The following is a 72,089-nucleotide window of genomic DNA, read 5'->3' as shown; positions in this document are numbered from 1 at the left end:
CCAGTCGGAACCAAGTTGAGTTAATGATTGCAATAAATGGGAGTGTTACATAAAAAGGTCTTGTACATTCTGTGTGAAAAATCAATTCCGAATGAGCTGTGCAATTAAATGGGGTTGATCTGTCATTCTCTAAAGATCATGACAATGGACAATGCCAATAAACAACATAGATTCAAATGAGGTTGAGCAAGGACACGACTTGTGTGCCAGTTGAGCTTAATAGGCAGCAATTATATTTCAAGCGGAACCCTTTTGGTTTCAAAGTTCTGGAAATGCGGTCACATCCAAAACTATAGCTTTTTAAGACAGAAGCTTCTCAAACCTAGGAGAACAAGAAATATGAACAGCTCCCAGAAATCTGCTAGGGGGGGGGGTGTTTTCCCATATTGTAAGTGATTCTTATGAGAGAGATGATTATTCCACTAATGCCCTATTTGCTGGATTCCCAGAGGCACCTGGCTGGCCAGATGTGTCTTTGGCCTGATCCAGCAGGGCTCTTATTAATGGAAGTATGCAAGGATTATAAGCTGGATGTGCAATTTTAACACCATGCAACTGACAGGCAGTATGGCATTTTTGGACTGGCCTCAGAAAGCTTCTTGGTTGGCTGGACTTTTGCCTTTACCTGGTCAGCAGAGTCAAACCTATGTCCAAGTTCCAGTTCTTCCAGTTTTCACTTCCAGCAGGCTACTGATCTCAAGGACCCTGAATTGGATAAGACCACCCCCCCCCCCCGGTATGGAATATGCAGAAATGGCAAAACTTACCCGAAAAAATAAGAAATCAAGATACAAACTTTTTGAAATAAAAGAATGGAAATGGTTTGTTGAATATTTACAAACAAACTGTAAACTGATAAGAACATTGGCAGGATTGTTGTAATAACCTGTGGTTTGATGAGAGTACACATTTAAAGTAGATGAATAAATGATTAAGTTAAGTTAATGAGGAATATGCAGAAAAAATAAAAAATAAATTTAAGGAACCACAGAAAGAGGGGGAAGAAAGTCGAGTTTTAAAATGTTTAAATGATTGTAAAATTATTGAAATATATAAAATTGAAAATCAGAAAAAGATTCCCCCCCCCGCACAGAACCAGCCTTCCCTGCCTGACATCCCCTTGCTTGCAATTGTGTGCTGATATCAGAGAACATTATAGGAATTGCATCTATGCATGTATTTCCTGAGGTTTTCTCAGGAGTTCTAATTCAGGCACCATAAAAACCACCCAAGCAGGCAGAAATATACTCTGAGTTATGAAGTATTGACAATCAAATTACACCCCCCTCCCTGTGCTTAATAAAGGTTGAAATTTCAGTTCAGGCAGTATTTATTTGTTTTCAAGACTAATTATTGCAGTTGGCAGTTTTGCCATGCAGGAGGGATGAGTCAGAATGAATCCATATATCCACAAGCAAAACGAGAATGTTACAAAATAGAATAGGGTGCAGGCAGCATACAGTTGTGTAACAAGCAACACCACACTGTTGGTACATGTGAAGCCTAGCCCTCAACATTCATTATGTAAGTGCCGAAGAAGAACCCTGCCAAATCAGACCAAAGGGCAATCTTGTCCACCATTATGTTTCCTCCAATGGCTAACTGGATACTCCTGGGAAGCAGAACAACAAGACATGAGGGCAATAGTCCTCTCTGGCTGCTGCCAGAGACCTGCTGTCTCTAGTCATGGAGGTAACATATAGCCAGTATGGCTAGCATCCACTGATGGCTTTCTACTCCATGAATTAGTCTAATCCTGTTATAAAACCATCCAAGTTGCTGGCTGCTACTGCATTTTGTGGGGATGCAGGTGGCACTGTGGGTTAAACCACAGAGCCTAGGGCTTGCCAATCAGAAGATCGGCGGTTCGAATCCCCGCGACAGGGTGAGCTCCCATTGCTCGGTCCCTGCTCCTGCCAACCTAGCAGTTCGAAAGCACCTCAAAGTGCACGTAGATAAATAGATACCACTCCAGTGGGAAGGTAAACGGTGTTTCCGTGTGCTGCTCTGGTTCGCCAGAAACGGCTTAGTCATGCTGGCCACATGACCTGGAAGCTGTACACCGGCTCCCTCGGCCAATAAAGCGAGATGAGTGCCATAACCCCAGAGTCAGTCACGACTAGACTAATCAGAGGTCCCTTTACCTTTTCCTTACTCCATTTTGTGGCAGCAAATTCCACAGGTAAACTATGTGCTACATTTTAAGGACTCTGAGACCACTTTAAACAGTCATGGCTGCCCCCAAAGCATCAAGGGAAGTGTAGTTTGTTAAGGGTGCCGAGCATTGTTAGAAGACCCCTATTCCCATCCGAAAGCTAACATCCCCAGAGTTCCCTCTGAAAATGGATCAATTGTTAAAGCATTCTAGGAATTGCAGCTCTGGGATCTCCTAACAACTCTTCTCTCCTTAACAAACTACACTTAGGGTGATTCTTTGGGGGAAGCCATGACTGTTCCAAGTGGCATCATAGTGTTTTGAATGTAGGGTGTGAATGTGGTCATATAAACATACAACTTCAAGATCAGCAGAACAGCTCAGGGTTGCATCCCATCTACTCGAGATGTCAGGGAATGCTTAGCCTGTCATGGCCCCCGTCAGTCAGAGGAAGATGAGACTGGGGCTGCCAGCAGTGACTCATGTTCCGAATGTGATAATGATTGGTTCTGGCTTTTCACCTAGTGAATGTGGAGAGACACAAGAAGATACCATAGGAGCTTCATGGTCCAATAATTATATTTTGCCATATCACATTTTAAAAATAGACACAAGCTTCAAATGTCAACGTCTCTTTCCCCATTTTCATTTATTAAGAAGTAGGGAGGGTGTTTCTTGAAACTGCTTTTTGGTATGCAGGAGCCCTAACATTTTGCTGATGGTGAAAGTCTGCTAAAACTAAAATCGGGGTATTGACGTGAAGTTCTCCTGGTGGCACGCAGGTGAGGGTGGAAGCTGCAGGCTCACATTTTATATCTTCCAGTAATCTTCACTGAGCTTCTGTTTGTTTCATGAGATATTGATTGGAAAAATATACTTTGTTCCTTGTGGTCTGCCAAGTAAGTAGTGCATGTTTTAATGAGACAGGATAGCTCTCTCAAAGTGGTCATCACTGTCAAAGAAGCAATATTCCACAAACCGTGAGTGCTGCTTAATTAATTGTCATTTGGTGGATCACAGGCAACCACTAACAGCATAAGTTTGAAACCCAATTAATGGATGTAGTCTCCCTTGCTGCTGCTGGGTTTATTTCCATTTGTAGAAACTAGGGTCACATGATATCCTTTGGCTCTGTGGGAATACATCTCTCTCTCTCTCTCTCTCTCTCTCTCTCTCTCTCTCATTAGCTATAGTTATATTAGAAATGGGTGAGCTTGCCCAAGCTCACCTCAGATTAATTCAGAAATAGTCCAAGATCTTTGGGGGGTGGATGGGAATTGGAAACTTTTGGGTCTTTTTTTTTTTTTTGAGGCAACCCAAAGTCCAGAAAAACATCTGCATAACTTGTTGATATTACTGTTGAGAGTATGTTCTCTTTTCTGCACTACTGAGAGTGCATTAGGTGGATAAGTCACAATCCACACACACACACAATTACGCTACCTCCCAAAGCTCTGCATGTTTTCAATTTGAACTTAAATGAGAATTGACAGTGGTGAGGTAGTGAGGTTCATAAACTAGGCCATAAAATCCTGGGGTTAAGGTCCAAAGGCGGGTGCCATCCTCCTTGCAGACAATGGGATGCTTCTGAACTAACAAGCAAGCTCAGTGCTGAGATAATACAAATATGTATTGACAGTTACTGTGCAGTTATATTAAAAAGTTATTTCAGTTGTCCTTCACAGCTCAGCTTCAAGGGCATGTAGAGATGGCACTTTAGAACTGAGATACATACAGAGTCTAGTGATCTGTCCCAGAGGGAATGCCACTGATACATTTTTGAGGGTGACTTTCCTTTCCCCTGGGACTCTTACAGAGGTTCAGTGCTGCAAATTACAAGCCTGGCTACTTCAATTAGTCTTCCAGAGGGATGGGGAAAGAATCAATTAGCACAGCTGATTTGTTCCATTGCATGGAAAAGTCTGCATTCACCTCATGCAACCTGGTCTTGGGAAAGGGTCCACCACTCTAACACAGCAGTCCGTTAGCATGCAGCTGGCAGTCTTCACAAGCTGCGTGGCTGTATGCAAAGCGGAAGTTCACAAGGCATAGCGGAGGGCTGGTCATATCAGCAGTGTTGTCCTATGACATTTAGCGAAAGACATGATGTGCAGAAAAGAAGAGAAGAGAAAAGAAAAATACCCAGAAAACCAGATTTATAGAAAGCAATCTCTGAAGGTTTTTGCAGGTATCATTTTTAACATAACCAATGTGTAGCTCTTACAAGGTTTTCCTCCAGAGAGCATGCCTTTCACAAGGAAACTGAATTTTCCAAGCATACATTTTATCTCTAGAAAAATTCCATTCCTGCTCCATCTGCTACTCAACAGAGTTTGCTGTGGCTGCTTCTGTCATGTGGAATGCAGAGGCGTGAGTGCCGCTGGGGCACTTATTGGCTAGCACCCATGACGTCAGTGGTGATGGATAGTACAATTACAGCCACATACACACACCTGTGCTGCTCTATAAACTTTTCAAAAGTTTGATGTTATTTTTCAAAAACCTCTCCAAATGTTTAGTGTTATGCATCAAGGACTAATGCAGCAGGGAATGTCACAGCATCCTAGCCCCATAAAGACAACAAAATAGTAATAAGTAGCAGCAAGGCTCCTCTTGCCCACAGAACAGTAAAGTACTATAGACGAAATTTAATGAATCCTTTTCCTATTTCTATTTGGGTTTTTTTAAAACTCTGTGCTTCCTCTTTCCAGTCTAAGGTTGTACATGTCTTTAAAAAGAGTAGCAAACAAAACTGGGCTATTTCCCTACAGGATTTTTTCTTCTTCCTTGGAGCAAATATTATATGCCAATGGAATGTAGTACCACTGGTGCCAATTGTTTGAATGTAAGCACTAAGGAGAAGGAGACAGATTTAAGGTGCTGGTTTTGACCTTTAAAGCCCTTTATGGCCTAGGACCCTCGTACTTACGGGACCGTTTCTCCCTGTATGCCCTGCGGAGGAACTTAAGGTCCATAAATAGTAACACCTTAGAGGTCCTGGGCCTGAAGGAAATCAGATTAGCCTCAACTAGAAACAGGGCCTTCTCAACACTGGCCCCGACCTGGTGGAACGTTCTGTCTCCTGAGACCCTGCGGGACCTGATTTCTTTCCACAGGGCCTGTAAGACAGAGTTGTTCCACCTGGCATTTGGCCTGGAGCCAACCTGATCCCCCCCATTTTCCCTTTCTTTTCCCCTTTTGTATGAGGCTGCATTTTAAATTTTTAAATTTTAAATTTAATGTATTTAGTCTTGTTGTTGAATTGTATTTTAACTAGTTGTTTTATATTTGGTGTTAGCCGCTCTGAGCCCAGCCTTGGCTGGGGAGGGCAGGGTATAAATAAAATTTTGTTGTTGTTGTTGTTGTGGTGGTGGTGGTGGTGTTTCCATCAAGCAGAATAGCCCTAAGACTTTCTGCAAGTTGGATCTGCCCATCTTCTTGATCAATTTTTCAATTGGCTGCTCTAATCACATGGGACACAGGCATGCTGCTTTATTCATAAGGACATAGGGAGAATCCTGCTGAATCGGGTCAAGGCTCCATCTACTCCAACATCCTGTTTCTCACGGACGCCAACCAGATGCTTATTGGAAGCCAGAGTATAAGGTCAAAACCCTTCTCTGGCTGCTGTCCCCCAGTGACTGATATTCAGCAGCAAGCTGCTTCTGATCCCAGAGGTTGCATATAGCCATCATGGTTTGCACCCATTGATAGCTCCACCCTCAGCGAATATCTGAGACTGTGAAACACAAAGATGCACATTTCTTTCCAAACAGGCTTTGTTGATTTCACATGTAAGGCAGAGTGACTCAAACACATAACAGTTGTCCAGTCTTTTTAAAAACAAACAGTTAAAAATTACAAGTAAGTTATTTCCAACTGGCAATGCCGATCCAACTGCAGAAAAGTTAATAAATCTGGCTTAGTCATTCATAATCAATTTTATGTCCATTGGAAAAATAATAAAAGGTTTTTTGTTAATGGCATTTTCTTTCTGTGGGTTTCAAAACACAGAACAAGCTATATTGTGGCAGTCACATGTCCGTAGCCAAACGCATTCTGGTCAAGCTAGGGAGGGTGAGGGCATATTCTAAGGCTGTCGTCTCATTCTTATTTATATAGCTACATTGTAATCAACACACTTTATTGATGGGGACCTGAAATGCAGGACTGCTTGTCCTCCCTCCAATTCATGCATAAAGACATATAAAGTCTCCCCCTCAAGTTCTTGCTGTCCTGTGATATCACCCAAGTCCTTAGTTTGAGTTACCTAAAGAATGTGTGCATGTGAGTCTCTTTTCTGCAAGCTGTTTTTCAATGAAGAGCTTTTTAGATCCTGGGGGGAATTATTGGGAGTGACCCAAGATGGGTTTTTTGTGTGTTTTCTTTTCTTTCTTCTTTTTAAATTACCGGTAGTTTTTATTAAAGATTTTCTTGTTTTACAAAACAAACAAGAAAATGTGCATACAATGACTCCACTTTCTTCTTGCAACACTATTAAAAAGAACTTTTTCACTTGCCACCCTGAGCTGCTTTGGGAAAGAAGGTCAGGATAGCAAATAAATACATGAATAAATAAATAAAAGAGCAGGCAAACTATCTAGGGGAAGCTGGTGGCAGACAGGGACTGTTATCTTGGGATAACAACTCTTGAGAAACAACCCCTGAAATAATAATATCGGAGGCTTGGATCCAGCATTCTGCTCACACCGCAGGGTTTTCCCCCTTGTTCCTCCCACTAAGGTCCCAACCCTTGGAAAAGTTGCTCCTGAGGGTCATGGGATCCTGAGATATGATGTGGGGCTGCTCTGGGTGATGAGGATTGGCTGGAGCTCATGGGAGCTGTCGTTCAAAACCTCTGGAAGACACAGAGTTGGGAAAGGCTGACAGAGAGCATTAAACTTTGACATATGTTAATGCCTTCAACGCTGTCGTCTTTAAAACTTTAATGAGGATATTCCGTTGGTTGTTTCAGCTTGCCTTTACATAACCTTCACCAGAATCGGTGTTAATTGGAGAAGTGTTTGTTTGAATCCTATTTTGCATATATAGGATTAAAGCAAAATGTACATTGAGATCCATGCAGTTAACTGACGTTTTGAGATAGTTGCCACCCAAACACAGTCTAGAAATCTTTGAAACACTGAAGCCTTGGAATGCAACCCATGCAAGCAAAAGCATTTACCCAGAATCTCAACGGATGAAACCAAACATCTAATTTACCATCTGTTGAACTCAGCTTGCATTTCAGTAGAAATTTCTTTCCCACAGAATACTTTCAAAGTGCTGTGTGACAGAACCATTTCCTTTCTTTAGGGGCAACACAGTTAACCAGGGAGGGGTGGGAGCTCAGTAATAAACCATCTGCTTTGTACAGTATGCTGAAGTTCCCAGATTCAGTCCCTAGTATCTCTCAGTAAGGCTAGGAAAAAACACCTGTCTGAAACTGCAGGATTTATGGGCTGATTTTGAATATAGCAGGCACCTGTGTTTAGTTAATTTCTTGGATTGAATTTGTTCAACTAGGCTGGTGGATAATTAATGGAAGCCATCTAATAAAACTGCTTCCTATTATTTCTGTCTTTGAGCTGATCTATCAAAGGTAACAGCCACACAATATATTTAAAGCACATCCACACCCCATTTGACCCCTATGTGATGATATGCCACTGTGGATCAATAAAATGCCATAACTGTAGCGTAAAAGGTTCTAATCTGCTAGAAGGTAACACGGTGTGTTTTTTTTAAAAAATGCATTAACATTTTCCCACTCCCCTTTTCAACAAATGTCTCATGTTTATTTCAAAAGCCATGTGGCCTTGAATTTAAATTAATGAGAAATCTGTTAGAATGTGATACATTTTTAAAAATAATCTGGCATCTTTTAAAAATGAAACAGATCCAAAAAAAGGCCTGCATTAACATTTCTGGCATGGTTTGTTGCCTCATGAGTTACAATTTTGTAGCACACATATAACCAGGCATTGTTTAAATCTATATAATCTCCACCATTTCCAGCAAGGAAGAATTCTAGTGGTGCTCCTTCAGTTAGGGTGGTAATGGGTATCTAGGGGCAATCTATCGGGAAGACAATTGTGATTTTGAGGAGTTAGTTCAGGCATCCCCAAACTGCGGCCCTCCAGATGTTTTGGCCTACAACTCCCATGATCCCTAGCTAACAGGACCAGTGGTAAGGGATGATGGGAATTGTAGTCCAAAACATCTGGAGGGCCAAAGTTTGGGGATGCCTGAGTTAGTTGATCTAGCATGGCCATTTCTTCCTGCCTCTGTTTACTTCCCCTTTCTATCTCTTGTTCTGCTCTTTGATGGCTGAGGATATCCTTTAATTTGTTGGAAGGAAGTGATAATGCGGGGTAGCTTCTGACCTTCTTTGATGTTAGACATTGTTTGGAGGAATGTGCGGTATTGGAAGAGGGGGATAGCTAATTAATAATCTACACTAGCTAGCCGGGCAAGGCTAACAGACTAGTTAGCTATAAATCAGATAGTGTTGGGCAGAAGTTCTGAGAAGCTCCTCCATGGACTGATCGATCGCAGGGCCGTGCACACTGAGGCTACCTGGGGGTCACTTCACCACTTCTTGAGGGCTTCCAAGTGGCAGATCGAAGTGCTTGTTTGGTAATGTATATATTGCTTGCTGTTTAGAATAAAATCTTTAATCTTCTCTCTCACTTGTGTTTGTATTGCTTCTGAATCTTATTAAAAGAATCACCTTGCATTTGGCAAGACAGGGTAGCACTTCAATAAGCAAACTTCTCGCAATACTTTGTAGGTCCCTTTTTTGAGTAGATCTCATTCAGATTTAGTACTTTCCTCAGAGTTGAAGTGGATGAAGGCCATGGTGGCTTAAAATATCTCTCTCTTTCTAGCAAGAGATATGTGCCTCCTTTTTCTTGGGAGTCCCTTTCAACTCTACAATTCTGTGATTCTATCGGGGTCTAAATCATCCCTGAGTGCTCACTGGAAGGACAGATCGTGAAGCTGAGGCTCCAATACTTTGGCCACCTCATGAGAAGAGAAGACTCCCTGGAAAAGACCCTGATGTTGGGAAAGATGGAGGGCACAAGGAGAAGGGTACGACAGAGGACAAGATGGTTGGACAGTGTTCTCGAAGCTACGAACATGAGTCTGACCAAACTGCGGGAGGCAGTGGAAGACAAGAGTGCCTGGCGTGCTCTGGTCCATGGGGTCACGAAGAGTCGGACACGACTAAATGACTAAACAACAACAACATCGGGGTCTAACCTTCTAGATCTGGTCAAAGCAGTCACCCAGAAAAAAACATTGTCACTGACAAAAGAAAACCTAGAGGCTGGAAATAATTTTTTGAAAGTACTGGTGGAGCTGAACATTCTCACCTCTCTTGGGGGCAATTTTTCCATTGGAGAACAATGAGAGAAGTTGCAAAAGCCAAGCCCACACCCCCTGAATGAAGCCTGATTGGTTGAATGTGAAGAGGTTGCCTGCAATGCCTTTCACTCACAAAGCCCAAATGGTTAACATAAAATAATAATAAACAAACACTGTGCTTTATTTTTTTTTACTATTAATTATTTAAATAATTTGCCTTCCTTCTACCTACAGTTTATATTTCTACAGTATAGATGTTCAATGTATTGTGAACCTTTAAACACTTTGCATGTGACTTTATGGAAACTCCGCCTTAAATCCATCTGTGTTTCATTTCCATGTCAGATTGCATTGCACTGGAGCCAGGCTAACTATGCAAGCCTAACCATGTATGTCCATGCAGTAAGTGGGAGGGGCTTATTTCCAGATAAGCTGAGCTAGGATTGCAGCTTGATGCTTTATTCAGGTGTTATATCTCCTCTGTATAGAACTACATGGGAGCAGATAGGGAGCATGCCAAGCATCCGTAGGCTTTGCATCACATGGTCCAGCTATCCCCTCCCTCTAGCACTGGCACATGGAACATGATAATCTGCAGGGAAATGCTCTCAAACAAACTGATTGGGGATTAAGCCCCACTGAGCACAGTGGGAATTAATTCTGAGTAAGCAACCTTACATTTCTAATTTCTAATATAAACAAAATCACTTCCATGCAAGTTTATGTAGCAACCCTGAAAAACAAATTGGATCAAAGAGAACTAAATCAAGAGGCTTGTGTGAGCTAAACATATGAGCAGATTTTAAAAATAAAATAATGTATGTTTGTGCTCAGTATTCCCTGACTTCATTTATACTGACATCACTGGGAGACCTAAATCTGAAGACTGGTTTTGGCCTCCTGACAGCTAAAATGCAACAAAAGCTCTTTCAGATTTGACTGAGGTAATAAGTGGTTTGTACCATGGACTTTTGTCTAGAAAACCAAACATATCTCTTTGTGAAACCCAACTTCTGTTGTGCCCGGGACATTTGGTTTTTAGAAAGACACTACAAGGCATGTGTGTTATTTTGCAGATATATTATTTATGTACAGTATTGTACAAAGGTTTGCTTATTTTGGAACAGATGCACATTTCAAGCATATTTTTTTAATGATTATTGATGCCATTGATACTTTAAACCAGGCATCCCCAAACTGCGGCCCTCCAGATTTTTGGTCTACAACTCCCATGATCCCTAGCTAACAGGACCAGTGGTCGGGGAAGATGGGAATTGTAGTCCAAAACATCTGGAGGGCTAAAGTTTGGGGATGCCTGCTTTAAACCAGGGGAAGCAAATGTGTTGTTGAAGTGCTATTCCCATCTTCCGTTCACATTGGTCCTGCTGGTTGGGGCTGAGTTGGAGATGAACACCACATTACTACCCATGCTTTATGCCCTAGTCATAGCATGATGATGTCCCTAAGGGCTGCAGGTTTTGAAAATAGGATAATTCAGACCACCAAGCTACAATCATAGTTTGACTGTTATGACTATCATTCACTTGTCCCGTTGACTGACGCTGACACATGCTTGGTAACTAATGTGAAATTCATGGAATAAAATTATTTAATTATGCATACTTAAGGACCATATTGTACCATCAATTTTTCATGGGCTTCTCATTGCTGTCAAGAGGGAGCTACTAAAACATTGATGGCACATTGCAAACTGGTGTGCTGTGTTCTATTTTAAACACAGAACAAAGAAAGATTTTTCTGGAGTGCAATCTAAGGGGAATAAACTGCAAACACCCCTCCCCCAGCATGTCATGTGAGGACATAAGACAAGTCAAACAACAGTTCACATTTTTGCCAGTAAACGCAATTGCATTAGGTCAAAAAAATTCCGCAACGTTAGAGTTATAGTGCCCTAATACTTCAAATAAACCATGCAAAAGTGTCAAGGATCAGTTCTGCGTATACTTGAACTCAGTGGGGCTTACTTCTGAGTAGACTTGCAGAAGATTAAAGTACTTTCCTGCTTGTCTGCTGTTGCTATCACAAAGCAGCTTTCTGCAGATAGAAAGGCTGGTTTATTTCCTTTATACTGCAACAAAGTCCCCCCTCCTTTTTAAAACACCCCTCATTTTTCTTCTTTGACTCAACCTCCTTGAAGCTTTCCAGAACTGGCTTAGAGAAGAAGACAGGAATGAGCAAAATATTATATAGCTCTTTAGGCTTTTCTTCTGTCACAGAGAATAATAGCACGATTTATACCGTAGCTACTGCTATGCAAGCTGTTACAAGAAACAGAAAATGTCACACACTTCTTAAATTGCCAAGAACAGAAAACGAAACTTCAATTCCTAGATGCTGGACGTTTCCACATCAGAGTTGTATGCAACCACCTGGGTTCATCAGAGCCACACACAACTGGAAATTCAGTTCTTTTAATATTTTAATGCAAACCTACATAATTTTCACTTTTGAAAACAAGACACAAACCAAAACATGGCCATCCTTCAAAACTCCCACGTCTCTGAATTTTGTGATGTAGTTGTCCAAACAAATAATGTGCACACAAAAGTTTATTGTCAGGTAAGACATGGATAAAATGGCATATATTGATGAAAATAGAATTTTAAAATGTATTATACTTGGGGAAATTGCTTGAAAAGTGTGTATCAGGCAAAATTCATACAAAAAATGAATAATGCAAATTTGAACTGTTGAATTTTCATGAGGATTTTTTAAAAATGCAAATTGATGCAGAAATGTGGTCTACTGAACTAAAGTTTGGAAAAATTAGAAATTGAGAAAAACTAAAGTGAGGGGGGTTGCTTTTCCCTATGCACACAACTGCCTAGAAATTTTGGTGTTGGTTTCCACAATTTGCTGAATCCACACTCTGAAATCTTTTATCTTTCAGATCTCAACCACAAAACATGGGTGAACAAAACCCAATTGGCATGATTGCTACTGGAGATGCAGTTGGGACACGTGGAATGAACAATTTCAATCCCAAAGGACTATATAACCATCAGTCCATGTCTGGAACGTGTGAGGCCATAGCAAGAGACATCAACATACAATATATTTAGGCACCAGGCAAAAGCTTTCCTCTATAACCAGGCCTTTAGTCTTTAACTATCAGTGGCCTTTTAGAAATGGGTGAGATGTTTTAAAATGTATTTGTCTTTCCTGTTGTTTTTAATGTATCTATGGGGGGGGTGTATTGTCTATTTGTTTGGTTGTAATTCGCTTTGGGTTGCCCTGGGCAGGGTAGAGCAACTGACAAACTAAAATAAATAAGGAAATAAAAGCCATCTCTTAGGTGGCCCTCCAAAAGTTGCTGGGCTCCAACTTCTATCAGCCCCAGCCAACATGACTAATGGTCAGGAATGATGCAAGCCCATCAGCAGGTGAAGGACCAACAGATTAGCCACCCACCTTAAATTATCTTGATCTATAACTGCAAGCAAGCCATGCAAGCAAGGCATGCCTTACAATACATTGGGCATCACAAATAAAATGTTGATTTATAACTAAGATAAGGTGTATTAGAAAACATTTTTAAAAAAACAACAACAATACAATACCCATTCTTTCTCAAGTGTCCTTCTTCCAAATTTCCAAACTTTTGCATTTAAATTAACATAGAAGGCATAAAAGTAGAAACAGCAGTTGGGAAGCCACATCTGCACAATCTCAGAAGAGAGATAGCCAAGTTCCACGATGCAATTAAAGACCTTTAGACTTGTTGGTGCTACAAAAGAAAAAGAAAAACAAGCAAATGTACTGGGGCCCAGAGGCAAAATATTTCCTTTCCAAGATTAATGAGTATTTTCCACATTTGAGAATATTGACCATGAAGTTCTATTAGCAGCTCATGATGAGATTTTTGGTGTTTGCGTGTGCATGGGTGGGGTGAATAATCTTAGAAATAAATAGATAGGGAGATAGATATCTGCTTAAGTTACGGTAAATAAAGTAAGGCAATAGTGAGTACTGTATGAATAAACAATTCATCACTCTTGAGTTTAGCAAATATTCTTTTTGTACAGGAAGCCAAAAAAAGCATTACTCTTCTAACCATAACTATGCATTTAAACAAACCAAGACTGAAAAAGCTGAGTGTTTGTTTAGTCTTGTTTAAAAAGAGAACCACAAATTCTATCTTCCAAAGAAAACTCTAAAAAGGAAACCCACGAGCTTTTCATGACTGCACGTTAAATTTGCTCGTGGCAAACGTGTGCATATGATTATGTCCTACACGTGTTTAATATCTGTGTAGAGGGGAAATGTGTATATTGGCATGTGAGGGCTCCAACAAGTACTTATTTTGTTGCAAGTGCTTGGGCAAAGAAGCTGTTCTGACTGCAAGATAAAACACAGCTAATGACTTTTTCTCCATTTCCCTTTGCATTGAGTATCACCATAAAGGTTTTCGCAAGCCCATTAGCACAAACTTCAGTCAGAAATGGGAATTATAATACTCTTCGATAAAAGAAACTGCCCATGTGTGGGGGTGTAACTTTCTCTATTGCTAGAAATTTGGGGTAGAAAAACCTATTCATCTTAATTTTAGTCTCTTATTTCACTCCTTATGCATGATAAAAAGCATCTCTCTCTCTCTCTTTGAACAATACCCCTTTGGGAATTAACAATAGATGATGTAACATACCTCACTTTTTCTTCAGTCCAATTACCAAATGCAATCATCCATCTCACCAAGAAAGGAAGAAAAAAAACTATAAAGGAAGATAATTGCAAATAATTTTTACATTTTTTTTAAAAAAATATTTTATCAAGGAAATAAATGCTTTTATTCTTAAGCTTCATTGTGAGTAAAATATTCATTAAAATGGTTAGGTATCACTCTCTCATTTATGCTGGGCAGTTTTGGATTGCTACGCAGTTCACCAGACAGGAAGCTGACATTCATAGCTGCCAAGTTATCCCTTTTTTAAAGGGATTTTCCCTTATGCTGAATAGGCTTCCTCATGAGAAAAGGGAAAACTTGGCAGCTATGCTGACATTTGATCCCCATGGAATCCCATTCAGAGTGATGGTCCGAACATTTTGAAATAATAGCAGAAACTTGGAGCAGTCCAAAGTTCAGGATCCTGTTGGCCAACTAGATACCCATGAGCAGCCTGCAAATATTGTATAGCCTTACCCTCCATGATTTTGTCTAATCCTTTTTAAAATCCATCCAAGTTGGTAGCAACCACTACTTCTTGCCTAGAAGCAAACTCCTTGGAACCAAGGGGACTTCAGCCCTCCCAATAAAATATTTGAGCCCCTCGCATCAAGTTGATGGACATAGCCATTCAAATAGTGTGCGTGCACATCATCATGTGCTCAGATATGTGGGGCAGGGCTTACCTGCCACCCCCAATATTTTATTCAAGTTGGCACCCCTGAGTCCTTGTGGGAGCAAATTGTTAAGTTTAACTATGCAGTGTGTGAAAAAGTGCTTCCTTTAATCTGTCCCAAATCTTCCAACAATCAGCTTTGTTGGATGCCCCAGGGTTATAGCATTACGAGAGAAAATCTTTTCTTTATTCTCTTTTCCTTAGTTTAAATAATGAAAGATGTTTGGCATACTCTCATTCTTTCGTTATGAGAAGCCTGCAAAGATGTGATGTCATGGTGCTGGTAAGTCCTTGTTTTGGAGCTGATGACAGACTATGAAAGACCAGTGTCTTCAGAAAGTGCTTTCATCCGCAGTCATGATGTCAGATTATTTCAAGACCTACATTGACTGTTTTCATCTTCAGAAGGGATGAGAAACCATTGGACTTCCAGATGTTGTTGGCCGGGGTTGTTGGGAGTCTAGCAGATTGGAAAGACCACAGGTTTCCTATTCCTGACCTACAGGAACATCTCCTGATCTTAAACAGTTTATTTTTATTTAAAAAGCTTATTTGCTGCCATTCAAAATATTCCCACAGCAGCTTACAGCACTTAAAACAACCTGGCAACAAGCATTGAAATAGAAGCATGCTGATTTTTTTTGGGGGGGGGGTGGTTTGAAAAAATATGCTAGTTTTACAACCAGGGCTTTTTAAAAGCTGGAGCTCACAGCTCCAGCACCTCTCAGGTGGGTACCATTACCATTCTAAGATGATAAGGCAGAAGTTCATGGTGAGCTCCCGCACCTCTTTTCCTTGAAAAACAGCATTTTTCTAGAATAGTAATTCCAAGCCTTAAGTAGAGAGGAAGGGCTGTAGGGAATAAGAAATTATTTTAAAGGAGCAGACCATAATCGCCTCAAAGCCAGATATTAATTTATCTATTGTATTATTTCTTAGATACATTTATCATCTGCCTTTCATCTAAAGGTCCCATGACTGGTTACAAATAAATAATAATAATAACCATGTCACAATCTGTTAACCATCAAAATAAAATCCCTAAAAGCAGAGACAGTATAAATTTACTGAACATAAGGGTAAACAATCAGAATTCAAAAAAAGGTTGAGTGCATGTTTGAAAATAATAATAATTTTGTTTTTCCTTTTACACTCTCTACATGTCCACGTGTTTCACACACAATGTTGCATTGATAAGCCCCGAAAATCTGTTTACTGCTGCTCACTCTTGATATACTAAATCTTAAGCAGGTGAATGAAATAGTAGAAATGTTTCTGCAAAGAGAGTATTTAATTTCCTTCACCATGGGATACTTACAACGCATGGCATAATACAGCAGCTGGAGGCACAGAATTAACACATCATGATAGAAATATCTAAATAACAGCACAGAGCAGCCTTCCTAGATCTGGTGCCCTCTAGATGTTATGCAGTACAACTCCCATCTCAGCCCTGGCCAGCAGTGCCAATGTTAGGGATGATGCGAATTGTAGTTTGAAGCTTCTGGAGAACAACCAGTTGAGGAAAGCTGGAGTGCAGGCATAGCAGTCAGAAAGACACACTGGAATCAGTCCAGTCCTTTTAAACACAAGCTGATTATGCAGTGTTGCAGAAAGGTGACCTTCATACAACAAAATATTATAAGGATATTATGCATGTTACTAATGGCATTTATAAATGTAAAGGAACTGCAGTCAAAGTTAATGAATATGTATTATACAGGTGGTGCACTTGTTGCCTTCTAAATGAAATCTTGTAAGCATTTTGCCATTTTCAGATGGCTCACTTATCATTGTGAATTCCTGTGCTAACATTTGGAATGAAAGCTCAGCCGGCATTTAGACCTCAACTGGGACAGGCAAAGGGAATTGTAACTTCGCTTTTGAGGTTTGAAATCTAATTACAGTACAAAAAAGGCAGGGGTACCTCAGCCCTAAGATATTTCATATAGCTCTTCTTTTATTTTTGCTCAAATGTTAAACTGGTTTATCAACTAGCCAGATAAAGGAAAAGATACAAGGATGTGGGGATCGTGTATGAAGAACCATTGTTCTGAGTTTATACTTATAATGCAGACTTCAGAACAAGTACCTTCCATCTTGCCTACCGTGTACCCTTTAAAAATTATGTTTAATGCATAATCATAGTGGTTAAAAGATAGAAAGTTTTCCCCTCACCCTTTCCATTCGTTATGGGTAAAGTAATAAACACTCCATAATCATTCATGGTTGTCCTTTTTAAATACAGTGGTAACTTGGTTCTCAAACACCTTAGTACTCAAATGCCTTGGTTCCAAAATGTCACGGTCCGGTCGGCGGGCGTCAGGACCAGAGGCAAGATGGTGGTGTAGAAGCAGGAACAGGTGCAGGGCTGAGGGTCCAGCAGCAGGCAGTCGCAGGGTCAAGGAGCAAGGCAGAGGCGAAGACGAAGGTCTGGGAGTCAAGGAGCAAGGCGTTGACAAGGCGAAGGTCCAAGGAGCAAGAAGCAAGGCGAAGGTTCAAGGAACAAGAAGCAAGGCGAAGGTTCAAGGAACAAGAAGCAAGGTGAAGGTTCAAGGAACAAGAAGCAAGGCGAAGGTTCAAGGAACAAGAAGCAAGGCGAAGGTTCAAGGAACAAGAAGCACGGCGAAGGTTCAAGGAACAAGAAGCAAGGCGAAAGTACAAGGGTCGAGGATCAAGGCGTCGGCAAGGCAAGGGTCCACGGAGCAAGGTTCAAGACGTCGGCAAGGCAAGGGTCCACGGAGCAAGGATCAAGACGTCGGCAAGGCAAGGGTCCACGGAGCAAGGATCAAGACATCGGCAAGGCAAGGGTCCACGGAGCAAGGATCAAGACGTCGGCAAGGCAAGGGTCCACGGAGCAAGGATCAAGACGTCGGCAAGGCAAGGGTCCAAGGAGCAAGGATCAAGAGGCCAGATGCAACCAGGCAGGGATAGCGTTGCTGTGGCCAAAAGCTGAAGGGAAATGCTGGGCTTTTATCCTTCCCAGCTCCTGCCACCAGGTGCAGTGAGGTATCAAGTGGCCTCACCTGAGTGACTACTCCTTGCCTCTCCAGCACAAGCTGAGGTCTTCACCTGTGTGGCCATGCCTTGCTTCTCCAGCACAAGCTGAGGCAGGCCCCAGTCCTGCAAAGCACTACAGGCCCCAGAGCCTGACTCCTGCCCATACTCCTGACACAAAACGCCAAAAACCCAGAAGTAAGTGTTCCAGTTTTCAAACATTTTTCAGAAGCTGAATGTCCAACGAGGCTGTCGGCTATTGTTTCTGGGGTGCCTGCACCAATCAGAACCCATGCCTTGGTTTTCAAACATTTTGGAAGTCAAACAGACTTCTGGAACGGATTACGATAAGTTCAAGAACCAAGGTACAGTGGTACCTCTACTTACGAATAACTCTACTTACAAATGTTTCTACTTACGAACGGAGCTCGGCCCGCCATCTTGGATGTGGTTTAGATAGGATTTTTTCTACTTATGAATTTTTAGATAGGGTTGCTTTGACTTACGGTTTTTTTCTCCCAATGCATTCCTATGGGATTCGACTTACAATTTTTTTCAACTTATGAATGAATGTGCGTTTGGAACACATTAAATTCATAAGTAGAGGTACCACTGTATTAGACGCTTTTGTTTTTGATATTTATTTTGCGTTTTTGTTTTTTGGCTTTTCAGTTAATTTGCTTTTGTGACTGTATGGAACCCAGTTCAGCTACTGATTGATTGATTGATTGATTGATTGATTGACTGATTGTGTGACTGCGGAAATGGATAAAAGCCCCCCATCCAAACAATGACTATCATCAGTGCAGGTTATATTTTGGAGGGGTCATCTAGAATACTGTCTTATTTATTTTATAGTACAGTACATTGAATATTGCTTTAATTTTATGGATCAATGGTCTCATTAGATAGTAAAATTCATGTTAGATTGCTGTTTTAGGGGTTGTTTTTAAAAGTCTGGAAAGGATTAATCTGTTTAGCATTACTTTCTATGGGAAAGCGTGCCTTGGTTTTGGAATGCTTTGGTTTTGGAACAGACTTCTGGAATGGATCAAGTTTGAGAACCAAGGTACCACTGTACAGAAATGGGGGCAGGGATAAACCATAGCAGATTTAGTGACACTCATTGGTTCTGCCAGTGCATCTGCACCATGTTGACCTCCCAGCTGCCTCACCCCTTTCCTTCCTGCTTAGTAGTAGTGACTTGGCTGTTGTGTGTACCATCGCCCCAACATACCATCCACTACTGGGAATAGAAAGTCTAGATCAACTAGTATGGAATTTATAGGTGTGGCCTTGTGTGTGCGCACAGTAGTTAAAGAATGGGAAGAAAAGACTGAGTAGTTGATGGAGCCATGGCTCCTCCAGTCACAAGTAATGACCTGCAATGGAGAATAAGCAATTACCAGCCAGAAAATATACCAATAATAGTATAGTGCTGGTAGCTACTCTTTGCATTATAGCTTATGCTGCACCAGTGGGAAACTGACCTTCTATATGTTGCCAGCTTCCTTTTACTGTTTTTATAGCCTTCTGTCAATGTTTTGAGTGCATCTGCACTTACTTTTCCCCACTTTGAGTAATTACGTCTCATTCTACTCCTGGCAACTGTCTTCCTTCTGTTCCATCCATATGTTGTCATTATTTCTTGTTTGCATCCATTTCTTTCCCCACCACATATAGTGTGTTGGTTCCTTAAGCAGTGGGTTGGAGCCATATAGCAAGGATCTAAGTCCCAGTGATTTCAATGAGCCTTTAGTCTGGACCCAACCAAGTAGTGGCTGGCAGGACAGGGCAGACCATGGTGGGGCAGCATTGCTCAATTGGTTTCCTAATGTGGAGCTCAGTGCTGGTAAATGAGAAGGAGGGACGGGGTAGGTGGGAGGTCAGTGCAGAATGGGGTCAGCACTGGGTGCATGAGTCTAGCTGGAGCAACCCAGTTAGATGGGTGGGGTATTGTTGTTTTTGGATTGTCTCTGTTGCTGTGCCACAGCTGAGCCATCCACGCGCTCCTGATGCTGCACCTGTACTGCACCAACCTCCTTGTCACTTCACAGCTGCATTAGGGAGCCAGGTGAGCAATGATGCTGGATTGTTATATGTGTTGCTCTTTAATAATAATAATAATAATAATAACAATAATAACAATAATAACAATAATAATAATAATTTATTTGTACCCCGCCCTCCCCGGCCGGAACTGGGCTCAGAGCGGCTAACATCATACAAATAATACAAATGCACAAAAACAAGCAACCATATAAATAATACAATATGCATAAAAACAAGCAATCGGTCGATTAAAATGCACCCCAGAATTAATTCAAATAAATTAAAATTAATGTTAAAACTGGACAAACGACAATCCTCGGGTTAAACTTGAAAGCTGTGAATACTGACCAGGACCAACTGTTTCCACTAATATTATAAGGGCCTGTGAGCAGGCTGGGAAACCTCCTTCGTGCTTGTTCTTATACAAAGAGAAAATGAGTCAGACTGAACCCTAACCAAAGGCCTGGCGGAACAGCTCCGTCTTGCAGGCCCTGCATGAGGATGTCAAATCTTTGGGGAAGGGAACATTATTACAACGTGTTGTAAGATGGCCTTGAGAAGCAATCCATTGCAGTGATGCAACTGACAATTTCGAAGTGTAAGAATGACTGCCCCAGAACCATCCCCATAAGGAAATTTGGGGGGGGGAGAGCAGACATTTCTATTGATCCATTACACACAGCAGCAGCAGCAGCAGCAGCACACAACATCATACTCAATTGATTAGGGTCAATAAGCAGTCATAGATTGCTTCTAGATGGGGGCAATGAATGCATTAATACTGCAAACAGATTGTTTGGATGTTGCCAACGGACCTGTGCTCTGCCATGTTCCCCATCCATTGCACCACTGTTCAGCTGAAACATGGTGTGCAAGTCTTCTAAATAAATACATACTGAAAAGCAGTGCATTTCCATATAACACTTGCCGGGGGGCGGGGGGGGGGGACACAGCAAAATATAACAACCGAAGTAGCAGTTTTAATCCAGCATCACCAAGAGGAATGCAGATTCCCCAACCCTTTGATAACAATTTACTGCCTGATAGGACTATGATAGGAGAATATGAAGATGCTAAATTTGACAATGGTATTCCAGTCATGAGGGCACTGAAGAAGTCATGCCCGAAATTTTGAAAATGTGTGCGCTGTTCTTTTCCCCCTGAAGAGTTGTTAGGTCTTCTTCCAGTGGTTACAAAAGTGAGTTTAATACTAGAACACAAACTCCATTTTGACACAATTTAATGTAAGTCCATAAAAATGGAATCCCACACAGCTGAGGTCAATGTGCTATTCATATCTGCGGTGAGTTCAAAGAAATGGACCATCTTTCCCAGTACACTGTGTAATATCTGATTCTAAGGCTTCCTGAAGAAAGACTGTTTCTTCAAAATGGTGGGAGGGGGCAGGTAAACACACAAACTCTCTAGAAATAGCTTTATCCATGTTTGGTTATGTATGTTCATAGTCTATAAATAAATCTGCAGCGTATTAGAGGAGACTGGAATAGGCTGGAACTCAAGTAGCACCTTAAGTTTCCTCATAATAAGAAAGGCATTTCTCCACAAAAGTAGCTGGAAGATACACTTCCAAACAGCATAGCTGAAAACAAATTTATATTTGCAGGAGAATCTATTCAGCTTTAGGTTATTCGGTTTCACGAAGAGAACTTCACAGCAGGCTGAGATGATACCGAGATTATAGATAACATCATCCAAGTCAAAAGCAGAAGGATGGTGAATGCAATCCCCAGTGTCCTCGGCGTCGTTTATTTCAATGGCACTCTGTGTGTCTCATATTCCCTAGACTGGATGCATTTGGGGACAAGGCATCATTTTGAATTTTCAAGCGGCATCCGACTCCTTTTGTGTCCCCAATGGTGCTTTGGAATTGTGCTTTGTGAATGACAGCCCCTCTATGCTGCATAACAAAAGACTTCTGAATGCAAGGGGAGCTTCAAAAGCAGTTTGTGTTTTAACAGGCAACAAAGGGAGGGGAGGATTTGCTGTTCAACGAGGGGGGGAGAGGCAAAAGTTCCATTGGTTAAGCAAAAGCCAACTTTTTCTTTATGCGAATCAGAAAGGGAGTAGCCTAAATTAGCACCCTGGATCACAGCACTGACTCACCTGTGTGGGAACTGTCAAAGCAGGCATAAAACAACTTCTATGGAATACAGGAAGTCAGTCTTCCATTGGTCTATCTAGCACAGTCCTGTCTACATCAGCGATCTCCAATCTGGTGTCTCCAGGTATTTTGGACTACAACTCCTATTGTCCCTTTGGCCAAGGTGGCTGAGGCTGAGGTGAGTTGCAATCCAACAACTTTCTGGAGAGCACCAAGCTGGGGAAGGCTGGTCTGCCATGCAGCTCTCTAGGTTCAGGCTACAGTATTTCCCAGCTAAACATGGGAGATGCTAGGGATTGAACCTGGGACCTTCTGCATGCAAAACATGTGATCCACCACTGAGCTATGCTCCCTGCTATTCCCCCAAAAGTTTTCTCCATTCACTTCACTGGATTTTTTTAAAGGGATGATCTCTTGCCTACCAGACACTGTTGGACTCCAGAGTCCATCATTCCCAACCACTGGCCATGCTGGCTGGACTGAAGGGAATGGGGCAATATTGAAGGGTCACACAGAGCCTCCACCTCTGATTTATGGGAGGTATTCCATTTGGATTCTGCCCATGACTATCACTTGTACATTAAGCATTAGATTTCATCTTAAGTAACTAAAAGGCCAGATGACTGAAGCACAACTTCACACACAGCAGTGAGTGCCATAGCAGGTCATCCAGGTCTTTGCACTGTGCAAACCAGCTCTGACACATGTTTATCTAATAAGCTATTTTTAAAGAGTCCACTTCTAGTGATGGGGCCGTTACAACTTCCCTTGCAATTTGTTCCATTTCCTAAATATTTTTATGTTTAGAAAACTCTCTCTTACACTTATCTTTCTTCCTGCAACTTTATCCCACTTCCTCTAGCTAACTCCTCTGTTGCCATGGCGAGTCACTAGCCTCCAAATTTTGTCCATCTGTGAGCTTGAAGACAGCTAGAAGGCCTCCCTTCTGTTCTCAGGACTAAATCTTCCAGAATGCGACATTTCTGTTTAATGTGTCATGACAGATTGCCATATATTAGAAAGTGTTATAATTTTGTTTTCCATTGCCATGGTTATTTTTTCATTTCCTGATGTTTAGTTTCGCATTAGGCTAGGTTATTTGCCCATATGTTGGAAACATAAAGAATAGTTACTTGCCGAAATATCCAGAGCAGGAATGGGGAACCATTTTCAGTCCAAGGGCTATGTTGCTTTCTGAACAAGCTTACAAAGACCACATGCCAGAGGTAGGCAGGGCCAGAGGCAAAGACGGGTAGAGCAACTCATCTGAATTTCACTGTTATGCAGCTGCCTAATTTCTACACATGCTCTAGCCACCATCCAGACAAGAGGTGTTTTCAGAGTTCAATGACACATTGTAGCCAGGAAAGAACACTCAAGGAGAATGCAAAGCAAGGCCAAGGAGATGTGTACCCTGGGGAGAGGAGATATGGCTTGGGGAGAATCACAAGGGCCAGCAAGATGCCTTGGGGGGAGGCTGCATTTTGCCCTCAGTTCCCCATCTCTGATCAGTCACTGAGTTCAGCCTGTACTGAGGTACAGTGAGTTGGATTCCAAGAATGCACATATTCCCATGAAGACTCAAAGTGTGGTGTAGTGGTTTGGATGCTGGACTAGGACTTAGAACACCCATATTCAAATCCACATTTGTCCATGTAGCTCACTTGCATACCCTCCAACATTTCTCCAGTGAAAATAGGTAAAAAGGTAAAGGGACCCCTGACCATTCGGTCCAGTAGTGACCGACTCTGGGGTTGCAGCGCTCATCTCGCTTTATTGGCTGAGGGAACCGGTGTACAGCTTCCAGGTCATGTGGCCAGCATGACAAAGCCGCTTCTGGCAAACCAGAGCAGCACACGGAAATGCTGTTTACCTTCCCACCTATTTATCTACTTGCAGTTTGTGCTTTCAAACTGCTAGGTTGGCAGGAGCTGGGACCGCGCAACGGGAGCTCACCCCATCACGGTGATTCGAACCGCCCACCTTCTGATCGGCAAGCCCTAGGCTCTGTGGTTTAACCCACAGCGCTACCCGCGTCTTATTATTATTATTGTTTATTATTATTATTATTAATTATTATTATTATTATTATTATTATTATTATTATTATTATTATTACCCTGCCCATCTGACTGGCTTGCTCTAGCAACTCTGGGCAGCTTCCAACATATATAAAAACATAATAAAACATTACACATTCAAAACTTACCCAATCCAGGGCTGCCTTCAGATGTCTTCTAAAGGTTGTATAGTTCCTTCTCTCCTGGGCTTGGGGGGGGGGTCACATAACTCTATACCCTCCAACATTTCTCCAATGAAAATAGGGACATCCTAAGGAAAAACAGGACATTCTGGGATTCAATCAGAAACTGGGATGGCTTCTGTAAATCTGGGACTGTCCCTGGAGGACAGGGACACTAGGAGGGTCTGCACTTGGTGACCTTGGCCTGTCACTTTCTTTCAGCCTAACCTGCTTCATAGGTTTGTTCCAAGGATAAGAAGGAAGAAAGTGCCATATATATCAACTTAAGCACCTGCTGGATTGGTAAGTGCCTGCAAACTTGATAAGTGTCTTTTCAGTGATGATTCTGATTTTAGGTATGCTTTCATCAGAAAGGTACAATTTAACACTCTGTGTTTTCAAGTGCCAGGTGGAAAACCTGGCCTTTTGTTGGAAGGCATTTGAATTGGCTGAAGCTATTTGGGTTATTTTCTGCATTGCTGCTGCAGAATTACTGCATCAATGAGTGATTCTATTTTTCAATTTCTTCCGCTGCTATTTGTGTATTTGCTCCTTTTGAAAACATTGTTTACATTCTTAAAGTTGTTTTAAAGTATACATTGGTTGTTTTGAGTTTATCTAAAAGTATTATGGTGTACACAGGAACTGATCTGCTGCAGAGACTTCTCAGCCAGCCCTTTGGTGACTTTTAACACACAAAACCAGGAGCCTGACGAATAGCTTCCAAACAGAAATGTACTTCACTTTAACAACCACCAGTGTAATAGATAAGAAAATGTATCTGGTTAAGGCATACTGGGTCCAAATGCATGTAAAGTCTTCCAACACATTTCATACAAAACCTCCTAATTAGATATTAGCAAAAGCAGTCAAACCCCAATATCTGCTGAACTTTCCTGCTGTTTGCAGAATCTGTATTTTGCTGTGATTAATCAGATTTACAAGAATTTAACCTTTCCTGGACAGTTCGTTCTAGCAGCAATGATGGCTCCTGCAGCACAGCGACAGTGAGGCTGATAGCTTCTTATGCCAGTGTGGAATTGCACCAGATTCTAAGTCACTTCTCTGTCTGCTGCCCACTGCTCAGCATCTGCTGCTTAGGGAAGAACTGGCTCTGAAAATGACTCAGCACCCCAGTCATTGGTTTGGACATGTTTGTTGCAAACAGGAATAGGGACATAGCTCTGGGGCAGAGCATCTGCCTTGTCTGCCAATGGTCCCTGTTTCAATCCCCAGTATCTTCAAGTTAGGCTGGAAGAAACTCCATCCGAAATTCTGAAGAGCCACTGCCAGCCAGTGTAAACACTATTGAGCTAGATGGACCCAGTGGTCTGACTCAGTATAAGGCAGCTTCCTACGCTTTTGAGGGCCTATTATATAACCATGAGTGACGAGTACTAGGTAGGGTGAGCATTGGAGACCCAGCCAGTAAGACATTTGATTGGCATAAGTAAATCTGTAGCGCAAAGACTCTCAATTATCTAGCTTTTAGAGATGTAACACTTTAACCTTTAATTTGGTTTAATCTATTTATTTTGCTTGTACTAAGAAGCCAAAGTGACTTTCAGAATGTCACATTTTTGTACAGATTCGTCTATTTTTGTCTCTTTGGGCGAGAAAGGCTGTCATTTTCCTTTTACGGTTATTGCATGTAATTACAAAAGAATTCACTTTAGAAGTGAGCATTGTCCCAGTTTTAACATTCCTTTTGTTCTAATGCCCTTTACAGTCTGAGTATGCCTGCAGATATCACCCTTATAAAAAGGAGTACTAAGTTCTTCTTATAAGTGAACAGTGTTGTATTCCAAAATTACATTCTAAATTAGAAGATGCATCTTTAATGAGCTATACTTATATTTGCCATGTTGGCTATGACAACCATAGCCATACCATAGCCATACCATAACCATGCTGACCAGGTCCAACGCAGAGACCCACTGCCCCACCCCAGATCGGGCCCTGAATCAATTTGTGGGTAGGGCTAATGATAAAGTAGGGCTTAAACATGCATAACATGCAGCCAAAAATATTTCATGTTTATAAAAATGAGCTAGGACATTCAGATCAGGAATATAAATTGAACAGCTTTGCTTGCTAATTCCTTTCTTAGCTAAGTGGTAATGAAACACGTCCACCTACATAATCTTGCATTTTTAAAATATATTTTCATGCTATTTTTGTCTACTTACTCTCTAGAATAACGCAATTTTATTTAATGAGGACCCTGCATTGCATCCATGATTATGTATGAAAGGACGTCATGCCCAGATTAGCAAATGAAATGCAGAACTTTGGCTGAGTCAAACAAAGTTCTCCAGTCTCAAAGCACCTTCCCTATCCGGTATTTGTTTTAGGGTGCCCAGATTTGCCCTAGGACTCGTTGGTGGCAGCAGTTGTTAAGAAACAGTCTTTGCCAACAGTTTACATTACTAAGTGGGCCTATTAATCAACTACAGCACTGTGAATGTAAAAGCTTAAAAAAAAAAACCCAGAGAAAACAAGGGTAAAAAGAAGTAAATTGTAGGCAGAGACCAGCAACTGGATAATTCCCAAAGGACAGCTCTGGCCCCTTGAGAAGTAACAGGTTTCCTCCGGTTCCGGTTTCCGCCTGCAGGAATGGCGGACCTGTTTTCCATCTCTCTGACCTTCGTAAGGAATTTGGCGGTTGCTAGGGGAGTAAATGGCAACCCCCTACCCTCTCCGGGGGTTACGGAGAGGGGCCGCTGGCCCGCGATGCCCCCAGACCCACTCCGACTGTTTTTGGAGTGGGGGGAGCTTGGGCTGAGCACTTACGAGGGCCAGGACTCCCGGACGCTAATCTGCATGGCGGGGATTTCCATGGTTAAAGAAGATAATTAGGCTTAAATCTATGGACATACTTCAGAAGGAGGGGAAGAAGCGCTGTTTACTGCTGAGAAATTTATGCTGCTGAGGGAGAGGAGTCAAAGACTGTACTGCATCTGGAAGAAGGATTGATGGGGACGGAGCGATAAGGGAAGTGAGTTTTTATTTTTTTTCTTCATATTGTTGCCTCGTACCTTCCCGGACGCGATGTCCTGGCTTGTTTGGAGTGAAAGAGAAGCAAAAGACTGTGTGAGTTGAACTTTATAACTGTTGTTACTGAGCATATTTTTTAAAGATGTGGAGTTGCCGATGAGAAAAGCCCCCCCCCCCTAGTCGGACGGAAGGAGTTCTGGACGCGCTCGGAGGATTTATGAGCTGTGACGCACTTTAAATTGGAGCAGCGACCTGAAGCTAAGTTCAGCTATAGGGCAAGGAGATCCATTAATTTACCAAGAGTTTATGGTTTGATGTTTGGGTCTCCTGCCTGGAAAAGCTGTAAATTCTATAATGATCGTAAATCTTCATGGCTATGAGAGAAAACGAAAGTGATTTGAGCTTTTTAAGATGGCGCTGCTTCGAGCTGCTTCGACGCAACAGGGAGCTCCATTAAGAAGATTTATGGGGAGGCTGGACTGATTAACTCACACAGGGGAAAGAACATCTGTGAAACTTTGTTTGATATTTATCTCAGCAGCTGGGAAACAATCGGATGAAAGTGGAAAACATCTATGTGACTGTAAGGGGAAGATCTGGATTATTATGAACTTGGAGGACGATTTGAACTTTAGAAAAAAGACGGCAGTAGACAGTTGCGAGGAATTCCCAATTTCTTGAAGCATGGGAACCCAAATAAAAAATTCTTTAGATGATTTGGCATAACATTCGGTTTGATTGATATATATATGTGTATAATTTGAAATATTGAATGTGATATAATTGGTTTTAATTGGAAAATTAATAAAAATATTTTTTTTTTAAAAAAAGAGAAGTAACAGGTTTCCTCCTAGCCAACTCAGATGCAGGAGTGATATTAGGAATGTCCTGACAGTGCCGTCTTAAGCATATCTGACGCCCTCCAGCGCCCCCCCCTGCCCGTTTCCCAGTGGGTTGTTATGTGGCGGCCGCAGGCGCTGCAGCGCAGCGCTCCCCTGGCGGCCCTGCGCCACCCAGCCTTGCCATAGGGCCAGCCCTGGGTCCTGAAAACAGGATGTTGGGAAGTAAAGAGGGAAGCTAGCTCACCATTCTCTATTCTCTTCCCTTAAAGGCTCTCCTGTTAACACCATCTGTTGATTAAAGGTTTAAAATAAAATGCATAAGGGTACAGTATTAAGAAAAAGTTTTCTTAATACAAGAAAGAAATAACAGGAGGAAGGCAGAATAAAAATGGTTCATTGTTAAGCATCTAGAAAACACAGGGACAACAACACCATGACATAATTTTACTATGAAGTGCCTACAAAATCTTCTTTGGGTGGGTACCATTTTTTTTTGTATTTTTTTTCCTCAACGAAGTTGGGAGTTGTGGCTATTGTCATTATAAAATATCCGTCTTTGAATTTTGCATGTTTATTGCAAAAGCTGTGTGTGTGTGTGTGTGAGTGTGTTTAAAAAAATCCCATTCCAATCAATGTTGGTGTTTAAGAAGAATTGTCAATGGTAGGCTCATTTGCTATGTTGAAATAATGAATAGAGAAAAATCTGCACACTGCCTCAAAACATGAGACCTGCATCAGGGTCATCCAATTAAATTGATAAGGCAGCAGGTTCAGGAAGGCTAAAGGAAGCAGCTCTTTGCAGAAAGTATAATTACCTATGGGATTCATTGGCAGGGATGGTGTGATGGCTACTGAAATGGGTGGTTTAAATAATAATAAAAATGTTTCAAGTACCTATTAGGTCTGATATCCAGCAATGCAAGCTCCTTGTTTGGATGCATTTTTATTTTTATTTTTGCTATCAGGTGTTTGGTAAAAGCAACACAGAATTCTTGCACTTCCTTGCCATTTGCTTCCGAGTAAGAGGTAAAGGTAAAGGACTCCTGGGCGGTGAAGTCCAGTCATACTTCACTATCAAGTTGCGGCGCTCATCTTGCTTTTCAGGCCAAGGGAACCGGTGTTTGAGCATAGACAGCTTTCCGGGTCATGTGGCCAGCAGGACTAAACCAACTAAACCATGACGGAAGCCAGAGGGCACAGAAACACTGTTTACTTTTCCGCCACAGCGGTACCTAATTATACTTGCACTGGCGTGCTTTCGAACTGCTAGGTTGGCAGGAGCAGGGACAGGGCAACAGGAGCTCACGCCGTCATGGGGATTCAAACTGCCAACCTTCCGATTGGCAAGCCCAAGAGGCTCAGTGGTTTAGACCACGGCACCACCCGCATCCCTTGTCTGCTTCTGATTACCAGTTGCTGGGAATCACAAGGGGCGAGAGTGCTACTGCACTCAGGTCCTGCTTGCAGTTTCTCCATAGGCATCTGGTTGGATGCTGGCCTAGATGGGCCTTGGTCTAATTCATTCCTGGACCACAAACTCCTCCACCCAATAGTAACCCCTTCTTATTTGTATTAGGTTTCAATTAAGATTCAGTTGGTTTCCCCCCCCCCCAATTCATTCCTTTGCAACTGCCAGCCAACAAAACTTTTTAGAAGTTTCCTTAGGGTGGTTCATTACTGCTTAGCCATGAAGAAGAGGGGAAGACTGGTGCAGAATAATAATTCCCAGCCTAACCTACATCACAGATTGTTGTGAAGATAAGAATGATAAACCATTTTATAAACTACAGTGTATTACAGATGTGATAAATAACACAGCCTCAGATTGAAATAAATGAGTTCAACTTTGAAAGCCGGGGGGGGGGAATCTAATCCAAAACAAATCTTTTCTAATAACAACAACAACAATAACAATGACATACAATAATTATAATAATGATGTCAAAATGTTTTTGGCATTTATTACCACTTAAGAACATAAGGTTTTTCATCTGTATAAATCAAAGTAATTTCAAAACTGCAACCAGTCAAATGTTAGTCCAATTAATGATTCAGCTTCCTGAATGAGAAGGGTTTCATCTGTGTTCAATTTGTGCGCATGTATTTACACTGAATGATTTTTTTTAATACACACACAGAGGATTTTCCCATAAAGTGAAGAGTGGATCCAGATGTTTTTAAAAGAAAAAGAAAAAAGGAGGCATTTCGTGATCAGCTTCTTGAATATTTGCATTTGTTTGTTTATTCATATGTAGCTAGGGCCAAGCCACAATGCATTATAAAGTTACAAAATACAACATACAAAAGAACATGCTAAAATCCAGAGCAAAATGAGGGCTCAGGGATCAATATAAAAAGGTAGGCACAATTCCCTATTTGTAAAATTCATAAGCCAAAGCATAATGAGGAGTTGGGTGGGTGTGCCAAAACTGGGCTGCTTTTCCAAAGAAGAGGAAACCCAAACTTGTTGCATGCACACAACTCCACTGGAGAAAAGCAGGTACTGGTAAAGATGTACAGAATGATCAGTTTCAAGACACTTATGCATTTTTTTCACTTTAATGACAGCATTTCCTTTCTTACCTGCGTTTGCACCTCTAGCTATATGAATATCAGTATCATAATGCTTGCACTCTGCCCCCCCCCCAATATTTACGTCTTATCACATTAATGTGTGTGCACCCATGTGGCATGTGTGCACACTCAGTTCCCCACTTAGGATAAGGAATCCTAAACTGTATCCTACACAAATCAGTTTGACATTTTCATGAGCAGCTGCCCTATTTTTTTTCTTAAAAAGAAAAAGGAAAAAGAGGTATTATCTATATAGGAAGAGAGATTTTCTTGGTAACATTCAAAGGCCTTAGTTACATTTGGTTATCCTTACATGGGGAAAATGTTGGGTGGTAGCCACTTAAAGTTTACTCAGCATATACCATTGAAAATCAGAGGTTTCCACATGCACACTGACTTCTCCATCCTCTATCCATCCAAAAGGGATTTCACATTACAGCCAGTCAAAAACAACTGATGGTGCAGAGCATGAAGTCTTGAGGGCCATATAGACAGGTCTGGAGGGCTCCATTTGGATCTTGGGACTGAGGTTCTCCAATGCTGGTATAACTGCTGATAATGGCAGGCAATTCATGACAGCTTGCACCTCATCTATAGCACCCAATCTGTAGGGTATCTGTAGCATCTCCCCTTCTGCTTCTCCTGAGCATAGTCTTTATTGCAGGTGTTTGACAATGGCTGTGGCAGGCCACTCCCGGCTCAGAAGCAAGTTTCTGGCATGATGCCAAGTTGAAAAGGTCCATATAACTTGAAGAGATGGATTAACGGGGCTGTCCTTCTCATTACATAGGCTAAGGCAGTGGATGCTGGGGGTGGAGGTGGGGGAGGAACGCAGACTGGAGGAATGGAAGAGTTCCCAGTGGCATCCAGGTATGTTTATCTGTTTGGGGCAAGTGACATATGATGCAGTGTGGTGTAGTGGTTTGAGTGCTGGACTAGGACCTGGGAGACCAGGGTTCAAATCCTTGCTTAATCATGAAACTCGCTGGGTGACCTTGGTTCAGTCACTCATTCACTCTCAGCCCGACCTACCTCACAGGGTTGTTATGAAGATAAAATGAGGAAGACGACGGGTGCCACCACCTTGAGCTCCTTGGTGGAAAGATGGGATAGAAATTCAATAATAATAGTAATAGTGAAGGTGTTTGAAGTTAACGCCCAACCATTCTAGAATAAGGGGGAAGGCTTTACGTGGCAGCCAAGAACCTATCCGTGTTTGTATTTAATCGGCAATTGAACACAGCAGAACCCAAGATGATGGGAAGTCATTAATCTTAAAATGTGCCACCGAATGAGTGCCTCGCTCTTTCTTCTCCCCCCCTCCCCCCGCACCTTGCTATCTTTCCTCCTTTTGTGTCGCTTCGGCTGTCCCCCCCCCCCACTCCGCTCCTTCCGCGGCGGCTCTTCCGATTGGGCGCCCAAGAAAGCACCTCCTCGCTTGGAGCGAGAGGCCGGGGAGGGGCCAGAAGAAGCGGCTGAAGCCAGCTGTCCAAGCGCACGTTTCCAACACGAGTTCGCCGGGGAGAGGCTGTCGAGCTGGGAAGGCGAGCGGCGCTTTTTCCTCAGGCACCGCCGCCGCCGAAGCAGCAGCAGTCGCCTGCCGCGCGAGCGCCGGGCGAAGCAAAAGGGGAGAAGCAGCGCGACGGGGTGAGTGGAGGAGGCGAGCGCCACAAAGCAGGCGGCAACGGGGCGAGCGCGCGGCGGTGGGGCTGCTCGGATCGGCGGCGCTGGTGCGCGCGCGCGCGCGGCCACCTCTAGCCGAGGCGTCGAGTAGAAAAACGTCTCGTCTCAGCCAGCCGGGGCAAATGGGGACCCTGGACAGCGCTAGGGCGCGGAGGGGGGGGGCTGGCGCTGCCTGGCGCGCCGGCCGGGGTGTGGCCCTCTCTCGCCCTTCTTCGCCTGCTCAAGCGGTGCCTGCGCCGCTCCCTCGGTCTAGCGCCCAACCTTAACCGGGCGCTACCACTTCCCTTCTACTTCTGCCCTAAATTGCTTCGCGAATGCCTTTCTCTGGACATGGTCCACTTAAGGCAGGTGATGGGGGAGCGAGGGGTATTGTTGCCGTTTCCCTCACCTTCCTATGCGCACCATTCCTTTAGTGCCCCCCCCCCCACGCGGTTGGTGGTTTGGAAGCTCCGCAAAGTCATGCCAATAGCAAAGCGGGTTCCTCAGGCAGGACTCCTCTCCGGACCTCCCCGCCCTCTCCAGACGGGCCGCTCTCTCCTTTCCCGCCCTGCTGCTGCGAGGCAGGTTCTGCGCCCGGCGAGAGGCTCGCGCGCTCCGAAGGAAACCGGAGCCGCCGCGGGAGCCTGCGGGCCCCGCCTTCCCCTCGGCGCGCCCGTCCCGCTCTCGCTCTGCCTGGTTCCCACGCTCTGGCCTCGGGAACGCGGCAGAGGGTGAAGCGTCCCGGGTCAGGGCAGCAGGGTCAGGACGAGCTCCGGACTTCCAGGCACCGGCAGCGGGGCAGGTTCGTGGGAAAAGGCGGAGCGAGCTGCTTCCACCCTCACCCTGTCAGTAGCTGGAGGGAAGGTCGCTGCCGAGGCCGGGCCGGCCTTTCCTTGGGCCGAGTCAAGAGTTGTCCTCAGCGCCCCGAAAAGCAGCTCGCATGCTGTGCAAATACTTGCTTAGGCTGGATAGCTGCTTCTTTAAATGTTATTTGTTCGTTATTGTTTCATAACAAGATTTGCTCGGCGCTTTACAACTCTAACGGTTCTCAAAGCAGTTTGCAAGGATCTGTTGCATTTTTTATAAACAAACAAACAAACAAATCATAACTCCCCTTTCTTCCAACGTCAGGATACTGTCCGAGGTTCTTCGCCCCCTTTTAGCTTCACAGTTGTCACTTTGAGATCAAGGCCAAAATCCCCACTCAGCCATGAAGCTCATTGAGTGACCTTAGGCCATCAAGTCTTTCGGCACAGCCTACCTCGCAGGGCTATTGTGAAGATAAGATAGGTAGGTAGCTGTGTTGGTCTGCGTAGACAAAACAAAATAAAAAAAGAAGTGTGCATGCACACAAAAGCTCATACCAATAACAAACTTAGTTGGTCTCTAAGGTGCTACTGGAAGGATTATTTTTTATTTTGTCTCTCTTGTTATCAATTAAAATAAGGAAACTAAAACTAGAATCAGTAGTTAACAGAAACAAGGAGGAAAACAGCAGATGAAACCTTGGTATAGTGTCAAATGATCAGGAAAAATTAATCTGAAATGACACAACCCAAAATAAGGCATTTATTCCTGTTAGAGAAGAAAGAAGGAAATGTACTAGCTCATTTTCATGGGAGGAGGAGAATGTCACTGCTTTGGCACCAACACTATCTCTGGTCTGTGGAAAACTGTATCTGTAGATTTTTGTGCATCAAGCCCAACCAGGCCAAGGCTGGTTTTTTCCTGGTTATTTGGCCATTGTATCTGAGTATGCAAAATAAACAAAACAAAACTCCAGTACCCAGTTGCTTCACTATTACCACCTTTCTTGGAGATAGCTCTAAAGTAGTTGCACAGGCTGCATCTTAGAGTGCAAGTCTGGCTGATTTCAGACATTAATTTATTGATACTTGCTTCACATTCTATAAAGAAACATCCTCCTCCCCCTTCCCAACTCTTGAAATGTTGAACATGATGTAGGTGTAGGCTATATGGCAAAATGCTGCTTGTTTTAACTCTCCTTTCTTGTCCTTATGAATTCTTTGCGTCGGTCTCATCTACATTACTTCCAGCAAGTTTAGAAAATAAGTTCTTATTTTAAAACCAACTGGACTAATTGGTGCCATGCTATCGTATGCTCTGCGCTTTGGAAATGTCTATTGAAAGCAGAGTTAAAGTAGAATTAATCTCTACAGGTTAGAAATATATTATTTTTCTGGTTTATGATTGAGCACTTGGGGACAGTATTTTAATGTTTATCAAAGGCTCCATTGTTGAATCTGCTGTTTCTGCCTTTTGAGATCATGGTTGTGAAGCGAAAGCTAAGAACTGTTTAAAAAGTTGGCTAAGCCTAAACTGTTTAAAAGTTGAAAGTTTCTTTGTTTCTTAGCAAATTTGCCCCTTTTCTAATCCAGTATGAAAACATGCAACTAACATATGAATAATAATAAAAATTAGTATGGTTTCTATTAATTATCTAACTGTATTATTGAGTGGTTGGAATTTAGGTGGCACTTTAAAGACTTCACAGCACAGCTCTTTGCATCTTTACTCAGAAGTGAGTCCTGCTAAGTTCAATGGGACTTACTCCCAGGTAAATGGGTATAGGACTGCAGCCTAACATATTTACTGTGGCATAAGTTTTCATGTCCCTGTTTTGTCAGGTGCATCTGACAGAAATGGATTCTGGTCCACAAAAGCCTATGCCAGAATGTATTTGATAAATTTTAAGAAACCACCAGAAACTTTGTGACTTTATTATACTTCCTTATGGGTTGTAATTTGCCACCTACTTGTTGTTGGCATCCATCTGTCTCAAGAGGCAATGGGTTGCACCTCCTGGGAGCCTGGGCAGTGTGTTTGGAGGTCCATCCGGCAACTCCTGCAGTCAAGCTGGTGCCAAATGTATTGCTCTGCTTTTGTTTGACCACATCATTGAGGTCAAGAGTGGGGGTTCTTGTCGTCTGGGCCACCTACTGCATGTGTTTTATTCTACTAACTTTAGACAGTACATTGTGTAATACCAGAACAATGTATGGTAGTAAGTGAGGTTAATAAGGATTATTTCATGATACATCTTTATGCAGTCACAAAAGAAGGTTTTATTATTTAGCTCCCTATCTCACTGGTTAAGGAAAAATGAGTATACTACAACAATTAACGCTGTTGTCAATATATATTTTTTTTGGGGGGGGGGAAGGCAACAGTTTTGTTAATGGACGGCTAAGATCAGTTTCAAGGGTATGTAATTTATTGAAGGATTTGCATGTCAGGTCCAAAATAAAAATGTGGATGTGCAGAGTACAGTTTGTAATGTGTTTTGTTTTGTTTTTTTAAAATCCAGACAGTCTGGATAAGGGGTTTATGGTTATGCTTCCTACTGTTTGAGTTCATAGAATATTGTGAATTCTGCATTTTTAATGTTATGAGATCAACACACTCAAAATGCAGCCTGACCTTTGAGTGAATAACTACCACCACCACACTTTGGGTTGGTACTTGATTAGAATAATTAAACAGATCAAACCTGAAATGTTGCAAGTTCAAGTATATGTCTGTGGAATTCACTGCTGTGGATTCTGATGTGAGTTTTGAATACCTAATGGATCGTTCAACCTTTGTTGACATAAAACTGTCAGTAGTAATTACACTTTTGTAATTGGATTGTTTTGTATATTTTTAAAAATTAATTATCTTGGGACACTTTGTTTAAAAGGTAACATGCATTTCTTTGATAAATGATTGAATAGTAGTTTTGTGGAAAATACAGAGGAGTGGTATGAATAAATTTAAAAACAAAACAAATCAGAAGGTGCTGCCTTCATATTGCAGTTCCTAGATTGGTGATGACAACAACTCTGATAGGGGTGGCAGCTACTGGAAAATATGGCTTCTTATATAATAAAACTAATATTTGTTTGAAATGGTTACATTGGCCAGTATACTTTTTATGCCATTAAGGAGAAGTCATATATTGTTTTCACTGCTATCAAAAAGTAGTGAAACAGTCAATTTGTCTTCAATTTTTTATCAAAAGGTAGGGAATGAAATCTTGTTCCTATGTGTATTGCTGTGATTCTGGAGCTGAGATTAGGCTTTATTATACTCTGTCAATCATGAGTAGACCAGATAGGCTGCTAGATTAAAGACAGGCAGAGATACCCCAATCAGCTCAATTGATCATTATCTCTAAATAGAAGAGCAGTCAGAAGATTCCTTTCACTCTACAGTTGGGAAGGAGAAGAAACAAAGCGGAAAAGGTCACTAAATGATAATAGCCAGATAATTATTTTGGTGCTCCCCCGCTGACATTGCAGTAGACTAGAGTGTAAAGCTGACATTGCAGTAGACTAGAGTGTAATGCCGTTGTTGAGCAGTTATTCAAAATATTTTTATACTGAGTAATTATTTTTATTTATCAGTTTATCAGCTATATGAACTCCTTTGAGGTAATCCATGAAGTACACAATTCTGCTCCTGTGGCACAAACATTTGTTAGATTGCTATTTAATAACAATAGGTACATTTCTTTATTTTCATTTGTCTTGCCTTCTTTTCCCTTGGCCCCATATGATGCAGTCTCCATCACGAAGAAACAAAGTTGATAACTGGGTTTATTAAACCTTATAATGCTTTGGAGGGCATTGTTTGGAACCTCAAAGCTGCAACAACCCACCAAGCAAACAAAAAACAAAAACCTGTTTGCTTGGAAGTCATACCCCACTGAAATAAACAGGGCTTAGGGCCAATTCACACCAGTAGGTAGGCTCCACACAGGGCTAGATTCCACACATAAAGTAGAACGAGCCTCAGTCTTGTGTATGTTCCCTGCAAAACATATATATATATATATATATATATATATATATATATATATATATATATATATATGATACAGAATATATGTAGGATTTAGGATTGTATGTTTAGGATTGCGTCCCTGAGGGAGCAAGCTAATCATAACCGACTATCGGCTGAACCAATCTTGCAAAATGTTCTGCCAAAAAAAAAAAAAGAGCAACATATTTCATGGATATAACCTTTCTTGCCTTCTGTGTAGAGAGAGAATAAATCAAAGTGGAGGCCCATGTACCTTTCTCAGATGTTGTTGTAGAGGTCTCTTTCATCGCTCAGGGTTTACAGCTGCTAAGTGCTTCTGTTGCAGCAATCACATTGGGCAGCAGCTGAAACCATGTCTTTAACCTGAGTTTCCCACCCTCTTTCTTTCTTGTGCAACTATGGATTTTCTCACCTCAAATGCATACGGGTATTGAAATAAATCTGTTGACTTTTACAGCTTCCTGCGAGTATGAAGACAGAACATGTAGGGAATTACAGTAGTTAAGTATCGTTTTGAATTTTTTGAATGGTTTAAAACCAACAAGAGTTCAATATAATTCATCTGAGTTCCACTTTATGTTTATTTTAGTAGAGTAGTAGGGGAGCGTGGATAGGCATGGAATGGATATGAAAGGTTAAGAGAATAATGGCTTTATGTTTCTGTATATTACAAGTCAGGGATAATACACATAAACAGTTTTTGGAAGGGCAGATTTATCACTTGTATTGCTATATCCTTTGAACACAGTCCAGCCCATATAGTAATTAGGTCACTTGTAACATGGAGAATCTTGGAGAATAATTTGGTTTGTTTATGTGTGGGTGGATATGAATGGGGCTAAGTATCATTTCTTAGGTCCTTCTGTTCAAAGTGCCCAGGGTCCCAGACATGCCAGCTCGAAAGTGATTGCTTAAATAACATTAATTCTATAAATATGCAAGAAAAATGTTGCAATAATGAATTTGTTACATTGATAGAATTTGGATGGAAATTTCCATTTGCCCAGTTTTTTTAAATGTTTTAGACAGCACTCCCTAAATGCTATGAAATACAGTTCACAAAAAGGTTAGTTATGTTAATCTTTATTGCTTTTCCCATGAATTCAAGGAGGTTAATGGCACTGCAATAAATATGCTACCTTTTACAAAGCTTGGACATACTCAGCCACTACTGATCCTTACTAAACTAGACTAGGTCTTCCAGATGTTTGGAATGCAAGTTATATCTATACCTCTCAGGGTGGGGTCTGAGATCAGCACCCCTGCCCCGCCACGCCCAGGGAATGTATCACCAAGTAGGGATGGACATCTGGTCATGTCAATTTTGCATGTGTTTATTCATGAGTCTGTTCTGCCCCATTCGTGCATCAGTCTGCATTTTTTAAAAAGTCCATAGAAAAATGTATTTAGATATGCACTTTATAAAATATATATTTAAATGCTTATTCTATCTCAATGTGCACATTTCTTGACATATTGTATCACAAAAATGTATACTTTTTTGCATTTTGGTGCATTTTTAAAGCTGAGAACTATGTTAGCTATTTCAGAGAAGCATGAAATCCAGTAGATAATTACATTCTGATCTGTGCATTAGTCCAGAAGGTGTAAGTTAGGTCAGTTTGCTTAAAAGTGTGACCTGAACGAAATTCTTCACCCTCTGTACTGCCAAGAAAGGGGGTGAAAGAAACACTTTTGAATTTAGACAAAGAGAGATACAGTTGCCTTGTTTTTGGACTTGACTGGTATAAGCCTTAGGGATGTCCTGTTGCTTTTGACAATTGATGCCTGTTTATAAACTTGCTTCCCATTCAACACAACTTGTTTGTTTGAAGATAACCAGAGCATACAAAAGCAGTACAAATCTCCAGGACTCTTTCCTCACAAGGACACTGACCCTGTGAAAGGCTATTCCCTGGCATTTTCTGTGGCTTGGGAAAGTGGGCAACATGAAACACTATTGTGTAATATGAAAACACAAAACTTTTTCACCCAAAAGCTTCACAGTATCAGTGAATTGTGTCGCCTTTCCGTGGAAGAGAATTACAATATTTCAAGTAACCAATGGACCAGTGCTACTAAGTTAGTAAATAAATTGGAGAAGCTTGTTCACATTTATTTATTAGCCTGCCTCCCCCACCCCCACCCCGACAGGGACTAAATTCAGCTTACAGATAAAATAGGAACAGCTAAAAACATAACTAATGAGAAATATTTAACCACAAATTTAATATATTTAGTTCATTTAAAAATACTGTGGCTTATGGAAGGAATGTTTTTTGGTCTCAGTGTCAGATGAAAAATGGGGAAACCATTGTACACGTTAAGCTCTACTTGGTTGGTTAAGCTTCGTTAGGAAAATTCAGAAATTGGATGGTTTCTTTTCCATCAGTTTTGATCTTCTCCATTGATCCCTTGATATCATCCTTGAAGCTGTTTGAGTGAGATGAAGTTGGTGTCAAAAAGGTGAATTAAAGGTCTGTGAAACGTTAAGACAATTTGCCAAGGTGACATTAGAGTCATTTTAGATGACTTAGAAAAAGATGAGTCTGGGGGGTTTCCTCTAGTTTTTAAAGTTTAGCTATCCAGTGAGTCTTATAATTGCTGGCCTAGTTCCAAATCAAGCTGAAGGGAGTTAGCAGTCTCTACTGACTACAATAATGTTTTGCACGTCTATTCTAGAATGACAAACACAAAGATAAAAATTAGAAAAATCACAGGATGGGTGAGATTCTAAAGAAACACACCAGAAAATCCAGCAGAAAGGTTACACTGTGTGTGTGTTTGTTACATGGAAGGGGGCTGGGTAGAGGCCAAACAGACTAGAATTTGATTAAAATGTCAGTTAGTTAAAAGTGTTATTTATAATCAAAGCAATTTATGCTAGTTGGCATGATGATGAGTTCCAACAGTTAATATGCTGTACTTTCCCTTTTTTCTTAGTGTACTGAAACAGCTCAAAATGAACCTGATAGCACAGATACTATGTCAGGATTTCTAAATGTATTTCATCCACAATTTACATAAATATAACATTGAGGAGTACAGTATTCAAATGTGCAATCCCTCCACATATAGTCTGAAATGGTACAGTTTTCAAGAGTGCTATGTCAAAAGATCATTCTGAATAGGACAATATGCTTTCAGAGTAGTAAGTCTTTTGCAGTAGAAACAACAGTCTTGTGGCAGCTTGAAAACTCAAATGCATTACATTGTTATGTGCATGTGGAGTGGCTGGTTCAATGAGACATACACACACAAGCTTCTTAAGTGGTATGACAATGTTATGAAATAATAGGATGGGTTGTTGTTTCTTTTTTAAAAAAAATGAACAAATCTACATGGCAATGTAGAAGGCATGGCACCACTAATTCATCACCTCAAGTAAAAACCCAAAATGTTCATGATTGTTCATGTGTACCCAGTAAACAGGAGCATTTCGAGCTCAACGAAGGGTTATAAAAGAGTTAATGCTTGCATTGAGTCAAAAGCACATTGATTGTCTAGAGGCCTAGACAAAGCAAATAGTAATTAAATAATCTCTTTCCAAGCCAAAGGCTTCCAGTGACCTAGAGATGATTAATATAGTTAATATGCCCTTCAGGAAAGAAAGGGGTTGCTAAATATATGTTTCAAATAGACACATTTAGCATCAGTCAGTCCAGTGCAATGTAGTTCAGTCTGGTGATATCCTTTCCCCCTACAAGTCTTGGCTGGGGTGGGGTGGGGGGGAAGAAAGTGCTTTGTAATGCAAAAGACGACAAAGATAGATGAGAGAGTTAGGCAAGATGTCAATCGTGGCTTTTTATTTCCATAAGTACTGCTTATAACCTCTAGTATATGAAAACTGTACATATACAGTTGGGGATGTGAAGAAGGATGTTCAGTTTTGTACATGCATTGTTGCTCACAGTGAGTGCATAATGTGTGTGTGTGTGTGTGTGTGTGTGTGTGAAAACTTCAATAAAACATTAAGTAGGAAAAAAGACAACAAAGTGGACTGAATGAAAAAAGAAAAGGAAGGAGCTACTATAAAGTACAAACTGCATACAATGCATTAGTCATATGGAAGGGAATACCTGTTGCCCCCCCCCCCCAAAGCATTGGAACTATATGGGTGTAGCAACATGCTTTGTGGTAGAAAAGTAAGAAAACTGATTGAGTATATATTGGAAAATTGTTCTGCATGGTTATCTTTTTTTAAAAGGGATGTAACAGTTGTTTAGATGGGAGAGGATTTATTTTGATCCTGTAAATCTGCTTTCCTGTTATGGAACAAACACTGACCTTCTCCACAAAAGCTAAAACTGTATTCTGTGTCTGGCACAGCCTGTATGACACCGGCAGCTCTAGTGAGACAAAATGGCTTGTAAAAAGCTGGTTTTTTATACTATTGATCCATGTAGCCTGTTATCCTCTCCACTGATTAGCAGTGGTGCTCTAGGGTGTCAGAAAAAAGGTCTTTCTCATCTCTGCTACCCAAGATCCTTTTTAACTGGAGATGCTAGGAACCAAACATGGCTTTTGTGCATGCAAGGCATGTGCTTTACTGAACCACAGCCCAGGGTGCATCCAACGAGGTTCTTCTATGTTGGAGTGGGAGACTACGACAATGATGGTGGCTGCTGGCAGCTGTACTGTGCTAAGCTGAAGTTTGTGTTCAATTAATAATGATATAATACTTTATTATTTGTACCCCGCCCATCTGGCTGAGTTTCCCCGGCCACTCTGGGGAGTGGCTCTCTTCAAAGTGTAGATTGTGAAATTGCACAAGTTCTAGGATCCTTGTGCTTCATCCTATTAGTTCTAGTGCAGAAGTCTTCCAATACTGGATTGCTAGGCTCTGCTTGTAAACAATTATTTGCAAGAAACTTGAGCATATTCCTTGGGTTTAAGAAAACATTTTTTTTCTGTTGAAATTAGTAAGAACAAATAATTGTAAATCAAAATACTTCACCTTTTACCTAAACTGAGAAGTGAATTGTGCTCATTTGTATATTTAGTGCTTGAAAAGCAATGCACACTGATGCAATTCATTTCATTCATTTCTAAAATCTTTATGCTGCCCTTTGATGGTTTATAAAAGGAAAACAGTATCAAGAAGAATCAAAGCCTCATTATAGCTTTATACACTGAACACTGCAATCATATACATGTCTTATCAGAAGTAAATATTGCTGAATTCTATGGTCCTTACTCTCAGGAAATTGTGCATAGGAATGCAAAAGTATTTGTTTAAAACAACCATATAATACAAACAGGTCGTTGTCAGCCTTTTAAACTCAACTGGGGGAGGGATTTGGGAGGGATTTGCAAAATTGATAGTGACAAGTAGCAAGATCTTTTAAATGGTTTCACCTGTGCTGTCAAATTTTGAAATTCCCTTAGAGCCCTAGTTAAGGTGGCAGGTGGGATATAAAAATTTCATAACAAAGTGGGGGGGGGGAACAAGAGAGAAGGGGAGGTTTTTTTTGTACCTCTGCCCTAGGCCATGTAAGTACAATCAGATAGAATGAAGCCCAGAAACTAATTGGCAACCTGCAACAACAGTTTGCTTCTTAGGGTGGTCACTTAACACATATCCACAAAAGAGGACACTGATTTGTGTAAAATTTGCTTCCACTAATTTGTATGTACAGGTACAAATGTAGAATTGATTACTACAATTCTAATAGTTGTACAATATAGTGAGAAAGACTGGACAGGTGGTCTGTGTGCTTGCTTAGTCTGCTGTCCAGGTGCTGCTTTTGATGGGCAGCTTCAAGGTCCCTGCTCTCCCTTCTTATGGGTCTTTATCTTTGAAACCAGACAGCTCACCAACTAGAGGATTCCTTCAAACAAAGGACTGTTCTCTGTAAAGGAGAGCATATGAACACCTTATTGTTTTTGCCCATTGTGGCTGATACAAGTCAACATCCTAGCTGTTGAACAACGAAGGGGGTTAAAATACTTGTATAACTTGTTATGGATTACAAATGAATATTAATATTAATGTCACAGAGCAAGCATGGCAGTTAATGAATATTAATTCACTTGTTCCCAGGGGCCACTCCAAACTTCAAACTCAGTTATTTTGAAACCAATGCATTCACAATTATAATCTTAAGGTACTTTATTCTTAATGACACAGAAGCTAAACTACATGGGATATGGGAGATTTGTGACTGGTTCTCACTTTTAGTTTTTAATTAAAAATAGCCATGGGGTGCTTTGAATTGAGTTGGATCAATGGCTCTGTGGGAGGGGCAGTCCAGCAGTTTTGGTGCTGACTCCTTCCTCTGTGTTACAGCTCTGAACTAATTTAGAGCTGCCTGTGGCTGCATTGAACTGAAAACTAAAATATTGGGAGGTTTAATCAAAGATCTCCTGCAGTCACGTGTCATTTGGACTCAGTTTCTTTCAATAAATTGCACATTCTGCTGTAACCAATAAGCCATACTTTGGATAGTAAATTCAGTCTATGAATAGCATACTTGCTAATAGGCCAGAAGTATTATGTACAATACTGACTTATTACACTGCAAGTTTCAGCTGCTAAAATGGGACAAACCTTTAAATGGTGTGTGCAGGTTTCTATAGAATCATTCTGTTGCTTGCTCCATTCTATGTTCTCTAGCTGACTGTTGTTCACATATTAAAAGAAAAATGTGTGAGGCAAACTTCTTGTGTTTGTGTTTATTTATAATGTATTTCCATAATTTCATTTCAGGAGTAACTGGATAGGTGGTGGAAAACATTTGACATTTTAAGTCAAATATTAACAGCTCTCATATCTCAGCTCCAGCTTTGCTACTTTATTGACAGTGTCTTGTCACTTTGGAATATGCTCCTGTTGTCAGCTTGATGCATTGCTTGCTATGTAGGATTTAATTCTCTGCTGCAAACTAAGTTTAAAGATTCTGTCCCCAGTGTGGGGTGTGGGATGGGTGTGTGAATTATCAAAACTAGAAAATTGGATGCTTTTATTTCAGTTTTTAAAAAAATCACAGAAAATAAGTTCTTTAAAAAGAATTTGTCATGTTTTGGCTCTAGTTGAAAAGAAAACATCAAGGTTTAGACATGTGTGGTGTATCATTCATCTCCTCTCCCCACCCCACCCCACCCCAGTGCATCTCCAATTGTGTTCCTTCCTAGGAAATAATCCAAATCCCCAGAAGTAATGCATACCAAAAGCTAGATTTACTAGGCATTTCAAGAATGATAATATGCCACCCCAATCTCTGAGTAGTGCAAGATTCCAGGGGGTTCCAGGAGCTTACCCAGGGTTCAGTTTCCTTGGAATGAGGGAGAGCAGATACACTCTGGTGTCTTTTCAGTACAGTATGTGGTTTATTTCTACATATATACAACCTGAGCCTAAAATGGAGGGGATTGCAGCATTAAAACGCCCAGAAGGTCTAGCTTCTCCCATAGCCACAGCTTTGGAGGCATGCACAAATCAAGCATTGGCCTCACTCTCTAGCTAAGGCACCCCCAAACTTCGGCCTTCCAGATGTTTTGGACTACAACTCCCATCATTCCTGACCACTGCTCCTGTTAGCTAGGGATCATGGGAGTTGTAGGCCAAAACATCTGGAGGGCCCAGTTTGGGGGTGCCTGCCCTAGCTTCTGCCTGCTTCTAGCCCAGCTTCCTCACACACTACCTATTGTGCTTCTCACTATCAGACAGGTGAGGGAGGAGGGGGCCCACCCATTTGATGTCTGGCACAAAGCCATTTCCTTTATTATACTAACTACCGGTATCATGCTTCGGCCCATTAATGCAACAAGAAGCTGGTCTGGCTTTCTCCAACAATTGAATCCTCCATTAGATTTTAACCCTTGCTGGATCCAGGATGCCCCAAATTAGAAGGGACCCTGGCATCGTACAGACTAACCCCCACCCTCCCAAACTCACAACAATAACAATTATCTGGTTTGTTCCACCCAGATTTTGATGTGAAAGACTGAAGTCTGCATAAGCAGAAGAGATGAGCAAAAGCAGGCATCCGATGCAGTTAAATCAGTGGGATGTGTCATACTCCTTTCTCCCCATTGGTTGGTATATGAAACCTGTGCCAGCCTGTTAGGAGAATGGTGGCTGGGTGGGTACTGCTGGGGCAGAGGATCTTTGCTTCAAGTAGCCAATGTGACATAGGAAGTGAAAGCAATGATATTTTACACTTTACACCAGAGATGGGGAGCTCCTGTTGCTCTTGGACTCCAGCTCCCATCAGCCACAGCCAGTAGGGCCAATGGCCAGGGATGGTGGGAGTTGTGGTTCAGCAACATGGGAAGCAGGCACAGGTACCTGTATCTCCCATCTCCAACACCCATTTATAAAGCCTTCCTTCCCTCGGTGGTCCTGCCTCACCAGAGGTACTCCTCTTGCTTACAGATGCATTTGCAGTCTTAAATGGAAAACTAGATATACGTAAAGTTTATGTTCCTGTCATGATTCCGTAAGACTTGTCTCCACACAGCAGTCTTCAGACATTTATAATCATGTTAGCCCAGACTCCAGATTTCTGGAAATTAACTTTATGCCTAATACAAAATTAAGTAAGTGCCTCCAGAACATGACTAATCTATATATTAAAAATAATAAGTAAGTACAAAAGATCATCCTGCCAACCTAGCAGTTCGAAAGCACGTCAAAGTGCAAGTAGATAAATAGGTACCGCTATAGCGGGAAGGTAAACAGCATTTCCGTGTGCTGCTCTGGTACGCCAGAAGCGGCTTTGTCATGCTGGCCACATGACCTGGAAGCTGTACGCCAGCTCCTTCAGCCAATAACGCGAGATGAATGCCGCAACCCCAGAGTTGGTCACGACTGGACCTAATGGTCAGGGGTCCCTTTACCTTTACCTTTTTACAAAAGACCAATAAGTTATGGGAGAGACTTTGTGTTTGAAGGTTAGTATTACAAGATTAGTCCTGAATTTGATAAACCTTGAAAAATAGTCTTAAGATGTTCTTCCATGCAAAAAAATCATTGCATGCATTGTGGTGTCAGAATCAAAATGAATTCTAAAGAGTTCCTTAACTTCATGTTTTACTTGTCATATATGTTCATATTCTGTTCCTGTCTGTTGTTTAGAAAGTTTCTACCACACCATGTACGGTAGTAGTAAACATTAGCATGGGAGAAAGGATGGACCTATTGGGCAGTCTTACCATCGCACTGAGCCTTCGATGAGGACATTGTTTCTATATTTAGTTGCTTTATACAGAGTAAACATAATGGTGTGATTTATGAACAGACAGTAATACAAACAGATGTTATGCATGCACAAGAGATAACTATGTATGTAGAGCTTTGATACTCTTTTTTTGTTTGTTTTTATACTCTTGTTTCAGTGTAGTTCCCCTGCCCCTGCAGGCTTGCAAAATATTAACTTAGAAGCAGCCCTTAATTGTTTTAAAGTTACAGTATCAATACCATACTTCACTATCCTCCAAATAGTTCAGTAATTTTGCTTCCTTTGTTACACTGTACCATGTTTTGTCTGTGAATACTTTCTTTCTTTGGGTGTTTTCCAATGCAACCTTATAGCATTTTAAAAACTCTACTGCCTTACTAATACTGTAAAAGAACAGCTATTAAAGCAGCTATTAAGTTAACATTTCTTTGTTTTGTACCTACTGAGAAGTAAGGAAGGCTTGTACCCTCCAATATCACTGGCATTTAGGGTCTGATGCCTTTTTTATGGGTAGTGTTCATCCCTTGAAATCCATTGACTTGTTATTTAAGTCCATTCTGAGTATAACTTAGTTGATTATAATCCTATATGTATGGCCACATTTCTATCTGTGCAGAATACTTGTTTGTGTAGATATTTACATGTAGAAGAATGGCAATTATTTTTTCATACCTTCTGAAATCTCCTGCCATTTCCATATGCTGCCTTTCTTGACTAGGTTTTGCTGACACTGACAGGAGCTTGATTTTCATAACTTAAATAAAAAGAACACTGCATAGAACATAGCAATAGATGTAAATATTGCAGTTTTCCCCGTGAACTACTGTGTTTTACCTTATACAGTACTCAGTTTACCTAGTATGCAATCCATACCCAGCTGAAATTATTTGCCATGGACTGTAATGACTTCAGCCATGGTTTTCAAAGAAAGCCAAATATTTCTTTTACACATCTTAATAATAAAGCTAATGGCTTCAGAACTATTTTTGTAATACTTGTTGCCCAGATAGATCAAAATAGTTTGATTCTGCCTCCTTGTTCCAGGAATATTTCCCAGTTACTTGGCAACGAAAAGTAACCCTTTGAGAACTCCTTTGAAATAATAATAACCCCAGTGTACCAATCAACCTCCTTTTGTCAGACAACGAGTAAGTTTGGTTCTGTGATACATAGACAATGCAAGTTGGGTTTGGTGAGAAGATGCTTGTTTTCTCCAAGCAGCCAAGGTAGCTTGGTACTCAACAGAGATTCAGCCTGATTGAGGTGGAGTTAAGGCTGAAGAAAGTAGCTATGTGACAAATATGGCTTCATTTGACCTTACTTGTCCTTGCTCTTTCCTTGTGGCAGGCTGAAACCTGGAAAAGTTGAGTGAATCTTTTCTGGAGTGTTAAGTTCAGAGGATCATCTTGATAGAGGGAATTAGACCAAATTATTCTACATTTCTATGGTTCTATCACTGTCCTGTTTATCTGAGTCCATTATTGTTTATCTCTCTTATAACACTGTGTGCAAAAATGAAGGGGGTGGGGTGGCAAACTGTTCAGTAAAGAATAAATAAATGTGTTTATCTTGGACACACAATGTGCTTCAGTTTGTTGAGTTTTGATCTTTATTTAAATCATGCATAGCCTCTTATTCTCTATCCCACCCTCTCAAATAGATCTTGCACATAATATCAAGTTCATATGGAGTACACACTCCATATTCTCTTCTGGCATGTAAAGTTAAGCCAGCTTGTTTATATAATCTAAGTACTTGTCAGTTTGTGTTTTTTTGAGTGCCGTGTGCGATTCTGTTTGCTTATGTATATTATCAGTTTGGGTAGATCTTTTGTCAACCTGGCTGGGTGTGCTTTTGCTTTGTTAATAATATAATCAGATTGGTTGGGAGACATAATGATGATATAGCCAAACAACTACACTGGCTTCTTTTGCAAAAATAAACTGTTTGTATATCCAGGGCTGTACTGTGTATATCTGCACACTTTAAAGACAACAGAAGAAGACAATCTACACATATAATTGAAAATGTGTTTTGCTGTGCCTTGCACAAATCAACCTAAAATCTCTTGTGTAGGTTGAGAATGAGTAAAATTGAGTGGATCACACTTGCAGTGATGTTGTGAATAGCAAAGTAGCATGGGTCATATCTATCATTCTCCAGTGGCTAGTGCAGGAGTCCTTGTGCTAATGAATGGGCAGAGTTGCATAACAAAATATTCCACCTAGGAATTGCACTAGCAGAAGTTTCTTACTCAACAGCAGGTTTTGGTTGAACAATCTTAGGTCATGTACTTGTGTTTTCTCTTGCAGCACAATGTTCCGCCAGCACTATGTGATTTTAACTTAATGTTGCACTGGATACAGTCCTATGTATAATGTCCTTTATAATGTTTCAAATATGTTCGTGCACTGCAGGGGTTGGACTAGATGACCCTTGTGGTCCCTTGCAATTCTACAATTATATGATTCTACCAGATTAACATTTAGATCATGAGAAATGTTACCATGTTCTGGCCAAACTTTGATGCATCCAGATGATTGCAAAGTGATAGCAATGGAAGAATCCAAGCTCGTAGTTGCTGGTACTTAGCATCTGTTTTACACATTATTTTCAGAATATAACCTACTGCCAAAACATGTGAAGGAAAAGTAGGGAGTTAGGTTTTGTACATTACCTTACAGGGTATTGAAGACTGAACTTTAGTTACATTCACAAATAGAGTAGGTTATTTTTGTTGTTGATCTGGAGACGTTCCAAATTTTCTGTACATAAGGTACATAAAAGGTAAAGGGACCCCTGACCATTAGGTCCAGTCGTGACCGACTCTGGGGTTGCGCGCTCATCTCACATTATTGGCCGAGGGAGCCGGCGTACAGCTTCCAGGTCATGTGGCCAGCATGACAAGGCCGCTTCTGGCGAACCAGAGCAGCGCACGGAAATGCCGTTTACCTTCCCGCTGTAGCGGTTCCTATTTATCTACTTGCACTTTGACGTGCTTTCGAACTGCTAGGTTGGCAGGAGCTGGGACCAAGCAATGGGAGCTCACCCTGTTGCAGGGATTCGAACCGCTGACCTTCTGATCAGCAAGCCCTATAAGACTAGCCAAATATTGCTCTTCAGCCTCCAGCAACAAATAAGATACCAACCTTTACTCATATTATCTTATTTTAGTTACAGAGGTGGAATCTACACACATATAAAAAACTCTGTGAAAGTGCTTTTTTAAAAAAATGTTTTGAACAATACATTGAATTTTCATAGCTCACTGTTGCCATGCAATATACATTTGTATATTGCACTTTACAACACATTTAAAACATTTTATTTGCAGCTTTGTAGCTGAGTCCTTAGTGCCATTACTTCCTGTAATTGCACCATAATGGCCGTGCTAGTTGATGCTGCTAGTTAATTGCCCCCCCCCCTCCAGCAGCAATCATTGCAGAGGTTGGTACTGTCCCCATTGGACATGCCAGGCACACTGTCACTCACTAACAAATGAACACAAAGTTGGAAGTGTCTTTATGGTCAGTGAAGGTCTTCTAGGATTGTGCCAATTAATTTGGAGAAGCTATAATTTATCCAGCTGATCTCCAGGTGAATTTATTTTGAAATGATATGCATCCACCAGAGGAGAATAAGAGACCTACAGAAACACCTGGTGGCAGGGGGTGGTCTGAGGGGGGGGAGGGGGGGAGGGAAACCCAGACACGAAAATGGATCTCCTTTGGAAGGCCGCACCTCACGGGTTCCTCTCGTGGCAGGAGGGGACTCGTGGAAAGGGGGCATGAAGAAGGAGGAGGATAAAGTGAATATTTGAAGGAAAAGATTTTGAGTTAAGATTAGAAAATCCGCCATAATTATATTAAGATACTAAGAAAACCAGGAAGAAGAGATTTGAGGAAGTCACAAATACAATGTAAAGAAATAAGATTTGAAAAATTTATTTGTTTGTTTTATATGTGTGTCTTGAAGGAGCAGCTGGGGGAAATCCAAACCTTACTACTCCTCCGCCCCTGACCTCCTGGTGGCAGGGGGGGGGGGCTAGGGGTGGAGGAGGGGGGGAGGACAAACTCAGCCCTAAAATGGACCACCTTTGACTCCCAATGCCTACGGGTCCTACTGGTGGCAGAAGTGGACTGGTGGGGGGAGGGAGGATGGAGGGATGGAATATATATATCATGTTGTGTTTTGTCTTTGTTTATACTAAAATCAATAAAAATTATTTTTTAAAAAAGAGAGACGTAATTCACAGTCAGGGCCATCTTAAGCATATCCAGTGCCATGGTGCAGAGATCCCTCTGGCACCCCCCCCCCCATTTCCCAGAGTTTTTGACCTTTTCCCAAGCCTCTGCGGGGATCGCTTTCTTCCTGCGGAGGCTTGGGAAAGAAGCTGCATGCCCGACAGCCGTATAGTTAGCGGGGTGCAGCTTCAATCCTAAGCCTCTGCAGGGATCGCTCTCCTCCCATGGAGGCTTGGGAGGCAAGCTGCACGCCCGCCAGCCATATGGTTGACAGTGCACAGCTGGCAGGTGTGCAGGGAAAGGGGAGGCCGCTGGCAAAGCTGTGCAGCTCCCCCACTTGCTGGGGTGCCGCGCCAGTAAGCCCAATAGGAAAGACGGCTCTGTTCTCAGTGGTGTACTGGAAGCCCATATTTCTTTTCTTTTCTTTTCTTTTGTACTGAAAAGACAAGTGAAAAGACTATTACCTTCTCTTTTTTTGTACTGAAAAGACAAGTGATACTGCACTGAATCCTGGAAAGATACACGAGTGAATTTAGTTTTCCTTTGGAACTTATCCACACTTGCCTTTCCTCCGCTCTTTCCAGGCACTCCATGTCCAAGTGCCGCTCCTTTTTTTACTCCAGAGTTTTCCCCATGAAAACCCATTCTTAAAAATTGAATTGGAGTAAATGGCAACACCTCTACCTTTTGACATGAATGGCATTTTGAAGTATATGGTGTTGAAGGTGGGTTTGTAGATTTTTAATTCTTTGTGCAATTGTCCTAACCTTTCAAAGTATTGGACTGGGTGTATTCTTGTGGCTAGTTCACACATTACATCTACCATTTGGCTCTGTGTTGTATGAAGTAACTGAACATTAGGTCAACTGTGAAGTCATGATTGTGCATTGCAAAGCCAGAGCCTGCTGAATTAAGGAAACTTATATTTCTGAAGTTGAACCAAATTAATCAAATGTACAAATGCAGTGCTTCTCTTTTCTGTTTCATCTTCTGTTGCAGGGATATAAAGCTACAGTTGTTCCTACCATCTTCTGCTGTCAGTTAATAGAACAGACATGTTCAGCCCAAACTAGAGAAATTCACAACTTTGGTGAACAGAGACTTGTGCAGTATGTTCTGTACCAAACTGAAAGACCTGAAGATCACTGGCGAGTGCCCTTTTTCATTATTGACCCAAAGTGGGATTTCAGATGAAAATGAGGATGAATGTGCAGAAGTGGCAAATAGTTCCAAGGCTGCTTTGCCAATTTGCAGAGAAAAGACTACGCACGGGAACCTTCCACAAAGGAAAACCAGCAGGAGCCGAGTGTATCTGCACACTTTAGCTGAGAGCATCTGCAAACTCATCTCTCCTGAGGTATAAATTATTATGATGCTTTGATGAAAGTAGTGTAAAAGACCATTCTAAGGGAGGTTTTAGAAGAATGCCTTTTAAGCAATTTTAAAAGCAAGAGAATTTTCACTTGATGAATGCTCCTTTTCAAATTCTGCTCTTGACATTGGGTTCTGTTTTCATGTCTAATGATGCCTAATCCTGTATTTTGAAACCCTTTGCATTTATTTAATCTTATTTCACTACATCTTCTGTGTTTTGGGAAAGGAAAGGAAGGATGATTAAAAGCAACTCAAATATGAAATGTTTACTCACACATTGATTTAGCAGTTACTTAGCAAAATTTACAGAGGTTAGCAACCCATGCAAAGTAAGAGTGGATAATTGTGCCAGATGAACCACGTCAACATGTAGATGGAGCAGGTTTACTCAGATTTATTCCATGTCAGGGCACCTTAATTTATTAAAGCAGTGAATTTGTTGCAGCATTGATGAGAGAGATGCTTTCTGGAGCTTCTTGCCATCCTAGCATACTAACATGTGAAAGTTCAGAACCATGTGAGTGGGCCCAATCACATAGGTCTTTCCCAACCAAACATATCCTGTAAGGAAGAGGTAAGAGGAAGGATCTTTGTAACTGGCCTGCTGCACTTGGCTTCCTAATGCTTTGATGACAAAATAGGAAGCCATAGGGAAGCAGCTGTGGTAACAAATGAAAAACCCAGGATTGCAATCCCATTATCACAGCCAACCACCAAGTTATGTTTTAGACCACATCTCAAAAAACAAAAGATATTGTAGAGCTAGAAAAGGTGCATGGAGAAAAACTACTGGAAACCACCTAGTTATAATGGAAAACAGTTGGAGCAACTGACATATAAATTGGTATAATATTGAAAAATTGATGTGCAGATAAGTGTGGCTTGCACTGAGCACCACGGGGTGTGTGTGTGTCTGTCATCTCATCTACTGAGCACTGTAGAAGGAATGATGCTTGCTGAAGCCATAGTGTGGAAAGAGAATTGCTCGTTAATAATAATAATAATAATAATAATAATAATAATAATAATAATAGCTGTGGAAACTGGAAAGGGGGAAATGAAAACTTATGGATTATAACCACAAACTATCAGTCCAGAAATTCAATAACTATTAAGGGCAAAGGCAATTTTGCTAATTGGATGCCAAATCTTTACATGCTCTTTATTACACATCTCGGCACGTGTTTTTTACGGAATGCCTGTTTTTTAGTCTTCTCCCCATTGTAGTTGTAAGAAAGGCATCCATAACTCAAAAGCAGTTTATAAATCCATGGGAGAGTGTGACAAGAAGCAAATTTAGTGGTCAATGCAGCAGTGTCTAAAACATAGCTGCCAAGTTTTCCCTTTTCTCGCGAGGAAGCCTATTCAGCATAATGGAAAATCCCTTAAAAAAAGGGATAACTTGGCAGCTATGATCTAAAAGCATTCCTTAGTGAGACAAGTAGCCTCCCAACATTGAGTCAGACTAATGGTTCATCTGTTTCAATGCAGTCTGTCCCAAATATCATCAGTTTTTTTGGATTCACTGAAGCATAAATCTTTTTCATTGCACCACTGCATGGGGTTCTTTAAAAAGAGATTGGGCAAGTTGTCTTCCACATGCAAAGTATACTGCCTACCAGGAGTAAGGTATAATATCCATGCTGCTCTCTTTTAATTAAGGGTGCTTAAGCTTAAGCTCATTTACCTGAGTGTAAACTCAATAAGACTTATTTCTAAGTAGTAATATATAAGATTGTGCTGCAAAGTATATACTAAAAGAGACATCTCATTTTGTTTATATTTAATGTTACATAATGTTAATGTATATACTGAAATGATAGGATTCAGATATAACCATAGAACCTTCATTGTTGCCTCTAGACTTGGCTTGCAGTTCATTGAACTGGTACATTGACAGAGAAAATGTCCCAACATTGCTTTCAAAGGTGTAGATTGTTGCATGGACATTGACTGCATTATATTTGGGGGGGGGGATATGTCTATCTATAAAAACTGGGGCGGGGAGATTTCAGGCTTGCTGGATTTACCAGCAAGCTTTGTTTATTTCATCCTAAATTTCATCCTAAATTAGAGAGAGGGAGTCTTTTAGTTGTTGCTATCATTAAATAACCGAGTCAGAAACCCTTGCTGATCTACTGCGAAGCACCCAGAGATCTCCCAGCAGATTGTGACCAGCTTTCTTTCCACCCCTGCCTTAGATGGTCTTTCTTAGATTTGTTTAAAAGTTACTATCTCTCTTCACTGGATGTACACAGTTTCCACATGGAAAACTCAAAAAACCGAGAAGGTGACTATCGTGCCTTGGATCAACACATGCTGCTTCCATTGACGTCAGTGAAAGGTTGTGTGCAAATATCATGGGGAGTGTATAGTGTGGCCCAAAATAGCATTTGATGAGATTCAAGATACTAGCAAATTCATGTGGAGCTTTGTTTGTTTGTTAATTCATTGGTTGGTTGATTTTTAAAGAAGATTGTCCAGTCTCAAATAAGGAGTTGGAAAGCACTGCACATATTGTTTCTGTTTAGATATGAATATTAATTACATCTTGTTTTAATAAGGTATAACATTCGTTAAGTTGTTTTTTCCCCCAAATGTAGAACACAGTCTTCATTACCAGTGTAGGGTTTTTTTTTATTGAGGCAGCATGGTCATACTAACATTCTTTCTCTCATAAAACTGATTTCTGCAAAGTTCTGTGTGTCACACAACAAGGTTAGTGAAAGACGATAAAACATTATGTGCCCAAGCTTGGAGATCCTGTAACTTTCACAATATGCTTTCTGCTCATATATACTAACTCTCATATTTGGAGGCTAGATACGGTACATAAATAGTTAAATCCTCTATTGGGGATTTCCTGCACTGAGCAGGGCATTGGACTAGGCGACTTACACAGTCCCCTCCAACTCTATTATTGTATAATTTGGGCATTCTCATACATATATAAGTCCTGAGTCACAGTTGACCAAACTTCATTGTGTTTTAACTGAAGGGAATTGCAGCATTATCTTTCTGTCACAGAAACACTTCAGTCCTGAAAGCTTCCATGTGTTCCATTTTCATATGTGACATCTATCCTTCATTTCAATGAACTGAGTCAATGCAGACACAGATCACCTTCCTTCATTGAAATAAACGAACAGGCACATACAACTGGGAAACTATGTGTGCTCATCAGAGCACTCCATGATTAATCACTGAGTTGGAAGGGCTGAGGAGTAATGAAGTGTATCCAGTGGATATGAGTGCACTACATCTTTGTTTGACCACAGTGGCATGTGAATATGGACAGAGTATTTGGAGACTAACATCTGTAGCTGGGAATCTTATCAATGGAATGGCCTGTGTAGTAAATTTCCATAACAATGATATAGGCCCACAGTTGCTTGTTGTGTTAGTATGGGAACTTACAATGTGATCTCCCTGATCCGTATCTAGTCTAGTGGCATGTGATTTGGCACAGAATGCTGGCCATCTGAAAACATCAGTCACATTGCACTACACCATAATGTAGACAGGACAAGTTGGGGACTCCAATGATCTACAAATAGGTGTGTTCTAATTTTGGATAGAATTGTATTCTACCTTTAGTATAAGGTCTGCAGCTTATTCCAATATGAACTTCTAATATATGAAATGCTTAAACTTGACATTTGAATTAATATGACTTTTCTCCTTTCAGTATGAAAGGTTATATCTTGCATTTCAGAGGACACTAGCAAATAATAAAATAAAAGAAACAAGGTAAGTTAAATAAGTTAACTTTTTGTAATCAATAACAAGTGCAAAAACCAAATAGGAAGTTGGATCCCATTTACGGTAATGACTGCACAGATTATATAACAATCCCCAATGTTAGTGGAATCAGGTACCATAAATGCCAAACACAGTCTCAAGTATTAAGGTATCAAACAATAATTCAACATTAAGACACTGGAAACTTTTATCAGTATGTCATTGTACCAAGACTGAATTTTGAGCTGTATTCCCTTTAGAGGTTTCCTGTTTCTATTGCAAGGACATTTTGCGTTTGCCTGTTCCTACAAATGGGAGTTGCAAAGTTGTCCTTAGGCATGAGAACTAATAGCTTTCAAAAGTAGCTGACTTTTACTTATATTTAATAATATATTCAGCTATATATTTCCCCTAAGAAAGGGGGGGTTTGCATAAGAGTCATGAATCTTTATAAGGAAAATTCAAGACAAAAGCAGGGATTGGACTAGGAGGCAAAATTCCATAGCAGTATTGCCTAGTCTCTGATTCTGACCCTCTTGGAAGCTAAAATTCCTTTCTTAATAACTTGAGTTTGTAGAACTTGAACACTGTGGCGCTATGATTTTAAGCTAACTTAGCTGTGAATCCTACTGATACTCAAGTGTAGGATTTGCTTCCAATTACTTGGCGGTGGTGGTGAAGATACAGAAAGATGCTAGTTCTTTTGCTAGTGGTTGTGTAGGACCAGAATAGGTTGTATGTTTTTCTGCAAAATTGCTTAGTTAGCAGATAAGAAAGAGTAACAATTTTTTAGTAAATGGGAATCTAAATAGTTTTCTCAAATTAACTTTGCGAATTTGGTTGCTTATCTGTTGTTTTATTTTCCCCCAGGTTTTATTACCTGAAAATTAATTTTTACTGTGGATTAGGTAGTTTTTTTAAATTCTGTTTTGCATCATTTATAGGAATTCTGAGGAAAGAGAAGACTTTGAAAAGCTAATCACCGACCATGCAAATGCATCAGGTAATGAGATATATATGACAAGCAATTCAACTTAATGCAATTAGTTAATGCTTATTAAACATTTGAAGTGGAATAAGTTCTGCACACACCACTCACATTAGTGACCAGCAATAGTGATGGATCATGTTGATGCAGTTCATAAATTACTTTCAGGGCTAACAGTGCAGTCTTCATTGTACGGTGTTGACAACCTGGTTTTGGCTACTGTGGGAGGTTGACAATACCAGCAGATATTTTCTAGTGCAATTGTTGCTTAGTGTAAGAAAATATTTGTGTTGCAGAGGATTTGTATTTTCTAGGCACTCAAACTACTTGGTTGCTGAGAAAATGTTATCCTTTCTGCTTCATTGTGATACTAAGTGCTTTGTGTCTATTACACACAAGCTCATCTGTTGCAATAGTGAGTATATGTGCCTTTAAAAACAAGCTTCATTTTAATTATTTATATATTTTTTAAATTTTATAGCTCAGGAATGGGAAACCTATGGCCTTCAATATATTCTTAAACTCCAACTCTCATCATCCCTGCCCTGGAACTGATGGGAACTGGAGTCCAACAACATCTGGAGAGTCCTAGATTCTCCATCCCTGCTTTAGAAGGAGAGCACTCTCTCAAGCAGCCCCACAATACTTAAAGTGATTAAATATAAACAAATCTCCCTTCCTCCCCAAGTCATTTGGTGAACCCTTTTGCTTTATTTTGCTTTTTTTGGATGGGGAGCTGAACACTCCTTCGTCTTTAGTATTGGAGTACACACCTCCTCTGCAATGTCATCTCCCTGTCACGAAGTGATACATGAACATTTTGGCATTTCTCCTCTAGAACTTGCACACATACCACATGTGTTGCTTTCCAGTGGAAACGGGCCACCTCAGACTCCTCAATCCATGTTTGATACCAAATGCTTAGTTCAGCTCTTAGATTTTAGTAATCTACTTCCTTTTTGCACATCTGGAAGGGCTCTTATTCATTGTCCTACATTAGAAAAGGGTTACCAGCTTTTTGCGCAAAACAAATAGACGTGCAAAGTTGTTGTTATAACTTGTATATCATTTATATACCCAAATGACTTCTAAACAGCTTACAACTACAAAATAAATCCATAATTAAAATACCTAACATAAAAATTCCTTAACTAACATGTACAATATAACAATTAAAGACGTAACAATTAAAAGTTTAAAATATTTAAAATAAAATAAAATTGCAAAGCAAAGTCAACAAGTGCTTTGCTCCTACCATACAAGGTTTTGCAAGAACGAGAGGAGATGCCTCCAGAGACCGATCTGAAATGGCTTTGTTAGTCTGAAAATGTTTAATAGTGGAAAACAGGTTTGGGGTGAAAGAAAATGAAGCGCAGAAGGATTTTTAAAAAATCAAAAATCAAAGGCATACTGTTTGGAAGAATGCTGGTATAAAATATTTTAACTTTGCAGGAGTTCCAGTAAACATTATGAAGGAATCGCTTGGTGAAGAGCTTTTCAAAATATGCTATGAAGAAGATGAGCATATCCTAGGAGTTGTCGGGGGCTCCCTTAAAGACTTTTTGAACAGTTTCAGTACTCTTCTGAAGCAGAGTGCTCACTGCCACGAAGCAGAAAAAAAGGGTAGACTTGAAGAGGTCTCAATACTGTGCTTGGAAAAGGACCCAGATTTCTTAAACGTGTACTATTTCTTTCCCAAGAAAACAACCAGCATCATCCTGTCCGGCATTATCAAAGCAGCAGCTCACATTTTGTATGAAACAGAGGTTGAAGTGACGGTGATGCCCCCTTGCTTCTGCAAAGATAGCGCTGAGTTTATTAACCAGCCATATTTGTTGTACTCTGTGCAAGTCAAAAGTGCAAAGCCATCTTTATCTCCGTGTAAACCTCAGTCTTCTCTTGTGATTCCTGCTTCTATGTTCTGCAAGACTTTCCCATTTCATTGCATGTTTGACAAGGATATGGCTATTCTGCAAGTTGGCAATGGTATAAGGAGACTGTTGAGCAGGAAAGAATTTCAAGCAAAGCCAAACTTTGATGAGTGGTTTGAAATCCTGGCCCCTAAAATAAACTCCACGTTTGGTGGGATCATGACAATGCTAAACATGCAGTTTACTATAAGAGTGAGACGAGGGGACAACACTCTTAAAAGGTCAACAGGGGTAAGAACAGGTTTATCATATTTATATTTCTTATTTCTTCATCCCATCTCTAATTCAAGTGTGCAAATGCAATAGTAGCTTTGGATGTATTGCACAAGGCAATGAGGGAATAACTATGAATGACTCCTCCTCCCATTTTGGGGGGCTCTGACATTGGGAATTTTGAATTTGAAGTTTTTCCTCATGCAAGTTTCCTTTCATAGCAAGAGCACAAAAGTGAAAGCATAAAAAATTCTTGCATTTATTTGTTAATGCTTCCATCAACAATGGAATGCTTGTTTGAAGTAAGCTATTCTCCACTTGTTACATTTATTTTGGGGTCATATCACTTTGGACTTCAGGTGGAAGGAACACATGTTTTAACATTACCTCATGAGGAAAAGACCCTGCTCATGGAAAACAAGCATGTCAGGGAGAAAGCTAGGTTAAAACTCCACCTGAAGATATATTTCAATGAGGAGGTTTTTTAAAAGCAAACAATCACAGGAGAGCATTTAAACGTGTTGGCCCTTGCCAGAAAATCCGTAGGCTAGCTTATAAGCTGCATCCAGACCCTACTCTCAGTTTTGTAGCTCTCATTGACCCCTATTTGTGCATGTGAGGTGCCTCTCCTTACCAAATTACCCCGTGGGAATGATAGTTGTTAAGTTCCACCTAGCAGAGGGACAGCCCCTATTTATCTACAGCTCTTCAGAGGTGTGAGATTTGTGAGATCTTTGAGCTTCCAACCCAAATCAGGTTGTCTGGAGAGAGTTTGGTCCTATGGCTTAATAACTTGGCTATCACTGCATTAGTAAACTTCCATAATGCTCCAGAAGTCTCACATCACCTCATCTTTCTCTCATTGTTTCAGGTTATGGACCTTAAAGGACAGATGATCTACATCATTGAGTCCAGTGCCATCTTGTTCTTGGGATCCCCCTGTGTGGATCGACTAGAAGACTTTACAGGACGTGGCCTCTATCTTTCAGATATTCCGATTCATAATGCACTTAGGGATGTTGTTTTAATAGGAGAACAAGCCAGAGCTCAAGATGGACTGAAGAAAAGGCTAGGAAAACTTAAGGCTACTCTTGAGCAGGCACACCAAGCCCTTGAAGAGGAGAAAAAGAAGACAGTAGATCTTCTGTGCTCTATTTTCCCTGGAGACGTTGCACAGCAGCTGTGGCAAGGACAAGTTGTACAGGCCAAGAAATTTTATAATGTGACAATGCTTTTTTCTGACATCGTAGGGTTCACTGCTATCTGTTCCCAGTGTTCACCTATGCAGGTTATCACAATGCTCAATGAGCTCTACACTCTCTTTGATTATCAGTGTGGAGAGCTGGATGTCTATAAGGTAGAGAATTTATTGCATCAATTTGTCTTCCTAGAGAGGGGAATCAAGCTTGTAAGGTTATTTGAATGATATAATGCAACTTAGAGAGGATGTTAATATGGAATAAGTCATTTAACAAATTATATACCTCAGAATGCAATCCTTTGTGCATTTAGTGTGGAGTAAATCTGCTGGCTTCATTGGCACTATTTATGAGTTAATGCCTCAAGGACTGATAATAGAACCTCATGGATGGTGGATGAAAGATGAATATTTTTTGTCATAATGAAACACCACAGTAAACCAGATTTTACAGCTCAAAATAATCTGCTCCAGCAACTGGCAAGTTGCACCATGCAATTAGCACATCAGAACTCAAATTCATGTGAATCTCAAGAGGGTGTGTGCGTCTTGGAGGGGACAGAGTTATGGACAACCCTTCCAAGTGTGTTCTGTGTTTTCTTCATGTGATTTTACTTGTGCTCTAAGTTATTTATTTTAACGTTCAGGTAGAAACCATTGGAGATGCATACTGTGTGGCTGGAGGCTTACACAAGGAAAGTGAGACCCATGCTATTCAGATTGCTTTGATGGCTTTGAAAATGATGGAGCTGTCCAATGAAGTGATGTCTCCACATGGAGAGCTCATCAAGGTTAGCATGTTATCTCAAATTCACTAAACTACTGATATTTTAAATACTGGCTGGTTAAAAAAAAAGTTCCTTATTTTCATTGTTTAGTGAAGTATTACCTAAAATGCTTTTCTTTCACAATGATTTAATTTACCTCATGACCAGTGCTCTAAATTCATTTGTGCTTTTCTGTGCAGAATTGGGACCAAACCAGGTAAGATGTGAGAGACCCATGATCAAACCACCTATATTTTAGAATTTGTTTCATGGTATTTATATGGTGGGAGGTGCTCTTTTGAGGGCTGGAGAAGGTGGTTTTAACCATCTCCTTATGCTTGTTGTTGTTGTTTTGTCGTTTAGTTGTGTCCAACTCTTCGTGACCCCATGGATCAGAGCACGCCAGGTACTCCTGTCTTGCACTGCCTCCTGCAGTTTGGTCAGACTCATGTTGGTAGCTTCGAGAACACTGTCCAACCATCTCATCCTCTGTCGTCCCCTTCTCCTTGTGCCCTCAATCTTTCCCAACATCAGGGTCTTTTCCAGGGAGTCTTCTCTTCTCACGAGGTGGCCAAAGTATTGGAGCCTCAGCTTCATGATCTGTCCTTCCAGGGAGCACTCAGGGCTGATTTCCTTAAGAATGGATAGGTTTGATCTTCTAGCAGCCCATGGGACTCTCAAGAGTCTCCTCCAGCACCATAATTCAAAAGCATCAATTCTTCGGTGATCATGCTGCTTTCCCACAAAAGTTTCTATTTGCCCCACAAATATTGCCCCACAAATTTGTGGTGGTGATACCTTTGAAACTGGCATAGCTGATGTGTTGCCACTGGATGTTCAGTCACTCAGAGTACAAAGCAGAAATCCAGATTCTGTGAAGAAAGAGAAAGCTGGGTTTGGCTAGAAGGAAACCCTCATGCAGGGTCAGACTGAGGACGAGGAAAAGTCCTAGGATGTGGGGAAGTTATGACATAGATTGTCCCAAACCAGGGGGGCTGAAGAAAATGAAAAAGAACAGAGTAAGAAATGAACCAAGACAGGAAGTTGAAGGAATGATAGGTGGCTCGAGAAAGAGCAGGGGAGATGGAACTGAAAGAAGAAGAGGATAATCAGCCAGATAATCAACTTATGGCTGGGGGACCACAGTGTTTAAAGCCGCTGTTTAAAGTCAGCTGCTTAAAACTATTGGCTACCTCTGTCCAAAAGGACTGGTCAGGTCAGTGGGCAGGGTTGCTAAAGAAAGTCATTCCAAGTTGTGGAGTTCATAGCAGTTATTCCAGCTCCTGTTTCTATGGCAACATTATCACCTGGCAACTTTTAGAGAGTAATGAGAGCCCCAAAGGGGCCAAGGACTGAGTTTTAAATATTGATCTGAACTGCACAATCACTTTCTTTGACTGCTAGATTCTGCAGAAAAGATAAACATGCCTTGGCAGGGGGGGGGGAAATTATGTTTGGATGATTTATTTTCAGCCCAGGCAGCATGTGAACATGAATCACCAAGTGGACATTAATAAAAATCAGGAGAGCACTGCTGGTGTGCTAAGCTCATCTTGCGGTCACTGTTCTTGCCTTCCAGTACAGTTACCAATTGCCTTTCTCACAAAGACACTTTGTCTAGCCAGAATCTCAGGGCTATCTTTCTTCCCAGACTGCTAGAATCAATCTTCTTTTCCACTTGAGTTTCCACTGGAGTCTCATCAGCCCTCACAGACCTGATCCTAGGCTGATATCCCCCCTTTTTACTTTTCTGTCTCTTCTTCTGTTTTTATCTCCTTTTCCGAGCAGGGCATTTTTCCACTCTGAGGCTGCATTCACACGGCAGTTTATTCCACGTCCTTGATGCTTTCCTAACTCTGAGATTCCAGACAGCATAAGAGCCACTTCCAGAACTATAGTGGAATTTGGTGAACTATAATCGAATACAGCACATGTTTAGCATTCATGTCCATTTTATTTGCAAATGGGTTTCTTCTGGAAGCAAATTACATGGAAGTGAGCATTAAACTTGTACTATATTCCACCATAGTTCCACAATGCAACCTAGCAGTACATGTCATAGATAGTGCTATTGGGAAATGTAGCCCTTAGACTTCACAGTCCTATTCCATAATGTTAGACTTTCCAAGAAAGGGGCTTGATGTGGTGACTAGTGTGTTATCTATCCCTAACAGCTGGCATGTGGGCTTAGCTCTTGGACCTTATCAATAGAAGTTGTTTACACTTAATGTTTTCAACACACTTAATCATAGTTAGCTCTTACAATATTTGACACTTGCTGTGTAATTGTATTCTATCTCAAAAGCTATCTCAAAAGCAAACTATTATGATCCTAAATTGAGTTTTCATTACTGTTAATCAGCATTCCTCTGGAAAGTCCCCTTGGTGCCCATAAAACCATGTTAATGTCACTGTGGATAGCTCAGTTGGGAGAGTATGAGACTCTTAATCTCAGGATTGTGGGTTCGAGCGCCATGTTGGGCAAAAGATTCCTCAATTGCAGGCGGTTGGCGCAGATCATAGCTGCCAAGTTATCCCTTTTTTACAGGGATTTTCCCTTATGCTGAATAGGCTTCCTCGCGAGAAAAGGGAAAACTTGGCAGCTATGGCGCAGATGGCTCTCATGGTTTCTTCCAACTCTACAACTCTACAATTTTATTATTTATCCCTTGCTTTCCTGTGGCCTACTAAGAATGCAGCATCTGCCTAGTTTTAGGCATAGCATGAAGAAATGCAGAATTTTCCCCTTTTAAAGCAGTCCGTGCCTCATGAGATATTGTACCTTGCAACTCAGCAAATCCTAAATTGGTTGTGGTTTCACTATAACATTCAAAAGGCACTGACCCCTCCAGTTCCTGGGAAACACCTGCCTTCTGTTTTCTGGGCTCAATCACTTCAGTAGCAGGTGGGTGGATCCTAGTTGAGAGAAACATTTACATATTATAAGAGACAGAAAGTTACATATTATAAGAGACAGAAAATACATATTTATCTATTGATTCCAGGCTGCTGGGAACTGGAAAACATGTATGCATTGCAGAGTATTTTGTTTGATTATATTAATAAAAGTTTGAACTGTGATTTGAATACGCTTCCATCAGTCAATGCAGGCATTCTCTTGATCCTTGTGTAAAGAACTTTCAAGTGATTGTCAATGCCAGCCTGTAAATTAGGAGACTATTCCTTGATTGCAGCTTTGTATAAAATTTCTACTATGCAATATGCCCTTCTTTATTAACAAACCGCAAAGAAAAGACAGTGTGCATGTAACTCTTGAGAGGTGTTTGTTTTTGAGGATACAATATAAATAACTAATTTTTCTAGCTGTAAACAAGCAGTATGCTGCAAAGCATTTTGTTGGACATGGAAGAATAAATTGGCTGCATAGTATTTACTATTTAAATGTAATTGTAAAGTACAGAACAGGATTGTAAGTCATGGTAAGTGCTTGATTTGAGGGGAAGCCAAGATGATAGAACTGTTGAAATTGTCTTAAAATTTGAGAAAAGAGATTTTGACCAAAATACCAAAGAAGCCTTTTTCAGGAAATGTGGTATCTTTTATTACTTTTTGAGCTTCTGATAAGTGTTGGAATAAATGAACCTTGATTTTGGCCCTTTTCACACTTGAAATTCATGCAAAGGATGCTTTGATGCTAGTGCTTACTTGGAGCTAGAGTGCTAAATTAATGCACATATTTCAGTTATCTGTTGATGCCACTGTGTAGGTGTTGGTTGTCTTTGATTTCATGCAAATCAGCTTTCCCATTTCAAACAGTTCAGTGCATAAATCTGACACTTATTACAGCTGGATTTGCAAAAAGGAAAATGAAAAGGAAAGGATTGTCTTCTGTACACCTTTATTGCGAATTATTCTGAATTCACAAATTATGTGACCTTCTCTGCTTTCCTTATTCCCATCTGGAAACTAATGCCTTTAGCAAGATCTAAATCTGCTCCCTACTGATGAGGAGTATTTTTACCCCTCACTTTGCCACCCAGGGCTCCTTGGGGAGGAAAAGTAGAGAGTGTGAATGTGTGTGTGTGTGTGTGTGTGTGTAAAATTTCCATATTTTTACTCCTCACTGTATCTTAAGACATCTATACACGTACAGCCACATTGTAGCTGCTTTAGGTAATATCATTTGAAAGTTAAGGTCATTTAGGTGGTGTTTGATAGTGGAATGAGCTACCTCAGAATTTCTGCATTGTAGAGGGTTGGATCATAGGACACTTGGGGTCCCTTGAAACTCTACAAATCTGTGATTCTCTTATTCGATCTCTGGCAACTTTTAGCCCTCCTATCAGGGAAACATGATCTCCCACAAGTTCCTTAGCTAGAGGTTAATGGACTCATTTTTCAGAAAATGGTCCACAGAACACCAGCTCCATTTGTCCCCACAAGGTTTTCTGGAAAAGAACAAAACAAAAACTAACATTCTGCATCAACCGTGCCTGTTGGACTTACTCAGACATCTCTGCACAAACATGCTTTGTTTAGGCGAATGGTTATGCAGAGTAAGCATCGAAAGAAGTTTTCTGTTTTACCATCTGACTACTGCTCTCCAAATTCCACTGCTCATATTCTGGCCATAATCCACAATGATTGCAAACGAGCTAATAAAACTTACTGCGTCCTTGATAGTTTGATTTTCGTCAAGTGTAACAATCAAACAATATTACATCTCTTCTTTTGTTTTCAAAAGATGCGCATAGGTCTGCATTCCGGCTCGGTCTTTGCTGGCGTCGTCGGTGTTAAAATGCCGCGCTATTGCCTATTTGGAAACAACGTAACACTTGCCAACAAGTTTGAGTCTTGCAGCGTTCCTAGGAAAATAAATGTCAGCCCAACAACCTATAGGTACAGTAGTTTACTATGCAAAGTTCTTACACTATGCGGGTGGTGGCTTGTTAATCACTTTCACATTTATCTGCAGCTTTCTCCCCTCTGCAAAGTACCACATCATATCCTATGACATGGTTCTATTGAATTAGCAGAACTGTGGGGGGAGAGGTTGGAAGAGACTGTATTTAGATTTTTGTACTTCTTGGCTTTGTGCAATGCTCAACAAGAGAACCACTGTCAGGAATGGAGAAACCTGAATGTCATGGAAGGTTGAATAAAATTATCAAACAGTGATGTGTTTTAATTTGGTATTGTATGATTTTTTCCTTTCCTTTTAAATTGTAAGTCACTTTGAGACAATTTTTCCTCTGTAACCAACAAGCAAAACAATAACAAATAATAGAGTCTTATTACCTATTATTTACTGCATTTATTAACAACTAGTATCATGAAGCCCGTTAAATTAACGGGTGCTAGAACAGTGAGTTTGATAAGGGTGCTGGGCCCCCAAGGCCAGAAGGAGCGCCCAGGAGCAGCAGCAGCAGCAGCAGCAGGTGGCGGCGGTATTAACAATTGTATGATTTGCAGTACAATAAAAACTTACATAAAACAATTCCAGATATAAGAATAGTTAAACAATTGCACATATGTATACCTAGCACATTTGAAAAGCTAAGCAGGGTCAGTTATGATTTCAAATTGGATAGGTGGACCATGTGGTTGAGATTTCTGCATTGCAGGGGGTTGGACTAGATGACCCTCTGCTGGTTCCTTCCAATTCTATTATTCTATGAAAAACATTGTTTTTTTAAAAAAGCATATACAACAATTAAAAACAAGCAAATACCCTTTGATTCCAGTAAAAACGTATTCAGATGGGAAGCCTATATGAACTAGCAATTTGTTTGTATTGATGGCAGATACAGCACACCATCGTGCATAAAAAATTAGGGATCTCAGCGCAATGTGATCCATAATGAAGTGAAGTAAGAAGTTATGTCACTTGCATTTATACCTCCAATGCAGTAGTTTAATATATGCATAAAGCTCTGCTGTGCAGAATTCACTTGTCCTGGGGCTTTCATTCTCTTCAATATCAGAGACGGATACAGTCATACCTCGGGTTGCGAACGTGATCTGTGTGGGAGGCACGTTCGCAACCCGCAGTGTTTGCAACCTGCACCACCGTGTCTGCGCACACGACTGATGCAATTCGGCGCTTCTGCATATGCACATGACATCATTTTGTGCTTCTGTGCATGCGTGAGCACTGAAACCTGGAAGTAACCCGTTCTGGTACTTCCGGGTTCAGCACTGAGCGCAACCCAAAAACACGCAACCTGCAGCATTCGCAACCTGAGGTTAGAAACTTGAGAATAAATTCTCCAGATCTTTGCATTGCAGTGGTTAGTTCGGAGTGAAACTGTCACCCTCCCATGCAAAAAAGCAACAAACATGAATTTATTTTGATAATATTGATCACCATTATTTAAAGGTTACATATATATTATATTTTACCGCATTTCAATTTTTCTTGCAGGTTACTAAAAGATTATCCAGGATTTGTATTTACTCCTCGTTCAAGGCAGGAACTTCCTCCCAACTTTCCAAGTGATATTCCCGGGATCTGTTACTTTCTTGATGCTTACCTTCAAGGAACAAATTCAAAGCCCTGGTTTCAAAAGAAGGACGCTGAAGATGGAAAAGCAAATTTCTTAGGGACACCAACAGGAGTAGACTAAGCTGTGCTTTCTTGCATTTTCAGAATGAGTTCTGTATGAACTGAACATTCAAAAAAAGGAAACATGACAGCACTTTAGCTTGTTAACACCTGAAAGCCAGTATTAAAATTACCAAAAAACAGATATCACATACTACTTTTAATTTTTATTTTACGTAAAAATATATTAAGTCAGTGGCAGTTTGGAAGGGGAAGAAGCAGGAGTAGCCCATATTAGTGACACCTCATGTAACAATGAAAGGGGGAATGCCCAGGCACCTAATATTTCTTTTCCTCTTGCAAACAGCTGCTTTACCAAGGTGAGTCTGATAAGGGCCCCCTACTTCCCTAGAGTATGTGCTTGACACTTCTCTCGACTTCCCAGTCTTTAGGAATCACTTCTGGAGGGACAGCATTCAAAACAAGCAGAACTGAGCTGCTTGCTATATGAACAGCATAACATGTAGCACTGCTCTTTCTTGAAATATATTTGGGTTACTTAGTGGTGGGTGGGTGGGGAGGTGTTGCTCACCAGGCTTCTCAACACCCAAGTGCCACTGCTGGCACCAAGAAGGATGGGGGAATGGCAAAGTGGGCAGGGAGTGTGGTGCAATGGTGCATGCCTGGAAGAACCAATTCATGCTTCCATTGCCATGCCTGCACCACACCAAACTCTCTACCACCTTATCTCTTTCTTGGTAACTAGCAGTGATGCTTGGCATTGGGAAGCCAGGTGAGCAATGCCACATTGCCCACTGCTGGTTTTAAACATGCACATTGAATACATTGCAAAGAGAAGGCCTACCTAGATGCAAATGGAATTGGTGTCTAGCCTCTCATCCTCATTCTGCCTACAGGGCCTCACAGATGCTACAGTACCATCTAAGTTGTAGCCTGGAATGACACTATAGGCCACCATTGATTTGATGGGGAGAAGGCTGTTTGGTTCATAAGTGGAGGAAGCGAAAATATGCCCAATCTCAGTTATTGCACACTGCAAGCCATGCAGCCTTTTCTTAATTTCCATTTACAGCCCATTATTACTATAGTGGTATTTTAAAATGTATAGCAGAAACAAAGTTGACAAACTATTCCTAATCTTAATTCTTCCAGCACCATACCTCAATGTGCTTTTCGTTATGCGGTGGGTTTTCACACGGTAGCTCAGAATGCATTTGTAGTGCATGGCGTTCACGTTGCATGCATACAGAATGCACTACAGATCAGGATCTAGGCCCCATGTGTACACTGTGATACTTTATGCATTCTCAATGACACCAAAAATGGCTTGGCTGGACTTTTTTTCTGCCTTTGCATCCATTAGTCCTGGAAATTAACAAAGAGAGTAAAATTCTTGTCAGGATGGTAAAATACTGACCAATTCTGAAACTAAGTTAGGAGGGATTTTTCCTTTTAGTAACTGTTTTTTTCTGCCACACTCTGGGTCCAAGCAATTCTGTGTAGTAAGATCTCCTTCCTCTGTCCTCTCCCTCCATCTCTGACTTGTAAATGTTCCTCTTCATTTGTACAACACCCTGAAATTATTCTTGACATACCTGTCTGAAAATGGAATTTCTTTTTTTCTAAAACTTACTGCTCTGACTTCTCTACTTCCTACAGTTTCCTACTTCTTCTCTCATGTGATATAAGAAGTATGTGTCATCGTTAATATGTGTCATCAAAATAATTAGGAAAGAGAGGAAGCATAACATGATGGCACAACCTCAATTTTTGGAAGGCATGGAAGCCATCCATGAATCAGAATGTCATACTGATTTTTTCATTCCAAATTAGAAAGCTTAAGCAGGATCATAGAATCGTAGAGTTGGAAGAGACCCCAAGGGTCATCTAATCCAACCCCCTGCAATACAGGAATCTTTTGCCCAACATGGGGCTCCAACCCACGAGCCTGAGATTAAGAGTTTCATGCTCTTTTACCAGCTGAGAAGCATATAAAGTGGCCAAAGTGTCCTAAAATATGGGACATCCTTTTTCACTGCATTGCTGCATCATTTTAAGTAAAGCTCTGTTCGGTATTAACCATTTCCTGAAAGGCACAGGTTAATCAGATATTAAAAGGCCAAGCATTTCACTTAGACTGCAATCCTATGCACACTTACCTGCAAGTCCCTTTGAAGTTAATGGGACTTAATTTTGAGTAGGCCTATATTTGATTGCTCTTGCATATATGGTTATCAGCTGTTTTCAGTGCTAGTATACAGATATGTCACTTACTGCTTCCTGAACTTCTTTCACTGTCAATAAATTATACCAATGTGTGTATATGTGTGTGTGTGATTATAATCAAATGCTAAAACCTCTGTAATCAAACTTATAAATCTGATTTCAAGGGGAACAAATCTCCCCTGTTATGTATTATAGCAATAAATGTTTTCTTTTCGTTGCTATTTAAGTTTATATTAAAGTGTAAAGTAAACTCTTCCACAGTATCGACCATTTCTAAACAGATTGCATTGCATTCAGTACAGAAGTGTAAGGAATATATATACGGTGTGTATATATATATATATATATATATATATATATATATATATATATGGTGTACTCATGTTTTGATATATGATAACTTCAATAAAAGGAAAAACACTTGAATAATGTACAGAACATTTTTTCCTATATGCATAAAAATAAAAGGCTGTCAGTACGCTGCATAAACAGCCATGTCAACTCCAGCATAATGACAGGGTGGAAGGCAGCCTAGCCAAGTTGTTTAATGGAATGAGGGGTTTCACAAAGCAATTTGGCAAACTACTCTGTGAAGTCCCCACCCCCATTCAACGTAGCTGGAGTGAGGTTTAACAAGGGCACTTCAAAAAACTGCTGTCTGAAGTGCCTCTCATTTCAAAAGGCTTGGGGGTTGGAATAAGATGTGAGTGGAGGGTGGGTTAAGCTGTGGTGGGATAGGTGAGGGGATGGGTGGGGTAGTGGAGCTGGCAAGGTTTGAGGGAAGGGGGGTGGCAAAAGGGTTGGATGGCTTAGGTTGAGTGAAGTGAACAGGGGCAGTAGCTCCTAATTGCATAATAAATGTACAAAAAAACCCTGCCAGTCTTGTCCTAGTAAAGGTCAGTAAAGTTGAATCATAAGACAGCAGAATAATGTAATTCAAGTTCAACCTTCTCCTTCAACTCTATGGATCCTGACCAACACTTATGGAGCAGAATGGTGCCAAATTCCAGGGCTCTGGCACAGTCTGCATGAGGAAAGGTTTTCCATGTCAGGCCATGGTATATCCCTGCTAGACTCCAGTGATTGATCCGACATGGTTACAGATTGTAAGTTATACTTTGCTGATTTGGAAATCAGTAGGTGAACCCACAGCATGATAAAAATGTCAAAGGGGCCCTACATGAACAGACCAAAGATCCAGTATTCTCTTTCCCAAAATGGACAACTAGGTGCTTCCAGGAAGTCAACAATGAAGAACCTAAAGACAGTATCCCTCACCTAGTGTTGCTCCCTAGGATGCAGTAACTAGAAGCATCCTATCCCTCCATCCTGATGACTAATCTATGGTTCCACACTCCATGAATTGGTCTAAACCTTCCTTAAATTTATCTAAGCTAGTGGCCATCTCTTCATCTTGTGTCTGTGAATTCCATAAAATTTGATTAATATATTCTTTGTGAAGAAGTGCTGCATTTCATCTGTCCTGAATCTACTACCAGTCCATTTTCATTGAATGACCCATCTAGTGTTATTAGATAATAACACTTTGTGTGTATGTATGTATGTATGTATGTATGTATGTATGTCTGTACGGTATAGGCACAAATTGATGTATTAATCACTGTCTTGAGGCAATTTACATGTAAAATAATTTGTTGTTGTTGTTTAGTCGTTTAGTCGTGTCCGACTCTTCGTGACCCCATGGACCATAGCACGCCAGGCACTCCTGTCTTGCACTGCCTCCCGCAGTTTGGTCAGACTCATGTTGGTGGCTTCGAGAACACTGTCCAACCATGTCAGTTAAACACAGTTAAGTACTCAAAAGTACAAAAGAGAGAGAAAAGAACATTGAAAATAAGACCAAAATTCAAACAAGTGGACACTCGTGGTAAAGAGCCACTTATCCAGCTGGGAAAGCCTGTCAGAACCAAGATGTCTTCAATTGTTTCTGGAAAGTGCAGATAGTGGATGCCTGTCATATTTCAACAGGAATGCTATTCCACAGAAAATGGGCAGCCCTGCTCCAAGTTACTGTAGAGTGAGCTTCTTAAGATCTTTGGAACTTGTAGAAGAAACTCCACAACCACAGTCACTTTCCCCCCTAAATTACTCTGCTCCCCTGCTTTGCACACACAATGCTTTAGCCTTTCTCCTAGGGAAGATGCTTCAATCTTGGTTGCCCATTTAAACAGCTCTATGCTATCCCTTTTTGGAGATGGAGCCACTAGAATTGTACACAGTATTTCAAATGTGGCTACCTCATAGATTTGCAATGCTACTGATGAAACAAGCATACAGAATTGTTTTCCTGTTGTGTAGTCTTGCCATAAGATAAACTGCTGGCTTCTCTTGTATGTAGAACCCAATATTGTGCCCAGATGTTGACTGCTTTTGCATGTGCATGGCCTGGCCTACTTTGGTGATCCTATTTGTCTCTCCTCACTGTGGCCAGAAATAGCTGCTTTCCCACCTCATTTATTTGCATAAAAGGGCTGCAGACC

General features: G+C 40.9%; 1 protein-coding gene and 1 long non-coding RNA gene across 3 annotated transcripts; one reads left to right on the top strand and one right to left on the bottom strand.

Moving 5' to 3' along the window:
• Nucleotides 1-13,042: 13,042 nt before the first annotated feature.
• LOC148687331 (uncharacterized) lies at nucleotides 13,043-14,272 on the bottom strand. The gene is made up of 2 exons (XR_015947658.1): nucleotides 14,193-14,272; nucleotides 13,043-13,274 (listed from the first exon to the last, which is right to left on the bottom strand). It is a non-coding gene; the product is annotated as an uncharacterized LOC148687331 (long non-coding RNA).
• Nucleotides 14,273-32,159: 17,887 nt separating this feature from the next.
• On the top strand, nucleotides 32,160-69,840 carry GUCY1A1 (guanylate cyclase 1 soluble subunit alpha 1). Of its 2 annotated transcripts, none has more exons than XM_035112325.3 (9): nucleotides 32,160-32,359; nucleotides 51,624-51,981; nucleotides 55,687-55,748; nucleotides 56,684-56,742; nucleotides 58,180-58,889; nucleotides 59,743-60,228; nucleotides 60,717-60,860; nucleotides 65,542-65,696; nucleotides 67,222-69,840. In XM_035112325.3, the coding sequence occupies exons 2-9, from the start codon at nucleotides 51,736-51,738 to the stop codon at nucleotides 67,421-67,423; spliced, it is 2,064 nt and encodes a 687-aa protein (XP_034968216.1). In that variant the 5' UTR covers nucleotides 32,160-32,359; nucleotides 51,624-51,735; the 3' UTR covers nucleotides 67,424-69,840. The 2 variants fall into 2 exon arrangements, with proteins under 2 accessions (XP_034968216.1, XP_088516308.1); XM_088660182.1 differs by lacking the exon at nucleotides 32,160-32,359 and adding an exon at nucleotides 51,248-51,349.
• The last annotated feature ends 2,249 nt before the right edge of the window (nucleotides 69,841-72,089 follow it).

The sequence above is a fragment of the Zootoca vivipara genome, chromosome Z1, assembly GCF_965207765.1.
Source record: "Zootoca vivipara chromosome Z1, rZooViv2.hap1.1, whole genome shotgun sequence".
Classification (NCBI taxonomy): Eukaryota; Metazoa; Chordata; class Lepidosauria; order Squamata; family Lacertidae; genus Zootoca; species Zootoca vivipara.
The sequence above is the reverse complement of the archived record's forward strand: the minus strand, read 5'-3'. Positions and strand labels throughout refer to the sequence as shown.

Coding starts and splice junctions, on each gene's coding strand:
- GUCY1A1 (XM_035112325.3), top strand. CDS start 51,736: ATGTTCTGTACCAAACTGAAAGACCTGAAGATCACTGGCGAGTGCCCT. Junction 55,749..56,683: donor AATAAAATAAAAGAAACAAG/GTAAGTTAAATA, acceptor CATCATTTATAG/GAATTCTGAGGAAAGAGAAG. Junction 60,229..60,716: donor GAGAGCTGGATGTCTATAAG/GTAGAGAATTTA, acceptor TTTAACGTTCAG/GTAGAAACCATTGGAGATGC.